This window comes from Castor canadensis, chromosome 2 (genome assembly GCF_047511655.1).
Source record: "Castor canadensis chromosome 2, mCasCan1.hap1v2, whole genome shotgun sequence".
Taxonomy (NCBI): Eukaryota; Metazoa; Chordata; class Mammalia; order Rodentia; family Castoridae; genus Castor; species Castor canadensis.
The window spans coordinates 6,618,018-6,690,106 of NC_133387.1; the positions used below are offsets into that span (position 1 = coordinate 6,618,018).

General features: G+C 41.8%; 1 protein-coding gene across 1 annotated transcript; it reads right to left on the bottom strand.

Moving 5' to 3' along the window:
* Positions 1-15,806: 15,806 nt before the first annotated feature.
* Positions 15,807-36,710, bottom strand: LOC109692059 (GTPase IMAP family member 8). The gene is made up of 6 exons (XM_074054735.1): positions 36,554-36,710; positions 34,203-34,251; positions 32,452-33,328; positions 22,383-22,733; positions 18,595-18,692; positions 15,807-16,914 (listed from the first exon to the last, which is right to left on the bottom strand). Exons 2-6 carry the CDS (start codon positions 34,243-34,245, stop codon positions 16,031-16,033), a joined length of 2,253 nt encoding a protein of 750 aa, XP_073910836.1. The 5' UTR covers positions 34,246-34,251; positions 36,554-36,710; the 3' UTR covers positions 15,807-16,030.
* Between the last annotated feature and the right edge of the window lie 35,379 nt (positions 36,711-72,089).

A 72,089-nucleotide genomic window follows, 5' to 3' on the forward strand; every position in this document is an offset into this window, starting at 1 on the left:
TTTGTTTTCATCTAATACAGACACATTCACAAAGTGGATCTTTATTGAGCTACAAATGACATATCAGGAATTGTGTGTACATATTTAAACTGTACAAGTTGATAAGTTTTGTCGTATATTCATTATCCCCCAACGTGTCCTCATGTCCTCTGGCAATCCTTTCCCCCCTTCCCAGGCAGCCACTGACTTATTTTTTTGTTGCTACAGTGTTGGTGTTCTGGAGTTTTGTGTAAGTGGAACCTTATGAAATACACTCCTTTGTTTGTTGGCTTTTGTCACTCAGCCTACTAATTTTGGGACCCACCCACATCCTTGTGGGTATCACTGCTTTTTATTGAAGATAGTATTCTGTTGTATAGATGCGTCACAGTTTCTTTATCTGTTTACCTGTGGATGGACGCTTGGATTGTTCCCAACTTTTGACTATTACATACTTCTTGAAGGTAAGGCCGTAACGGGCCAGTAATGTGAGTTCTTGTCCTCGCCGGGCTTAGGAAAAAGCTCACGAGACATGGACAGTGCACACACAGGTAGAGTTACTGGAGAAAGGAAAGCTGCAGCTGGAGCAGTGTAGCAGAGTCTGGAAACCGGTGGCTCCCGGCTCAGGTGAAGGCTGGGGCTCTTTAAGGGCGCTTTAAGTCTGGGCTAGGGTGTCAGGTGGGCGCTTTCCACTGGTCGTGGATTCACGTGCAGGCTCTTTGATGAGCTGGTCTGGTTGCCCCTTATGGTGGGGGAGGGAGCAACCTTGAGAGCATCCTTCTATCAGCCCTGTGGCAGATTTATGAGACCCTGTACCTGCCCTCAGGGTGCAGGGCGCTTAGTGCTCTCCATGGGGATGGGATACAGACTCACTCACTTGTCCTTTAGGTCTCCAGACCCAACAACACAAATGCCATGCCAGGTATAAGTCTTTTATGAATACATTTAAAAAAATTTCCCTTGGGAATATGCCTAGGAGTGGAAGGGCTGATAATTTACTTTGTAAAGTAACTGACCAATTATTTTCCAAAGCAATAGCACCATTTTATATCTCCACCTGTCCCTCCACCTTCTTATCAGCACCTGGCACAGTCAGTCTCCTTAATTTCTCACAGTCCTTTCCAGGATAATGGTTCCGTGTTATGAGTGTATCAGAATTTATTCAGTGACATCCCTACTGCCGAAGGTTTACCTTCCTTCCTGTATTTCTGCCTCTAGAAACAATGCATCACACTGACTGTACTAACTTCAACTTCCATTGCTATGAAATGAACTCTTTGGAGTAGGGCTGCTGCATTGAAACGTAAATATTTAAACATGAGATAAATTTGGTAAGAGAACCTTCCAAAAAGGCTGTAACAACTTTCATTTCAGCCACAGTAAGTGCCTTAAAACATCCTCTCCTCTTTCTTCTCAGCTCATCACAAATGATTGCCAATAGTAGATACTAAAACTTAAAAAAATTGCAAATTGTTATTTTAATTTTCACTTCCTGATGATTTATAAAGTTGAGACTCTCTCCTGGCTGTACTGAGAACAGTCTGTAGGATCACTACACATGTTTATTTTTGTGAGCTTTTTTTATAAAACAGATTTTAAATTTTCATCTTTAAAGCAATCTTTTTCTGTCTGTAACTTTGTTCATGGCCTTTTTGCCATATGAAAAACCTTAAAGCAATCTTTTCTAACTTCTAACTCCATGTCTTTTTTCAAAAAAAATTTTGAAAAAAATTTTTCTTTTTCTTTTTGGCTCCATTTCCTTCCCCACAGAATTTTATTTTGTAATGGACTTTTATGCTTGAGAAGACATGATCACTCTACCATACATTTCTACCACAAAAATATATGTGAAAATCGAAAAACTTCTGTGGTCACAATACTGTGAGTGTGAAACTTTTCTTAAACATTTAGTTATTATTAAAGTTTTATTAGTAAGTGATTGATCAAAACAACATAAACACATCACACTTATCAAATGACTTATCAGTAACTTTGAAATCGTGGAACTGCATTGCTTGATGGATGGAAGAGGCTTCTTAAGATTGACTCACGCGGCCGAAGCTGACATCATACTCTGCTGGAAAGAAACAGTGTTCGACATCAGTTCAATTCCTATTTTTTTTAAGTTGGTGAAAGCATTGGGAAATTTTGTTCATATAAATAAATCAGTAGGAATGGAACAATTTTGTTATGGCACACCACTCAGTTCTTTGTGGTCCTTCCAAGATAAATGCCAAAAGCCACATAGTGATCTACCATAATTTTTTAATTGTCTGCTTTCCTTTTTGTTGAAAACAAGATGGTAGAAAGTGCTTGACCTGCAAAAGGGTTTCTTTGCCAGTCATTAGTCGTTCCATTTCTCAGTTATCTGGGAAGCAAGCTTTACCAAGTCCTATCAAATGACTGTAAATTACATCCCTTACTTTTTCACTGAGAACGTGAGAAGTATTCCATTTAACCAGATATATCCAAAATGGTTGAAAAAAATCGAAATATTGTGAGCTATTTAGAAAATGTTTTAAGTGGGAAATTGTAAATACCTAGAAGTAGAAAAAAAATAGTGTACTGAATGAAAATGTATCTGTGACTAGATGTCAACAATTATTAGGTGTTGGTAGTTGTTTTTTCTAAGCCCCTATCTCCTCTTGGTAATTTAAAAGAAAATTCTAGAAAGCATATCATTTCATCTGTAGGTATTTCAGCACCTAACTCTAAAATAGTAGGAATGTTCCTTTATTTTCATCACAATAAAAACCCCAGTAAATATTCACTATCATCAAACATCCAGGCAGAGTTCCCAGTTCCTCAATTGTCTTACACATTTTTTTTCATCTTGTTTGTGGATCTTGTTGTGAATCTGAATGTAGATCCACATGCAGTTCACACATCACACCTTGCAAGTGGGTGTGCACCATCTTCTGGAGGTGAGTGCCTGCTGTCTCTCTTTTGTGATCTGGTGTGATCATTGGGAGTCACTGTCCGGATCCTTCAATTGACCAGGGGCTGCAAAATGATGTTACTCTAATTGTACCAGTCCTTCTCTACAAAAGAAATCTTTGAACCTTGATAGGAGCTCTTTCAGGTTTCCTCTTTTGTCTGGAACACATCACTCCAAAATATGACACTTTGGCATAATTATTTTGAGGGGAATGAACTTATCTCTGGCTTTGTTTCCAAAAAGCCAGAGATAAAATTCCCACATGGAAGATGCACCCTGCTCTTATCAAAAGGAAAGTGACATTGTTATCATCAAGGAAGTGGAGACCAAGAGGAATCTGCACAAATGGCCATCATTGTCTAGTCACCTCTCTGCCACTAGCCAACCTCATACAAAGCCCCTTTGTTTGCCTGTCACATGTTCACAACTTACCGCTCTTGGTGTGTGACCCTAACTGCTTCTTTGGGTCTTCATTTCCTTATGAAGGCTCCTCTCCATGTAAAACTTATATTAAGTTTGTATCTTTTTTCCCTCTTGAATTACCTTGTGTCAATTTAATTCTCAGGTCTAGCTGAAAAAAACTCTTAAGAGTCTGATAGAGGCAAAGTTTGCTTTTCCTACATGTCCTTTTGACATGCCTCATTCTTTTTTATGGATTTGTTTTCATTTTCTTCATTTCTGACACTATGAGATACTCCAGGATCATCTTGTATTTATTTTCCCTGTTCTAGCCCTGGAATCATCCACTTCTATATTTTCTAAAGAAGATCTGGTTCCTTTAACTGGGGAATGGAGTTTAGAAGCCAAGGTCTGCGTGAAGGCTGCGCTCACTGCTGTGGGGTGTCTCTGCTGTGGGGTGTCATTGCTGTGGGGTGGCTCAGTGGACAGAGCTGGAAATACACGGATCTGGAACTGATCCACACAGATGTGCATTTAGGAGTCTCCAGATGACTACAACAATAAAAGACAGATAATTGTAGGGGGATTTGTTAAATTGGCTATATAAACAGGGACTGAACAGTCCTACTATGGCCACCTGCAGGCTGGAGAGTTGGGGAAACCAGGAGCTGCCTGGTCCAAGAAGCTGAAATTCTTAGAGCAAGAGGATGCAAGGCCCAAGGCCTGAAAACCCTCTGGAAAGTTGCTGGTGCAAATCCTCATTCAAACCTGAAGAATCTGGAGTCCAATGTATACAGGTGACAGCTGCAGCAAAGCCACACCTGCTAAAGAAGAGTCACATGTGCTCAAAGTGCACAGTTTCTCCTTCTGTATTTTCATTCTGGCTGGGTCCTCAGCCTAGTGAGTGATGTTGCCTGTGTCTTGAAATAGTCTCACAGACACACCCAGAAATGTGCTTTACCAAATTTCTAGGTGTCTCTGAAAACCGGTCAAGTTGACAACCAAATTTATCCATCATACACACACATCTGTATTTATTTCATAGTTCATGATGATATTTCTGACTCAAGTCCAGCACCAGAAATTATTCTAATGTTTTTCCTTTGCTTATTGCAAGTTAAATTTTCTCTGTCAGTGAGAAACCTGAGTCCCAGCAGTGACGACACACTTACTTGTTTCCTAATTCCACTACACGACAATTTCATATGGCTTGAGAGAAACCAATTTCCCAACTGTAGTGCTGCATGCAGTTCTTTTTGCCCTTAGCCTTACATCTCCTGTCAAAGCATTGCAAGGCTACTTAGGTCAGCAGCTTCTATTCCTCTCATCCTCTTCAATATGGTTATGTTATTTATTTGTGGCACAGTTAGATTCATTTCTTGCTGCCTGAGTTCCATCTTAGGTGGAAAAAATCAATATCCTGGTTGATCTTTTAGAAATTTTCATGCACTAAAATTAGTTCTTTGTTGAGCACAGGTCTGAGGCTCTGACAAATGCATAGGGTCACATATACAACCGTATGGTACATCCAGAGCAATTCTATCACTCAAAATTTCCTAAGAATGTCCTGCAGTGGGACATCATTTCTTACACCCCGCCCCCAACTTCTGAGAACCACTTATCTGCTTCCTTTTAGTTTTCCTTTTCCAGAATGTTAGATAAATGGAATTATTCAATTTGTACTGCTTTGGGTCTTCTTTCCCTGAGCAAAATGAATTTAAGTTCCATGAGTGTGTGAATCAATAGTTTTTTTTCCCCCCCTTTGGCAAAACTAGCATTTGAACTCAGGGCTTTGCACTTACTAAGCAGGCACTCTACTGCTTGAGCAACACCCCCAACCCTTTTTACTCTGCGTGTTTTGGAAACAGAGTCTCGCTTTTTGCCCAGGCTGGCCTGGTCTGTGGTCCTCCGATTTTATGCATCCCACTGTAACTGGGATGACAAGTGGGCACCACCACACCCAGCTGTTTTCCACTGGGATGGGGTCTTGAGAACTTTTTGCCCAGGCTGGCCTGGAACCTCGATTCTCTTGATCTCAGCTTTTGGAGTAGCTAGGATTACAGGTGTGAGTCATTGCTGCCAGGCTCTTTATTTTTAAAGTAAGTTTTTAAAGGCTTCATATAAATGGGCCTTATTATTTTTTTAAAAAAAACTCTATCTAAATATCAGTTTAAAAGAAGCTTTTAACTGGTATATTTTGATCTTGCAAATTTAATGTGGTACTGATAATGTTGAATCAAAATCTCGATCATGTAGCTGTTTTAATTCAATCTATTGTTCTTTATCTTTTCTTTTATCCTGTCTTCTCTTGCACTATTTGAGCATTTTTATGATTGCATTCTCATCTTCTTTATTGGCTCATTATTTGTACCTCTTTTAAAATATTTTAGTCATTGGTATAGAAGTTACATATTTGTAATTGACCAGAACGTATCAATAAATAACAGTGTACCTATTCACACATAATTTAAGCCTTCAAAAATATCATAGTCCCACTTCTCTGCTGTTCTGTACGCTTGTACATCTCTAAATTTTGTTAAATACTATATATCTTCCTTGCCTAGGAATTAAATGAGAGATTCGAGAAGCCAGAGACAGGCGAAAACAAAACCAAAAACCAAGTACGCAGATAAAGAAAATGGTGTTAGGCGACTCATGAGGGCTAAGCCTCCCCTCTGAGCCATGGAAGTCTGCGGGTGGAGGTGGAAGGTTATCAGCATCTCATGTTAAAATAAAGTCTTTGGGATTGTCTCAAAGTTACTTCACCTCTTGGTATTACTCATCGTCACCTGAGGGCAGCGAAGTTGTCTTGGCTGTCTCTCCAACAAATCCTGAGCTCTTCAGGGGAGGGGCTTCTCATTTACAAATCAGCCCTGCTCCTCCCCCCCTTGCTCTTTTTCTCTTAACTTTTTCCTCGCTCTCTCTCTTCTCATCCCTATTCCACCTTCTTCAATCCCTCTTACCTTAGCTCAACTCCTTTCATCTTCTCCCTTTAAACATTAGTAAGCTTTATTTTAAAAAATAGTTTCAGGTTTACCAGAAACTTGAGGGGAAAGTACAGAATTCCCGCACTCTCCTCACCCTGGCCCCACAGCTTTTCCTTCCTTCCTTCCATCTTTCCTTCCTTTTTTCTTTCTTTCTGGTGTGACTGAGGTTTGAACTCAGAGTTTTTTGTGCTTGCAAAGCAAGCATCTCCAGTCCATTTTGCTCTGGTTATTTTGGAGCTGGGACCTCACAAACTGCCTGGGCTGGGCTCAAACCGTGATCCTCCCTATCTTAGCCTCCCAAGTAGCTAGGATTACAAGCATGAACTATCAGTGCCCAGCTAGCTCATTTCTTTTTCAATGTTCAATATGATTTCAATATCTGAATGTGCCATAGTTTATTTATTCATCCACTTGTTGAAAGGCATCTTGGTTGCTTTCAAGTTTTGGCAATTATGAATAAAGCTACTAGAATATTCACGTGTGGGTTGGGTGTGGTGGTGCATGCCTGAAATCCCAGCACTCAGGAGGCCAAGGATTTCCAGTTTGAGGTTAGCCTGGGCTATCCAGGCAGACTCTGTCTCAAAATAAATTAATTAGGATCAAAGAAATAAATAAACAGTCATGTGTGGATTGTTGTGTGGACAAAGGAATAGTTTTTAAATAAGGGAATGAGAAAGGAGAGTTTTCTTAGTACAACAAAAGTAATAAAAAAATTTTTGCTAAAATTTCCTCACTGAGCCAAAAACTTGCCACAGCAAACTTAAAAGATAACAGCAGGGGGCGGTATTTGCAAGACGTTTGATGATAGTTGACAGTTCTATTTACTCAATATTGTGAACTAAAAGAAATGAGGTTTTCATATTCTTAGGCTGTTTTGTTAAGAGGGACATTTTATCAATTCCCTTAGGATTTGTCCAAGAAATCTTGTAAGTATTTAGACCTTTAGGAGTTACCAGATTTCAACTTCGCTCTTCCTGTTAGAAACACGATTAATTCTGTACTTTTAGAGAGGAAGGGTTGTTTTCACAGGACAAAGCCACAATTTTTTCAGTGCTAGACATCTCCAGACTCTTGTAGGGGTACTTGCTGTTTTTCTCTGGAGCTGTAGGAGAAAGGAATAATATCCCCCTCTCCTTATTGCTGGTAGATCTGTCGCCAGCAATTAGAGGCACCCATCCTTTAAAGGTCAGTATAAAATTCCACCAGTGAACACTGAATGAAATAGAGGCTGGCTAGCCATGGAACTCTGAATATGGAGGGGAGGGCTAGCGGAAAAGGACTGTAAGTGGACATGATATGGTGTAGATAATATTTTGCTTCTATAACACTTGGGGCTTTCTTGACTTAGGAAGGAAAAATATATAACTTAGTGTAAAAAGTCAGGTTTGAGGAAAAGGCATTCGATCACCTCAGACACATGGCCATCCCATCTCAGCCTAGAGAGCAGAGGCAATGACTGAAGGCAGAATCAACACACTTCTTTCAGTGATCAATTTGCCTTTTCTCTAATGCACAGGGAGTAGCTGATGAGGTCCCAGTCTTCGCTCTGTGCCCCGAACACAGGAGTTTAACCTGCGTGTCTTAAGGCAGGCGAAACTCTGTGTGTTCACCCATCATGAAGGCTCAAGAAGGCTTGTGTGGATGTGATACCTTTGAGTGACGTCTCCTTCTTGTGTATAAGTATTTGCAAGATTCATGTCGAGACAGCTCAGTGAGTTGACCTTAGGCATAAAAATATTCAGGATAAGTCAGTTTAGAGCCGATAAATACCTACTCCAAATAATTACTTTTATATTACAAGCGTATATCTTTGGTAAAAATGAGATCTCAGAGCATTTTAGATAGCAAAAAGAAAGCAATGTCTTCCATGAGTTAAAAGCCTGCTCTTCTGTACTCACTGGCAGGTGGACATGTGTGCACTTCATTCAGTGTAGTAGCTATTATTATTTGAAGAGTTAAAGTTACAGAATTTTTACAGGGTCTATTCTGGCAGTCAAGCCTGGCTTTCATTGCAAAATGTGATTTGTTCTCTGCATTGTATCTGCCCCCTCTCCAAACTAAGTTGGGATCCAGGAGTTACGTGTATCTCATTTTCCTGCTTAGAATTTCTTTTGAAAAGTGAATCTGAACAAACATGTAATTAACTGGTCAAACCCAGCCCCAGTCATCTGATACAGCCTGCAGAAAGGGGCTCCAGCTTCCTGCCTCCCAGCCTGGAGGTTCCCAGCAGGGCAGTGTGCAGAGACAGAGGGATGGTAACTAGGGCAGTTCAGGGCCAGGGATCCCTCTTACTCAAACTCCTCATAAAGTGCTGTCACTTTGCCTAAATCACACCATGGGTGGGTTGAGCATGTCCCTGGTTCCAGTGGAAATGAAGTCAGCCTTGTCTCCCTACCCCAGGTCAGAGCAAGGGCAGCCCAAGGGCAGGGCTTTTGCCAGAGAAGTAAGGTGGAGAATAGAATGTCTCAGACATGGCGCCCTCTCCTTGTGCAGAGCTGGAGAGCAACCATGGCTCAGCTGTCATCTAGAATTCCTCCTAAGAAGCCACTTTTGTGGGGGAGGGGGGAAAGGTGGGGACAGCGGCTGCATGCAGTCGGGCCTGGGCCATAGGCAGGCAGCTGAAGGCCTGGCTTGGAGTGCAGCTGGGCACCAGGTGGTCATTGTCTTCTCTGGGTCTCTTAATTCTGTTAGAGAATTTGTTTCTTACAAAAGCATTGCAGAGATGTGGTGGAGAGGCAGAAATAGAGCTTTTATTTATGAAACAACTCTTCTTCTGTCAGATCACCCTGTGAGGACAGCTTTGCAAAGAAACCCACACACATAGCTTCTTTCCTGTGTCTGAGGGGGTGTGATCTTTCTCTGTTTGACACACAGGCCTCATGGATGGTTTTTCAGCTCTCCTTGCTCTTGTGTTTTTATGAAGAGACTAGAGACCAATGAGATAGTTCCATGACATCTATAGACCTTGCAAGATCCTTCACTTTCTATCTACCAGGTAACAGGGCTTGCTTTGTTTTCCTTGGTTCCTGTCATGTGTCACCCCCTTCCCCTGTGTGCCCTCTCTCCTGCTCTCCCTCACCTCTACCAGTGACAATTCGTGCCAACCTGGACAAGGCATTGATCTTTTAAACCTGTGTCTTTATTACAAGTTAAGATCAAGAATTATGTAACTCTCCAGTCCCAAATGAAAAAAGCTGGACATATTACTGACATACTTATCAGAACCTAAACTTCTGAATAGAGTGAGCTCAGACAGTAGCCCTTCGGTGACACTGATGAGCTGACTTCTTGTGTTTGTGCAAAGCCATTTCCATATATGTACTAGGTGGCTGCTGCCCCCACACTTGGGTGCACATGTGGGGCCCTGCCTACTCCCCAAGGCACAGGATGCCCTTTGAAGAAAAGACTGAAAATTCATCTCCAGAGTTTAATCTTATTTCTTTCCTATTACTTTCCTTGTTATTACTATATATGTACAGCCCTCAACTGGATGGAAATGATTTCGATTTTGAAGAGGGAGAAAGATGTTAAGAGTTGACCTGATTGCATAAAGTATTTGTTTTTTATTTTTCTGATAAAGAAATACAATTTTTTAAAAAAGGATTAAATAGCCTAATTAAAACAGCCTAACTAACCAGAATGATGTCACAAGCAACAAGGGCTTTATTCCTGGGAAAGTGCTCTGACCCCGACCCTTAAATAGTGGTCCATTCTCATAGCTGCATGTTGCATTTCACTAATCAGAGTGCCATTTGTCTTCAGGAGGATCCAGTGAGAGAAGTGGGGCGAACTTATTGTTACTTTTGGCAAACGAGGCTAAGATAATTTGCTCAAGGCTAACCCACAAGTTTGAGACCATTTCACAATTTTTCCAGGAGTGACCTCACCGTTCTTCTTCCCTTCATCCCAGTCTCTTCCAGTCCCCACACTGGAGATGCTACAGGACAGAACCTCCTAAGAGAGGCCTTAGGAACCACATGCCACTGTCACTAGATCAGAGGATCCTTTCTCAAAGGGGAGCAGGGAGTCTCCTTTGAACTGGCTCAACCAAGGTGAAGAAATATCTGGTTAATAGAGGTATTTAATAACATTTTTAAATGAATTAAGGAAGGATTGATGGCTATGAAATGCTGGCCAGCCCCGATGGGTTTTTGAATGGGGCCACATGAGAGTGGTGTCCAGATGGCCAGTGGCACCCTGGGTAGAATACTCTGAAGGGGACAGAATAGGGGTGGGGTGCAGCTGGGATATGGTGGCAGGCATTTAGCAGTAGGTGTGGCAGTTCAGACTAGAGAGGGTGCGCTGTGCCTAGAAAGGAAAAAAGTCTTAAAAATAATTGTAAAAAAAAGAGAAAAAACATCGATATTTCTGCTTTCACTTCTCTTTCTGCTCAGGCTGGATTCTGAGAAAGCAGCAATTTAAGGTTCTCGCTCTTGGAGGAAATGGCCTGTTAAGAGTCACATGGCCAAACACAGCACGTGAGTAACCCTGCCTGTGGCCCGGAGGAACTGAGGGATAGCTGGAGAGCGACCTGTCTCAGTGGCGTGGTGTTCTGGAGAGCGGGAGTAGAGTTACCATTACTCTTTGAGGTCATTCCATCCACAGTTTTGGACAGTCTGGTGTCACACCAACCCTGAAGTCTTAGTTTCCTCACAGTTAGTTACCACATGGTTTCCAGGGTCCCTGGATCTCTCTGAGTTTAGGAATATCACCCACACCCACCTTCCTCTACCCTTTTTAGCAGGTTGTATTGTCCTCTCTGTCCATTAACACAAACCTCCTCAGTCTTTTTTACCTGAGACCTTCCATTGCCCTCTGACTCTCAGAAACCCCTCCTTTTCCTGCCAGAGAGCACTGTTCCAGGTGATCCATAGGCAGTGGGAGGGAAAACAGCATCTTGATTTCAGAATCATCAGCATTGCAAAGTTGATCACCTACAAAATACTGCTTTCTCCATTTGCCATCCCCACCTGCCCTTCACAGCTTCAAAAAACCCTCCCCACGAGAATGGGGAGGCGTAGCCTAGCCATGCTGACTCAGATTGTCCATTATACTCTTTGAAAAGCTCACAAACTGCAGGATGGCAGAAAATGCCCAGGGACAGGTTTTTGTGCAAAAACTCAGCACTTTTTTGAATGTCAAAGCAGGCACTGAGTCATGTAATGAGCACCGTGGCTCCTCGGCTGGCCTAACTGCTACTGGAATTGTGCATTTTCACGAAGGCTTTGCAAACCAGATTAGAATAGCTTCCATGGGACCCAGCTGCAGAACAGAGTCCAAAGCGCAAAGCAGTCATCGGTGATCTGACAGAAGCTGGGGTTTGACATTTAGTACTTAAATTAAAATGCCCCCAAAGTTACTGATACTTTAGGTTTTTCTGTCAAGGTGATTGCTGGCTAATTTCACACATGGAGGAGGATGGGCAGCACTTCTAGAATGTGATTCCAAGTGTGGTTTTCACTAGGAAAATCCATTTACTCCAAAAGGCATTTTTCAACTGACCCATCATGGAATCTGATATGCCACAATTAGACACTTATTTCGAGTGTTCGTTCCTTGCACCTGCTACAAGGAAATATCAGGCAGCTTTGTGCCCAGCAAGAGGTTGCTTTGGAAAGGTTGTGTAATGAAGCCTGAGAAGTCATTCCTCAGTGGGATGGGATGGACCCCTACCTGAGCATGGATGTAGGAGATAGGGGGCAGAAGAGGATCAAGAGAATGGTATATGAGGGACCATAGTAGCTTGAAGAGAGATCCTCTGAGGCAGTGGCTGGTCCAAGACTGTGTTAAGAGTGGGAAAGCACCTGTCTTTTCAGTAGTACAACTCACTGATCCCAGCCTCACCACTCAACTCTTCCCTGTGGTTACCAGGTGCACCCCACCCACCTCCAGCCTGGCCCATTGTGTCACCTACTCCTGGGTGAACACCTTGTTCTTTTTGCTTAGTTGCTTTGATCAGGGCTCTGCTCAGTTGTGGACACACTAGGAAGGTGGTCACCCTATGTGCCACCATCATCATGGAACCTGGGAAGAATTTCTCTTGTGAGTCTATTGAAAGGAGACAATTGCTTACGCTGAGAACTTAAAGAATCCCAGACAGCCATGTGCTGTCCTCAGAGGCAGAACCTGGCTGGTTTTACATTGGGAGAGGTGTGTTGCTTTTGTCTGGTGTATCTTACTTCTTATTCTTATTTTTCTGATCATGTTTTATCATGTGTATTTGAGAGCATTTTCTAAACTATGGCCTCATGAATTTGTTGCTCTAATTACCACCAGTTCTGAAACTGGTTCCCATGGTCTATAGAGACATTGATGATCTGGATAGCTCTGGTTCCAGTTCCAGTTCCCCTTCTCCTGGTAGAGTGCTGGTTTGGTTGAGGTCTCCAGGCTGAGCTCCAGGGATGTGTGGTTTAATTACAATCCCATTGTTTTACCAATGAGAGATTCAGAACTGAGCCTGTAACCATGCCAACCAATGAGAAATGAGCAACAGCTTGGAGGTAGGATCAGAGGTTTCTCCTTCCCCAGGGAGAAAGAGGTAGTCTCTATTTTTACTCTGAGCATTGTGGGATCTGGGTGTGATGCCTGAAACCTCAACAGCCATCTTGCTCCCAACCTGAGTTTGAAGGCAACACTTCAGAGCAGTGTTGAAAGCTGGAACAAAGCGAGCCCCTGAATCACCCAGCCCTGAAGCCTCCCTTACGTCTGCGTTTCCAATTATGTGAGCCCATAAATTTCCTAACGTGTGAGTGATTTGAGTCTCGGGTCTCTTTACCTGCATTTGAATGTCACATTCCTTTTTATCCTTTAAGTTTATCAGACTTTCCCTGGCTCTTGTGGTTCTTTTGAAGAAGTGACATCCTGGGTGAACAAACAGGTTTGTCTTTTTTTTTTTTTTTCTTTTTTCCAGAATGAGGAGGAATCTTTGCATCTGACTGAGGTTTCTGATGTCTTCATGGTAGACATTTGCTGAATTTCGAACAGAGCGAAGACACCTCTAGTTGGATTATTTGGACAAATGGGAGTGGGAATGTGATCACCTCTGGTCCAGGCTTCCTCTGCCTTTCTTCATTGGTTAGCAGGAGGCCCAAGAGACTCGAGTGTGCATTTAAACACTCAAGAAACCCCTGGGGAGGAAAAACTAGGAAAATATTACTCTATTGTAGACGGCTCCCCCTCTGCTCACCTGGACATCAACATAGGGAGTGTCACTGGGTACCTGGCAGCACTGCTTGGGGTGAAGGTGACTGCTCACTGGTGGACTGAGTCTGGACTGGGAGGCCTGGGAAGGAGTCATCCACGCACTCAGAAGGAGGCCTTCCTCCTGAAGCCCTGCTGCCTGACAGTTTCTTGGGGCTACGTTTATAACTGGTTGGAATTGTCTACTTTGGAGAGAGGATGAGACCACCCATCATGGGCCCAAGCCCCTGGAGGGCTTCGGGGTTGGCACATCCATGTTCAAAGCTTTCACCTTTCTCTGCTCAGTCCATAGTTCCTCTGAAGGGGAGCTGCATTTCAGAGTGCTGTCGGAGATAACTCCTGGTGTCCACCTGGTATTGACCTGATCCTTAGTGTCTTCTGTCCCTGTTCTCCCCCAGTGACAGGGCATGTCCTGATTGCTAATGTGGGAGTCCTTCCTCTGAATGTCACCCCTGTCCTTGGCCTTATGTAATCTAACCACCCCTCTGTTGCCACGACCTCTTTCTAAGATTCATCAAAGGTCTCCAGTGACTTCCTACTACTTAGAAGGTCACCCTGGAGCTCCTGAGCTGGACCAGGCTCTTCAGCCTCAGGTGGACTCCCTGAGAGATGAGCGTAACTCCTTGTCAGCTCAGGGTTCACTCTGGCCAGGAAGCCTCTGTTATCACTTCCATAAAAAACCTTGTTACATCCCACTTTCAAATTCCTTTGTCCCTCCCCACCCAGTCCCTCTGTGGAGCAGACACTCCTGCACTGAGCATCATACTTGGGACTCACAGAGTGGATGTCTGTGGTGTGAACTGCAGGAAATCAGGGGGACACAGAGCATGTTAGGTGGGTGTGGTTCAGGAGCAGGCAGTCCTGGTCTGAGAACTGAATTCCTCAGAGCTCTTCAGGCCTGGGAAGCTGCTCGTTTCTCTCTTTTGCTCCACCCCAGGTGGAATCAGGTCTGGGCCAGATGCAGAGCCAGGGCTGTAACCCAGCAGCTGCAGTACTAACAGCGGCAGCCTGTCACTGTCGAGGTCCTAAGTCTCATCTAGAGAGAACTAGTCACTTCCCCATCCCCCACACACAGCCTGCCCAGATGACTGCAGGTTTCCCTTACAGGGTGTGAAGAGGCAGAGGAAGAGGACCTACCAGAACTAAAAGGCATGGTGGAGGGGCCCCAGGACCTTTGCATATGCTCAGAATTTGGGCCTCTGCTCATACACAACCCAGTGTCTGCTGTCTTTTCTGAACTACCGCAGAAACATAGACCACCATCTTCTCCCCAAATTTCCACAGGTTTTGTAAGCGATCATCTGGGATTGCACTGAGTGGGATTAAAGATGTCACAGTGAGATGTGAAATTTATCCTGAGACAGACAGCCCTTTGTGAGCTAAGAAGATAGATTTTTACTTTTCTTTTGTATGAGGTTTGAGCTCAGGGCCTTGCACTTGCTAGGCAGGCACTCTGCCACTTGAGCCATCCCCAAGGCCTTTGTGCTTCAGTTCTTTTTCTAATGGGGTCTCACTTCTATGCCTGGTCAACCTGTACTGAGACCCTCTTCCTTATGCTTCCTGAGTAGCTTGGATGACAAGCATGTACCACCATGCCCAGCTTTTATTGGTTGAGATGGGGTCTCGTGAATATTTTGCTGACCTTGAACTATTATGATCCTCCTGATGTCCATCTCTCAAGTAGCTGGGATTACATGTGTGAGCTATCATGCCTGCCCTGGCTTTCTCATTTTTAAATAGTTGAAGAAGTCATAAGAATAACGTTTTGCCTCACACATGAAAATTACATACAATTCAAAATGTAATGCTCATCAAGGTTTACGGGAATGTAGCCTCTTGTCCATGGTGGCTTTTGTCTACATGGGAAGTTGAGTAGCTGTGACATCACCAACTGAGTCGCCGAGTCCAAGGTAACCTATCTGGTCCTTTATGACTCCTGCTCTAGGACTTTCCTGTTCCTGTACTTTCTGGATGCTGATTCTGCTTTCCCTGGGGTGAGGCCCATCCTGCTGCCATGACCCCTTGCCCTCTCCTCCCTCAGAATCATTTCGTGGCAGATCTTCCTCCTCCTCTCTCTTGGGGCTAGAGAGGTGATGGAGCACCATCTTTTACACCCTGCAATGAGACTTATGAATAAATATAACTCTTCCATCAGCTTTGCAAACAGCATATTTCTTCTCCTGACACCATGCCCACGTGAGGCATCCCACAGCCATGCACCACAGGCCCCCAGACATCCCGTGACGATATTCAGCTCCTTTATCAGCTACCCTTATGATTTTTGACAAAACAAAAATGAGAAATATTTTCCCTTTGGGTTTTATTGAGCTAAAAGTACTTCTAGGACAATGCTTGATGTGTCTGATGCATGGAAGCTAAACAGAGAGTGCAATATTGTGAAAAGCAAAGTGCAGAGAGAGAGAGAGAGAATGAGATTAAGAGGATTAGAGGGGAGAGAGAGAGACAGAGAGAGAGAGCGAGAGAATATGAGAAGAAAGAGTCGCTTATAGAAGTCACATGAAAATGCTCAGTTCCCCTGAGTAATGACCAAGTTAATTATAATGGCAAGAAAAATCAGACCACATATGATAAGCAAGGCAGATATTATGATGTGGGAAGTCATCCGGATTCTGTCTCTGAGGAGCGCCTTGAACCCCCAGCTGCTCTCACACTCTTCCAGCTCTTGCTGCTGCTTTCGCACCTGCAGCCTCACGTTGGCCAGGTAGCGCCTGTGGTCTTCTGGGCAGACACTGTCCCCGTCTTGCCGCAGCACCTGGGCATGAAGGAAGAGGTCATTGCTGTGGAAGGAGCCCTGGCACTCCTGCTTCAGTGCCTCCAGCACGGCCATGAGCTCCTCCAGCTGCTTGCGCTGCTTCTCCCCGGTGGCCCGGTTGTTAAAGGCACAGTACCTCTTCCCGCACTCCTGGACCAGGCCCCGCAGGCTGCAGTTGTCCGTGTGGAGCACATAATCATCCAAGGACTCGCCTCCCAGGTCTTCCTTGTGAGTGAAGAGGATGACCACGTACCTCATGGCCTCTGCTCCAAAGATCTCCTTCACCCTCCTCACGGCTGCCGTGTCCTCGTCTGTGAAGCGCCCCAGCTGGGTCACCAGGAGTAGCACGTGGGGACCTGGGGCAGACAGTAGGTAGCAGTCCCCAATGTTCTTATCCATGTCTTGGGTCTGGGCCTTTGAGTCAAAGATGGAGGGTGTATCAACCACCAGGATGCTCTTCCCTTTCCATGTTCCCATCTCCCCCTGGCAGGTCCTGGTCACTGACTGGGCCCCCAGCCTGGACTCAAAGGCTGGCCGGCAGAGGATGCTGTTCCCTGTTGCGCTTTTCCCACTGCCTGTTTTGCCCACAAGGATTATTCTCATTGAGGGAGGTGTTGCAAACCAGTTTTCTTCTACACCTGTGAAAACAAGAAGTTTTAGTGCCCTATAAGTTAGCAATTCTTTGGACTTTAGGTGCTAATGGGAAGCTCATGAAAGCTATGGGCTGCTTCCCTGAAGAACAGTGAGCTTCTTGGACTTTAAGAAGGCACTAAGAAGGCCCTGTGCAGAGTCCCTGCTTGGATCCATAGCAAGGGGTCAGAACTGCCACACTAAGGAGAGGCTCTGAGCACTTCATTTGGATGGTGGCAAATATGTTCTTTCTAAAGAAATGTGGTACATGCAGTCTTCCCTGGATGGTGTTCAGGACAGCTCCACAGAGAAATGATTGTCAAGTAAATGTGAGTTTAGAAGGAGGCAGTGATGAGGCAGGGTGTGGTGGTACACATCTATAATACCAGCTATTTGGAAAGCAGGTATCAGGAGGATTGCAGTTTGAGGGCAGCGTGGGCAAAAAGTTGAGATTCCATTTCAACAAATAAAATGGGAAAGGTGGTATGCTTCTGTAAACCCAGCTACTTGGAAGGTATAGGTAGGAGGATCACCGTCTGAGGCCAGTCCCAGAGCAAAACCACATATCCTATCTGAAAAATAACAAAAGTAGAAAGGGCTGGGGACTGACTATAGTAGTAGAGTGGCTGCCTAGCACATGAGGATTCAAACTCCAGTACCACAAAAGAAGAGAAGAAGAAGGAGAAGAAGAAGGAGGAGGAAGAGGAGGAGGAGGAGGAGGAGGAGGAGGAGGAGGAGAAGAGGAGGAAGAGGAGGACGAAGGGGAGAGGAGACAGGAGGGGGAGGATGGCGAAAGGAGTGAGGAGGAGGGGGAGAATGAGAGGGAAGAGGAGGGTGGTGGCAGGAAATAGGGTCACCTTGTCCATTCACAGGTTCCCAGGCCGCTCTATGGACTTGCTCAGCACACTCATGGAACCTTGAGGGTAAAGGAGTGTCACATGGCAGAGCTGTGGTGACCCACCATGGGCCAGCTGAGTATCTCAGGGCCTGTGTTCTTTTGGGCAAGGGAAGTGGGTGCTTGAAGTTGAGATAAGGGAGGGTCACAGTTAATGTCAGGTCAAAATCTGGGAGATGTCTGAAGGCTGGTGGAACAGAGATCATCTTGCTGGTTCAGTGTTGCCAAGGGTAACAGCTAAGAGTCAAAAGCTTCAGGTAGAAGGCGTGAGAGCCTGGGCTCTCTAGAGTTCTTAGGAACTCAAATGTGTTCCAAGCGCTTTTCAGGCTCTTAAAAAAAAGCTATTGTTTCATTCCTTCTACTCTATGTTGGTTCTTTCTTTCCTTTGGGGAGTATTTTTGCCAAATAATCACTAAATTTCTATGTGGAACCTTTCCTTTTTTCAACTGAGAGGAGTCAAGGGAAGAGAAACCATGTCACAATTCAGTTCCAGATCCTCCAACCTCTGGCTTGAGTTTCCTTCCACACTTTCCCCACACTATAGTGTGTGTGTGTGTGTGTGTGTGTGTGTGAGAGAGAGAGGCAGAGAGAGAGAGAGAGAGAGAGAGAGAGAGAGAGAGAGAGAGAGAGAGAGAGATCGCTATGGGGCAGGAGGTAGGGAACAAATGGTAGTCCCCCTTTTTCTTCTTCAGCTGAAATAACTGAGTTTCTGTCCCCATGTTGAAGTTGGGGCACAGGTAGGGAGGGAACAGTGACCTCCCAGTGATGTTTTGGAATGTCAAGGCTTTCTTACCAGCAGCCATAGTTCCATATTTGTTCTTCTGAAACCCTTCCATTCTCTTCTGGAACAAAAATAGGAAAGGAGTAAGAGGGCGCGTGTCCACATGGGAGCTGCAGGGATAAGTAACAGTAACTCGCCTTAGATAAACCATTTCTATTGCCACTTTTCTAATTCACATTTTACTTTTGAATATCCACAAGTGACTTGTGGAAATGAGGCGATGCACCATTGTTTTTCTTCCTCAGCTTATAGCAAAGAAGGAAATGCTTTGAAGCAAATCAGTTGATTATCTCCCCTTAAACTGAAAACAGTGACAAGAAGAAAGCATTTTTCTATGAGGGGGTGTGCCTTTTTTTTGGGACCAAAGTAGGCAAATTTGCCAGAATAGAGGAAAAACAACGGCCGTGCTAGAAGCACTGTTTTGTTTGAGTGTTGGGAACTTCCAGTCCAGGAAATTCTGACAGACGAATATTCCAGTGGCAGAGGCACATACGGGTTGTTTCCCAATGGTAGGGTAGAGCTGGGGAGAAGGGACTCCTTCAAAAACTCCCTGAGAGGAAGTAATGGAAGAAAACTCAGCACAACAACCTTCCCACCCTAGCAGCTGGTGGAGAGATGGTGGTATCGGAGGAACAGGGAGTCAACAGTCAAGTTCAGGATAAAGTCATTTTCCCCTCTCTTTAGGTAAACATCTTTCCTGGTTGGCTCTGAGGTCCTGGTCTCTTCATAATTACCATTTGTGTATTCCAGCAGATTGAACCAGACATCAGCATAAACGCTGGTATAAATGTCTCATTCAAATGACGCCTAACACTGTGGCTTTTTTTTTTTTGTCATTTTAATAAGCCTCTGTTAGAAAGGATGAGAATGTGACACACAACTATCATCAAGATGAGTTCCGAGCTTATGTTTGGATTAGTTAGTTTAAAAGACTGTGGTTATGAAACATACTTTTTAAGTGGAGAATTACACAGAGTAATAAAAAATGCCCACCATTGGCAATGAACACATTTAAGTACTTTGGCAGTTTACTGCAGATATTCTGTTTGACTGAAAAATTAAACTAATACAGATATAGTTTACTTTTCTACCTTTTCCTCATTCTCCACTTCTGCCCTTCAGAGGTAACCAATATTCTGCAATTTTTATTATTAATTTGTTTTTAGTGTTTGTGTATTTCTACATCCATGAGCATCTATAGACAATTTGTAGCATTGTTTGGTGTTTTATTATTTCTTTTTGGTGGTACTGGGGTTTGAACTCAGGGCTTTGTGCTCGCTCACCACTTGAGCCACATCTCCAGTTCTTGTTCAATTATTTAAAAACACCTGAGCTGTTCTAAGGTATTTGTTTTGTGTGATGCCACACAGAGCCCTCATAGGTATCTCCTGGTGCACATGGGCAACAATTTATCTGAGATACACATTTTCTGCTGACTGGATATGGCTAAGTTTGACCCCGGGTGGGCTGTGCGAACTCGTCACATGGAGAATCCCTGTAACTGTCATAGGCGTTCAGTGATATGTCATATGTAGTATTTTGCTACCCTATGGGCATAAGCAAGGGTGTTTTAATAGGTTTGAACTTGCCTTTTGCTGATTAAGACTGTTTTGATAGTTCATGTGCTGTTTAGGCTGCTTCTGTTATTCTGTTCATTCAGTGGGTATTATTGACCCTCTTTAGGGGAAAACATCCATTTTCACTTTGGCAGAATATATTAAGACATCTTCCTGTCACCCTTTCTTTTCTTCCTCCCCCTTTCTTTCTGTCCCCTTCCCCTCCTCTCTTTTCCCTCCCTCCCTCCTCCTTTCTTCCGGAGAAGAGCCTTTTCATTGTCACCATCACCCACACACTGTTCTTGTCTCTGGTAAGTGATATTCTGGTTTTTGCTAAAATTTTCCAAATTCTATGACATCCTTTCTATCTTAGTTGACCTTTTCCGAGGGTTTGAGTCAACATATTGTTGTGGTAAAGGTAATGGTGACATCGTAACTACCCTTTGTGTAGCTGTTCATAATTGCCAAGCTTTCATGCCCAGTGTTTTAATAGTTCTCCAAAATTCCCTGTGATGTGATTAAGATTGGTCTTAAATTTTTTGTTAAAAACATAGGGGCCAGGCTTAGGATGCTGAGGTCAGAAGAATCTCTGTTCAAGGCTAGCCCAGGCAAATAGTTTGAGAGACCCTATATCCAAAATAACCAGAGCAAAATGGACTGGAAGAACGACTCAAGCAGTAGAGCACCTGCTTTGCAAGTGTAAAACTCTGAGTTCAAACCCCAGTCCCACCAACAAAACAAGACAAAACAAAAACCCATGGGAAATAGCATCAAATGACCTGTCCAAAGTCACATATTTGCCATGGAGCCTAATGGCTCCTTTGCCTGTCTGTTCTGGACTTCACTCCAGGAGGTCGAGGAGCCTCTGGGAGCACCGCTTGCTATGCTGGCCATCTAATGGTAAGGACACAAACTAGCACTGACAGCCTGGGAGCCTGATGTAAAACCAACACAGAGAGTTGGGCTACAGCATCTTGGTTGCATGTTTTTACAAGAAAATGAAAAAGACTACTTAAAAATAAAATTGCAGGGGCAAAAGCTGCTATGAATTGAACTATTTCACTTTGAAACGATCTAATGTCTTTACTTGGCTTGGTTCTCAGTGTGACCCGAATGGTGCACTGTGTCTGTCACAAAACTCAATACAACTAAGTAACATTCGCAAACCAGTGGTTTGGAGCCAACTTCTGGGTGGCTCAGGCTGCAAGGGGGGAGACTTGTTGCATTGAGATGTTAACAAATCACAAAGCGTTCAGAGGTGCGACAGAAGGCTACTGATGGAGATGATAAAACATGGAGGGGAAAGACTGGGGACACATGGTAGACCTGAAGGAAGGGGACATCTGTTGGTTTGCAGAGCAGACAAAAGTGAGGGAACCAAGAATGGAGGCAGATTGTTTTTTCTCTAAAGGAAAATACTGCTAACTTCCCCCAACACGGGACCAGGGGTCCTGGGAGGTTGGTAGGCAGCATGCAGGCGAGATTAGTGTCAGCCTCTGATAAAGGGTGGTCAGAAGGCCTAGTTTAGGACAAGGGTAACACACATGCACAAAATGTACATTCTGATTGAAAACTGTGTGAGGTGAGACTGATTTGATCACAATGACACATTTTATTGGACAATGAGCAAGCAGGCTCTCCAGCTAGTGGAGGGAAGATCAAAAGGTTTCTTGTCTTCCATCATCTGCCCCTGTGTCCTATATTTCCAGGTGTTGCAGTCACATGTAACTTGATTGAACATAAGGCTGTCACCCTAGAGTGGCATCGTAAAGCATGAGAAAGGGCAGACAAGGTAGTTTTCACAAGATAAAGTCCACTGAAAGGTCTTCAATACTCCACAGTACCTTGTAGGGCCCTAAGAACCAGGACAGGGTGGGCTCTGAGGCGTCAGGAGAGGTATGTCCCCACAGCTAGGGAGCTTAGGAAGCCTGTGACAGGTGGGAGCACCAGTTTCCTCATCTGTCAGATGGCTGAGAGGATCAGTTCTGTTTCATTCCCTGAGCGTTTCAGGAAGATGGAACAGGCTAACAGGCAAGCAGAGGGGAAGCCAGGACACTGTGAGTCCAGACGGCCTGTGGATGAGGGCTGGGATTTTAGGGTTGTGTCTCACCAGTGCCGTGGCCACGACAGTCACCTCACAGCCCTAACTGCAGGGGACCCGGCAGTACTGGAGGGAGGTCCCCTTAGAAATGAGCACTCGACCCCCACCGCGGCCGGCCGGGAGCACAGCCCGCTCGTCCTTACCAGGGGCGGCGATCGGATCCGGCTGTCCCTTGGCGGGTGGGCGCGGGCGTCTTGGGCAGGTGGAGGACAGCAGGCAGCCATCCGCGGCGGCGTGCGCCCGTGGGAAGCGAAGCGGTGCGCTTACCCAGCGCCGAGCGGTCCCGGGCCCAGCTGCAGGAAAAGCAGAAAAACCAGGGTGACCGGGCGCGCCCCCTGCCCCGCAGCCTGGGACCCTCGGGTCGGCTGGGCACTGATCGCACGCAGGACCTTGACCCCAGCCAGTGCGCACCTGCTGCCTCCTGAAGCCGAGAACCCGGGCTTCCTGTCTGAAGCCTGCTGGCCGCGGTGCCCCCTCCCATTTCCTCTTCATGACTGTGATTGTGAGCAGTATTAGGAGCAAGTGACAGGAAGGGAAGGACAGTCCTCTCCCCTCTCCCAGGTCCAGAGAAGCCCTTTTGTGGCTGGAAAGCGCTGTGCCCCCGTGGCAAGCACTTACTCCTCCTTGGGTCCCAGGCTCTACTTCTAGGGTGTTCCCTCTAACCTGGGACAGAAAAGGCACTGCTGGTCCTAGAAGGCCTGGGCGGGTCCCTCCCAGGGCATTCCTGGGCTCAGACATCGCACGTGGTGGCTGCCCCTTCTCTGCCACGTGACAGAGCCAGTCCCTAGGGACGCTGTGGTTTTTGTAGGTTTATGGGGGTGGGAGCGGAGTGATAGCGCCTCTGTTTTCCAAATGATTGCACCTTTAAGGATGGGCAGTGAACATAAGACAATTACCTGCAAAATGAGACTGAGAACACAATATGGACTCAGGAGAGGAGAGTCTCTTCCCAGAGAAGCCCAATCGCCTTCTGCTGACTGGAGTTACACTAACAGTCACATCGTAACCACTGTCTAAAATTTGATGGAGAAAATTAAAGAGTGACCTGCCAACCCTGAAAACCTTTCCACGAAGGCAGAAGAGAAAGAGGTTTTATTATTGAATTATCATTAAACCAGAATGTCAGGCCCATCACTGGACCCCACCAGGAGAAGCAAAGACAGAGAGAGAGTTCACTTAGTGTCATAGGCAGATACAACCCATGGCATATTGTCCTGGAGATAAGCCACAACTAATCCTCATTTTGCTTAACACAATGATTTTCAGCTCCATCCATTTTCCTGCAAATGACATGATTGCATTCTCCTTTATGGTTGAATAAAACTCCACTGTGTATATACAGCATAATTTCTTTATTCACTCATCTGCGGAGGGGCACCTAAACTGATTTCATAACCTGGCTGTTAGGAGTTGTGCTGCAACAAACATGGGTGTGTAGGTATCTCTGTGTGTGCTGCTTTGAGTATATACCCAGGATGGTATAGCAGGATCATACAGTAATTTTATTTTTAGGTGTTTGAGGAACCTTCACACTGATTTCCATGGTGGCTATATTAATTTACATCCCCACCAACAGTGTTTAAGAATCCCTCCCTCGACATCCAACATTTGTTGTTTGTTTTCTTGATGATAGCCATTCAGACTGGGGTGAGATGGAATCTCAGTGTCATTTTGGTTTGCATTTCCGGGGCGGCTAAGAATTTTGAACATTTTTTCACGTGTTTATTTGCCATTTGTCCTTCTTTTGGGAAGTGCCCATTCAGTTCATTTGTCTATTTGTTAATTGATTGGTGTTCTTTTGGTGTTTAATTTTTGGAGTTCTTTATATATTCTGGATATTAATCCTTCGTTTGATGAATAGCTGTAAAGATTTTCTTCCATTCTGTGGGTTGTCTCCTGATTCTGGCAAATATTTTCTTTGCTGTGCAGAAGCTTTTTAATTTGGTGTAATCCTATTTGTCAATTCTTGCTCTTATTTCCTGAGCTACTGGATTCCCATTCAGAAAGTCGTTGCCCATACCTATAATCTTAAAGTGTTTGCTCCAAGAAGTTTCAAAATTTCAGGTCTTAGGTTAAGGTCTTTGGTCTATTTTGAATTAATTTTTATACAGGGTGTGAGATAAAGATCTATTTTCAGTACTCTACAGGTGAATATTCAGTTTTTTTCAGCACCATTTGTTGAAGATGCTGTCTTTTCTCTAATGTATGTTTTTGGCATCTTTGTCAAATATTAGATGACAATATCATGAGGGCTTATTTTTGGATGATCTATTCCACTGATCTATGTGTTTTTGTGCCAGTACCATGCTGTTTTTGCTACTATGGCACTGTAATATAATTTGAAGCAGATATTGTGATGTCTCCAGCATTGCTCTTTTTGTTCAGGATGGCTTTGGCTTTGGCTATTTGGGGTCTCTTGTATTTCCAAATGAATTTTAGGAATGTTTTTTAAGTTCTGTGAAGAATATCCTTGACATTTTGATGGGGATTGCACTGGATTTCTGTATTGCTTCTGGTTGTATAGCCATTTTCATAATATTAATTTTGCCAATCCATGAACTTGGGAGGTCTTTCCATCTTCTAGTGTCTCCTTTGATTTCTTTCTTCAAGGTTTTGTAGTTTTCATTGTAGAGGTTACTCACCTCCTTAGTTAGGTTTATTCCTAGGTATTTTTTGGGGGCTATTGTGAATGGGATTGTTTGTCATTGGTATACAGACAAGCTACTGTGTTTTGTATGTTGATTTTGTATGCTAGTATTTTTGCCAAAAGCATTTATCAGATCTAAGAGTTTCTGGGGAGAGTTTCTAGGATCTTTTAAGTATAGGATCATATCATCTACAAAGAAGGATAATTTGAGTTCTTCTTTTTCTATTTGAGTCCCTTTTCTTTCTTTCTTTTTCCTTAGTGCTCTGGCTAAGAATTCAAGCACTATATTAAATTAAAAGTGGAGAGATAGGAGATCCTTATCTCATTTCTGAGTTTAGAGGAAATGGTTTCGGTTTTTCTCTACATGGTATGATGTTGGTTATAGGCTTGTCACATGTAGCCTTTATAATGTTAAGGCACATTCTTTTTATTCCTAGTTTCACGGCTTTTATCATAAAAAGATGCTGCATTTTGTCAAGGGCTTTTTCTGCATCTTTTGAGATGATCGTGTGATTTCTGTCTTTTATTTGGTTTATGTGTTGTGTTACATTTGTTGATTTCCATATACTGAAGCACATTTGAGAACAATTTGATCATAGTGTATAATCTTTTTTTAATGTGCTGTTGAATTTAGTTTGCAAGCATTTTATTAAGAATTTTCGCATCTATGTTCATCAAGGAAATTGACCTCTAAATTTCTTCTTTTTTGTCCTGTCCTTATTGGATTTTGCTGTATGGGTAATACTAGCTTCATAGAAGAAGTTTGACAGCATTCCTTCCCTCTTTTTTACTTTGTGGAATAGTGTTTGGAGCATTGGTGTTAGTTCTTCTTTAAGGTCTGGTAGAATTTAGCAGTGAATCTGTCTGGTCCTGGGCTTTTCTTTTTTTTTTTTCTGGGCTTTTCTTTGTTGGGAGACTGTACATTACTGCTTCAATCTCATAGCTTGTTATAGATCTGTTTAGATGTTTTATAGTCTCTTGATTCAATTTTGATTGGTCAAATACATCTAGAAATGTATCTATTTCTGCTAGATTTTCCAGTTTATTAGAGTATAAGTTTTCAAAGTATTCTGTAATAATCCTATGAATGTCATTGGTATTTGCTGCAATGTCCCCATTCTCATCTCTAATTTTATTAATTTGGATATTCTTTCACTTTCTTTTGGTTAGTTTGTCTTTCTTTTGGTTAGTTTGGATAAGAGTTTATAAATCTTGCTTATCTTTTCAAAGTTCCAACTATTTGTTTCATTGATTCTTTGTATTATTCTTTTAGTCTTCATTTCATTAATGTCTTCCCTGATCTTTATAATTTCTTTCCATCTACTGCTTTTGAATTTGGCTTGTTCTTGCTTTTTCTAACAGCTTGAGATTCATTGATTTTTATAGACACTCATAGCTATAAACTTTCCTCTTAACACTGCCTTTGCTGTGTCCCAAAGGTTCTGATAGGTCATGTCTTCATTTTCACTTGATTCTAGGAATTTTTGATTTCCCTTCTTATTTTTTCAGTAACACACTGATCACTTAACAGTAAATTGTTAAGTGTTTCTCTATAGTCTTTTTTGTATTTTCTCTTGTTATTGATTTCTAGTTTTATTCCATTGTGGTCTGATAAAATATAGGAGATTATTTTAATTTTCTTTTATTTTTTAAGATTTGCTTTACATCCTAAAATATGATCTGTTTGGAGAATAAATCAGCCATCTATGCTGAGAAGAATGGGTAGAATATCTAGTAGATGTCTGTTATGTCCATTGATCTATAGTATTATTTATTTCTGATGTTTCCCTGTTTTTTATTTGGTCTGGATGACTCTCACCTATTGGAGAGTTGGGTACTAGAGTCACCCACTATTATTGTGTTAGAGTCTCTGTATGCTTTTATGTCCAGTACTATTTCCTTTATGAAATTGGGTGCACCAACATTCAGTGTGAATTATTCCCTTTATCAATATCAAGTGAACTTCTTTGTCTCTTCTGATTAATTTTGGTTTGAAGTGTGCTTTTTCAGATTTGAGAATGGCTACTCTTGCTTCCTTTTGGGCTCCATTTGCTTGAGATATCTTTTTCCATCCTTTCATTTAAACCAATGCTTGTCTTTGCCAGTGAGGTGAATTTCTTACAGGAAACAAATAGTTCTTGTTTTTTAATTCAATCCATCAGTCTGTTTTGGATTGGAGAATTAGGACCATCAATATTCAGAGTTATTGTTAGAAAGAAGATATTATTAAAAAAGTTATTATTGTTGTTTTATAGTGTTTGATTCCTCCTCAATTCCCATTTGCTTATCTAGTCATCTAGTGAGATTTATTCTTTCCTGTATTTGCTGGTTGCAGTTATCTTCCTCTTCATGTACAGGATTCCTTTAAAGAATTTCTATATCTTTATTGAATTCATTTTTCATGTTTGACATTTTTTTAAAATTTCATTCAACTCATTATTCTGAATAGAATTCATTCAGGTGCTTATTCATGTCCTCTTTGGTTTTATTGATCATTCTTATAATCTTTAAAAAAATACTTTGGTATTTCATCTGCTTACTATCATTAATGTTTGTTACTGTGAAATATTGAGTTTTAGAGGAGTCATGTTGCCTTGTTTTTTTGCATTTATTGTTTCTTCCTTGGGATTTGTGCATCTAAGGCCAAGTCCTTGGTTGGAAGTTTTCATCACTTGTAGTCTTCTGTTGAAGTATTCTCAGTATTCAGGCAGAACACTGTAGTGGCTGGGTTGAGGTGCTATTTTACATCACTGGATTGGAGCTATGGTTCAGTAGCTAAGTATTTATCCACATCCTCAGGGTACTAGACCTGATTCCCGGTACCTCTCACATTGAGAAAAGCTTGCTGGAGTCTCTTATGAAGGGTTGATGTCTCCTACAGCCTGCTTTCCCTATAGAAGTTTCCCTTCTTTGTGTACTGGGAGCCCTTTCTGGCTTCAGAAAACTTTACATACCATGGGCCAGGTTTTCATCTGTTTCACATGCCCCTCAGTTTGTGTGTCCCAGGAGCAGTGAGCCTCCAGACCTGGAAATGTCCCCCAGTGCATTGCTTAGTATGTATGGGGATGGAAATAGAGCATTGAGTTCTGCACTGGCAGGGGGGAGAACTGAGGGACTTAGGTACTCTGCTGCTGGTCTCAATGCTTGCAGATCCTAATAGTAATTCACCTCCTGTGTGGGAGAGGAGGCCATGGAAATCCCATGAATTGAAAGACTTGGGTTGGGACTTTCAGCCCCTACTTGGCAGTCAACACTCACCAGGAATCTGTTCCTCCAAGCAGGTTTCAGTGCTTTCAGGCTTCACCAGCAGTTTCCCTCTGTTGGGGGAGGATAGAGTGGGGGAGGAGGGAGGAGACTTAGAAGTCATGTGATTCCAGGGATCCCGGCTCAGGGCTCTCAGACCCACCTGGAAGTCAATAGACATAACAAGGAAGCAGAACCTGGAGGCCAAATAGTAGACCAGCTACAGACTTGGTGCTCTGCTTCTGCTGTTATCCTCAGGCAATGGAATTTTCTCCTTGCCAGGGAGGGCATGGACTTCAATCACCATACCCTTCACTACTGGAGCTCTGCTGCTTGAACTTCTCCCTATGCACAACTACCTCTCTGGCTGTCTCCCATCCAGACACTGTGGCAGGGTGTCCCAAGATTTTTTGAGCCATGATTGTTCCTTGTTTTCAAGTCCCCAGAGTAGGTCAGTCTCAAAAGTAGGCCCTCTGTCCAGATAGTGCCTCACTGTAGCTCTTCCCAATAAGGTGAACAGCAGAATGTCTTTCTCTCACACCAGAGAAGTCACTATCTCATCAATTTCCTGCACTGATTTAAGGCCTTCAGAAGGTGTGGACTTATCCTGCAGTTAGAATTGCCATTCTGACACCAGGGTGTCTGGTTAATCTTTGATTGCCTCTTTGGCTCTCTAACCCTGCTCCCAGGGAGCTAGGGACAGGGCTTAGAAAATTTTTCTCCTCTTCTCTTTCACTTTTCTGCTTCTTTATTCTCTTAAGCTGTCCTTCTACCTCATTTGTGATTCCTGATGCTCTTCCTCTCTTTCTTTCTTCAGAATATAGTCTCTCCTTTGTTACCTGACTTTTCTTATTCAGAGAGTCAAAATAGAGGAAACTTCTAATTTACCATCTTGCCTTACCTTGCCTTCTTTTTTTTCCCCCACTCATTTTTCTCCTTTTGTTCAGTTTAGATGATTTCTTTTAACATATTTTCCTTTTTATTAATACTTTCCTCAGCTGTGTCAAGTTGCTAAGGAATTCTTCATCCCTGGTAGAGGGGTTTTCATTTTTAACACTTTCACTTGACTCTGATAATTTCTATCTCTGTTGAAATGCCCCATCTTTTATTGCATGTTGTCCACATTTTCCATCCAATTCTTTAATATATTATTATTAATAATAACCACAATCATAATTATTATTACTTTTGACAGTGCTGGGTTTTGAACTCAGGGTCTCACACTTGCTGGGCAGGTACTCTTACTACTTGAGCCACTCCACCAGCCCTATTTTGTGATTTTTTTTTTTGAGATAGGGTCTTGCAAAGTGTTTGCCTGGGGCTGGCTTTGAATCTCAATCTTCCTGATCTCTGCCTCTGGGTAGCTAGGATTACAGGTGTGAGCCACTGGTGCCAGGATAATAATATTTTAAAGTCCTCATCCAACTTTGGTTTGTTTTTTAGTCTTAGTCTGTAGGTTGTTTTGTCTTTGATAATGGGCTATTATTTCTTGGTGTTCTAAATGTTTCATAATTTTATTAAATTGTAGACATTAAATTTTCTACATTATGTAGAAAACTAGGAACTGAGATAAATATGCCTGAAAATGGGCTTGCCTGTTTTTGTGTCAAGTCATTAATGCTGGGTGTGAGTCAATCTAACCAGGAGCCGAGCTGGGCTGAGGTTGCTGCTATGGTTGCCTTCTGCAAGCATTGGTCTTGAGTTTCTCTGGAATTGCCTTTATTGAAGGTGGGGATTGGAATGTCATAGGACTTTTCTCAGTGTCCCCTCAGCTTTCAGTTATCTCTGCAGGGCTCTACTCCACACAGGGTCTTTCCAGCTTTTACCCTCCCCTGTTGTAGAGTGGATTGCTCCTTAATCTGTGATTTCCAGCATATGTTTGTACATCATGTTCTTATGGATTTAACCTACAAAGTGCTTTCATTCATATAATTTTATTGCATGTGAAAACTACAAATATTTATATATATATATTTCAAGGATAACCTTAGTTCCTGTCATCTCTGAGCCAGCACACAGGGTCCTGGCTCTGAAACACAAGCCCTCAGGCCACCCCACATATCTACCTGCACTCTTTGCTGTGTCCCTTACTATTTCCAGAGAAGAGCCCCAGACAGGGCATTTCACTTGAAATATCAAGCTTTCCTTCAGCCCAGGTATAAATACATATGCTATGGTTCACAGACAATATAAAATCATAATATTTATTTTAAAAATCACATTTCTATTTATAAACAAGACAGATAACAAACATCGGAGGGTCTATGTGGATACATGTGAAACAATGAAAAAAAAAAAAAAAGAAAGATGTTTCCCAGAGGCTCCAGGCTTTTGTCCAGGCTACTACCTGTAAACAGATCAACTCAGTTCTATTCCTCCAACAGGCCCACTACAGTCACCTAAGGCAAGAAGACCCTGCCAATACTCCCTCCCCTTTTGGTATATATACCAAAAGGCAGGAATGTTAGGGTGAACAAAAAGAAGCCATGTTGGAATTGGACCCTGCTTTCTTGAAGGTGACTTATTAAAAACTCTCCACCCGGTCCTAAAGAAAAGTAGACATCCACCTTACTAGAAACTCCCTACTGGGCCCAGAAGGAAGTCATTATTTCAGGAGAGTCAAGGTCAGAGGGTCACTGAGACTTCCAGTGACCTTCCTGGGGCTTCTCCACCCACCTTTTTAATCTATCTCTAGTCTGTGAGTGGCAGTGGGCTCCAGCTCCCTTGCTGAAGTCCCACTCCACAGGCCACTTCTCCACAATAAAATGTGAGCTGGCATTAAAAAAAAAAAGAAAAAGGAAAAGAAAAAGAAAGAATAAGAGGCAATACTAGCACTGCTGGTGAACAACCCTTGGTCCACAGAAGCAAGCATCCCTGGACTACCAATGTGGGAGACATCTTTCACCACACCCTTTTCCCAGCACTGGCCCCTGGCCCCTCTCTGCTGCCCCCTCTGGTTATTGAAGGTGGTTCCCTGGCTCTAGCTCTGCATAAGACCAGAAGGGCTGATGAGGAAGTTAGCAATTCAAATTAAGAATGGATTTTTCTTCAGTCACACTTTATAGAGCCCAGCTCACTGTGCAGTGATCACCACAGGCCAAGCCACCCGACCATAGCCCATGACTAGTCCCCAGCCCACATGAAGCCTCCTGCTGCCTGTAGCTGGGTGTGGCATTGGCAGCACACACACAGATCTCCCCTTCCTAATGTGGAGCTGAGAGGACCCTGGGATGCCTGCTCCCAACTCCCTTCCTCCTCCTCCCCGATTTGGGTTAGCTTTTGTTTCCTCATCTGCTAACTACAGGTTGACTGATTTAAAGACAAGCACTGCCTTTAAAACATTCTTGCTATGCCCAGAAGTAGAAACATGGAAATCCTATTGCTTGGTTTGTACAACCAGACAGCATTCAGTTTTCTAATGTATGGCATTCATATCAACTGCTTAAGAATCAACCTTTGCTTAGGTGTCTGTTGCTCTTAGTCTATACACCTGCCTCTCTTCCTCCTCTCCATTATCAGAAAGGAGCTTGATACACCATACATATCTATCTATCTATCTGTCTAGCTGCTTATCTATTTATCACATGTTGCAATATAAATGCAAAAACATATTGTGTGACTAGGTGTGGTGGCACACACCTGGAATCCTAGCACTCTGGAATTGGAGGCAGGAGGATCACAAGTTTGAGGCAGCCTGGCCACCTGGTGAGTTCAAGGTCAGTTTGGGCTACATAGCAAGACCCTGTCCACACACACACACACACCTCATTTTGCTTTATTTTGCAAAAGCAGGAACCATAATACCTACTAGAAACTGGAAACTGTTATTTTCGGTAGTTATATTCACCTGTCTGGTAGTAAATCATCTTAACTAATAACTGATCAGGTGTGTCAGAAGTAAGCACTAACGTGAAGGACCTGGACGTCCTTTCATGGCTGATAAACGTCTACAAGATAGCAAAGGAACACACACTAGAATAGAAAATTATCAAGGAAGGTTAGTCTCAATTAAATGAAAATGCTGTCCCCTGTGCCATGAGTTTGTCCCCACTACAAGCTGCCAGTCATTTCACTCTTTTTCAAGAGAGGGAGGATGCTACACTAAGGTGTTCAAAATGTCTTAAGGAAGTTTTAAATCAGGGAAATTTATTTGAAAACACTGTAAATCTAGTTAAAAGTTGAGACTTACACACTGAAAAGTGAACTTTGAGACTTTGCAAAGCTGTCACTAAAGCTTGAGTAAAAAATGCAGGAACGATGTTTTCATTTTCCTATTCAGCCCTAAGCATTCAGTTCTTGGCCAAGTTTTTAAGGCCTGGAACTATCTGTCATTCAGATCACCAATGGCCTCTGGCTGACACCTATAAAACAGCACGTAGACCAGGAGGGTGACACCCAACAGGACGACCATGCCCCGTTTCCAGTAGGCCTTATGGGACTTCTGCCACTGCCACAGCCTTGCCAGCAGCCAGGTCCCCCGGGGCCTCTGCATTCGGGCTTCCACCTCCTCCGCCACCCTGCGGAGCCTCTCCTCCAGGTCTGCGCCTCGCAGGGCCTGCACGAGGCCATACACCTGGTTGGTGTAGTGTGCGCCCCCGAGCTCCCTCACCAGACCCTCGACCAGGCCCAGCAGCTCCTGCACCTGGGCCTCCTGCTCGCTGCCGGTGGCTCGGTTGTCTAGGGCGCAGACGCGGCCCCCGCACTCCGCCACCAGCTTTCGCAGGGCCACATTGTCCGTGCAACGCACATATTCCTGCAGGGAGCCACCGGCCAGGTCCTCCTTCCTGGTGAAGATGACGACGGTCCGCGCCACCACACCCTCACCGAACAGCTCCTTCATCTTCCTGAATGCTTCCCTGTCCTGGGCAGTGTAGCGTCCCAGCTGTGTCACCAGGAGTAGCACGTGTGGCCCTGGGGCTGACAGCAGGTAGCAGCGACCTCGCTCCAAGGACTTGGGGTCTGTCTGGTCCACTTGGGCGCTGAAGATGTCAGGGGTGTCTATGACTTCCAGGTGCCACCTGGCCCACCGCCGGCTGGCAGAGGCACAGGTCTTGGTCACAGATGTGGCTCCGAGCCTGGAAAGGAAGCGCCTGTGGCCCAGAATGCTGTTGCCAGTGGCGCTCTTCCCGGCCCCGGTTCTCCCAACCAGGATGAGCCTCAGCTGGGGCTCCTGCGGGCACCAGGTGTCCTCTTCTGGACCTGTGAGGGTAAATACCACAGTCACACCAACTTTCCTTTGGAACTGGGGTCTTCTGGCCTTCGGAAAAAAGGGAATGACACACACTTCATTGTCCCCTAAACCAGACCTTTGCAGCCACAGCTGCATTAGGCTTTCTGAGTCCCTGGGCAATTTGTCCCCATCTTTCCCTTCTGCATTGGATTCTCTCCGTGCACTGAAGATACTTCCACACTGTGAGAAGTTTCAGAAAACACTCCTTTATAATTCCTGGCACTGCCTTGTCTGACTTCATCCCTGTCTTCCACACACAGGCAAACCTGTTCATATTTGACTCTGCAGACCTCTCCCATACACTAGCCATAGAGTATGGCCAGGGCAGTTCTGCCAGTGGCTAAGAGCTCTCTACAGACCCACTATGCCCTCCCTCTTTCTGGGAGAAGAGCAGGGTCTAAGCTCCATCTCTTCTGCAAAAATGGGGATGATACAGGGTGCTGGGGGTTGTTAAGGGGTTGGATAAGATCTGTTCTCCTCTTCTCTCTTCTCTTCTCTGCTTTAAAGCTGCTGCCTACAAAGAATACCTGTTTTAACCCTCCATTCTTATTCTCAAACACAGGCCAGATGACGCGTGATGTTCAACTCTGGTACCTGATTTGACACCCTCTGCACCCTGTTTCTGGAGACAGGAGTGGGTTATGATCCATGCTTTGTGCTGAGGGAACGCAGGGTCCCACAGCATGGTGGGGCAGAGAAGCAGCCAAAATGCAGGTCCCAGGCGCTTCCTGTTTCATCCAGGCCCTAGGCCCTCTGAGACTTTCCTCTGTCTCTCCTGGTAAGCCCCATGGCTTTCTTACCTTGAGCTCAAACACAAAGACGTGCATAGAAATAAGTTCTTACCAAAGGCGTTCTCCTCATCTCGTGCGATCTTCCGTCCTCCCATGCTTCCCTGAAAGAGACCCCGACATGGTTTGCTCACTCATGTCTTCATTCCTCCAAATGGGCACAACCACCTACAGTGTGTCAGGGAAAGTCCCCTCCTCAGAGCTGGGGACCCTGAGGTGACAAGACAGAACTCCTGCCTACAAGGATCTGAGCATCTAGCAGTGTGCTTTGGGCGAAGGGCTGGCAGTTGCATTTGGTCAACAATAACATATTGTGTTCATTCTTTTTAGGGACAGCATCAGGATTTTCAAGAGTAACCTCAGTAGGATCAGCATCCTGGCCTTGAGTTAGAACCATGGTGTGGGAGTGTTTGATGAGCTTGGATTTGTCTTTTTAGGGAGTCCAAACACAAAAGGCCAGGGGAAGGTCGTACTATTTATTCCATGCAATGGGCAGCTTTGGATGCGAACGTCCCCAGGGAGTTCTAGGCAGTGGCATAAGCTTGGGACAGTAAGTTTTCCCTGGGATTCAGCAGCCAGGAAAGACTTAGGTAGACCCTGAGAACTGGAAAATGCACTCAGGGACCTAGAGACACACTTTAGGGAAATAAACCAGAAGAAAGCTGGAACCTTCTTTTGGAAACTGGAAAACAGACACATCTAAGTCCATCTGGAAAATCTGTGCCTCTGTGGTCTTCCAGCCAAAGCCTTGTCTTGTCTAAATGTGTCTAGATGTGTGCCATGTGCCAGAGGGACTGGGACACTTCTCTTCAGTTGATGATGTCCTTCTACCAAAACCTCAGGCTTGTCTAATAGTGTGACTATGCCTAGTTCCAACATTATTCAACACAATTGAACACTGTGACCAAGCTCACCTGATCCCCCAGTCCCTGAGCACAAATGTACCGTCTCCCCTCCATCTCCCCTCTGTCTACTTCCCCAGCTTCACTTTCAACTAATCCCACTTGGCTAGCCATTCCATGAAAAGCAGGGATCAGTGCCTCTCCAACCCCTGTGTGCTTTCTCTCCTGTGACCACTGATCCCCTCCCTTTTTCTCCCTGAGTTCTTTTCTGCACTTGGCCAGCATTTCAAGTTCTGCCTCTTTATGTTTTCCACCCTGATTCCTCTAGGTGTTGGCACCTCAGAAAAAGAAAGCAGAGGAAGAGGGCTGAATAACTTGTCTCTGGCTGAGGGCCTTTGAGAATGAGTCTTGCCTAGCATTCAACCCCAAGGTGTTTCTGTTCTTCAGTAGCTCCCTCTGCCACCTCTCCAATGTTTTCAGCCTTGTGTGATTACTTATTTTGTGTGTAGCAATCAACAGACTCCCATAACTGATCCAAAGCAGAAATGAAGAAATGGCCATGAGATTCAGAGCAAAGAATAAGAATATAGCTGAAGTTCGAAGTCCTTGTTCAAGATGAAAATAAGAAACTGTGTTGTGAGGAACCCACAGAGCTCTCAGGTAAGCCTTTGGGGTTTTCCACAGAGTTTGAAATGGGGGTTAAGCTTATTTTAAATACTTTTAAAGAGAGAAGTAAGCCCCAGCTGAATCTGGGGTGACAAATTATTCTTAACTACTCAGGAATATAAAGCATGTAGAATTCTAAATTCATATTTGGAGAGCACAAAGCTACCCTAGTTCTTTGCCACCTAAACTCGCTATTTTTCAGAATTACTGAGTTCTCTTTCAATATTTACATTCTTGGACCCATCCCCAGAGATTCTAATTCAATGAATGGGATGTTTCTGCTGTACTCCACAATTTGAGTTTAGAAATTAGCTATTTCTCAAACCTCTTCATTGAGCAGATGTAGAAATTGAGGTATCCCTGAAGCAGGGGCAGAAGACTGAATTAGGGAGTAGTTTAGGTGACATGCAGGGAAAGGGGTCGAAGACCAAGTTCCTATGCTCAGCTGTCTCTGGAGGTCCCCTCCTGCAGTGAGGGTGAGGACAAGAGACTCATGGTACCTCAACTTGTCACTTAGTAACTCATCCCATAGCAGAATTGCTTATGGGACCACAGAAAAACTTGGGGAATGTTTAATTTCTTTATTTTTGTTCCTGGAAGTGAATCCAGCTCACACTTCTCTTACTGTATTAAGGAAGTATGGAGGAGACAGGTTTTATTCCCTGGAAAGAATGTGTGCACTCAGGGAAGAGCTCCTAAAACTTCTTCTGAACTTGCTCTATTTGAAAGTCAGAACATCTTAAAAAAGCTGTAAACAGGACCAAAACTGCTGCCTAGCACGATCACCTGCATCGTGCTTTGTAGAATATGGTGCACAGGCAGTAGGCATTCTCCAGAGACCATGATATTTGGGTCTCACAGTCCCTTTCCCACCCCCAGCTCAAAGGCTCAGGCTCACCTTTTCTGGTGACAGGCTGTGAAGTGGTTCTGAGAAGCCCTGACCTCTGGTTTTTCCGTCAGTTGTGAGTGCAGAAGACTTTTCCTCAGAAAGGAAGTCACTGAGTGGCTCAAACCTCAGAGCTCAGGAAGCTCAGACCGGAGGCGGCCGGATGGCAGCAACTTAAAGAGACAGAAGCATTTTCCATCCAATGTGGGCTTGCAGTGTTTTTCCTACAGACCTGACCTCCTGCTGTGATGAAGGTATGCTGGAGAACATGGTCCGTGATAGCAAATATCTGACCATATCCTAGGAAGGGAAGTGTTCTGACGATCCCTGAGGCTGACTTTATTTCTATAATTGGTTGCTCCTGATCTTCAGTTGGCTTTTGCTCTTTAGGAATTTTTCTCCCTTTAAAACAGGCCAGAGTCTCTTGCACCAGAACAAAGAAAATAACAACTAACTTCAACAGCTCTTGGTTGAACATTCATGTGACCAATGCCAGCCTGGTTTCTACTCTACCAGAAAAAACCAGAAGTAAAGTCCCACAATATAGCAGGTCTTTAGAAACTAATTTTGCTACAAATCACTGACTTCAAATTGGGCACACAAATTAATTAAAAGCAGAAAAGCATGTCTCTATTTTGCATCTGTCTCCTTTGTCTTAAAACTTTGTACAGCATCCTGTTTAATTCTGAATGTAGGCTTGTTAATCTTTCAAGGAGTGTGTCTAAAAACTGATGATCTAGGAGATTCCAAGATGGCAGCTAGAGGAAGGAAGCAGAAAGTGTACCTCCTAAAGTGAAATCTTGGAGAGACGCTGGAGATACACCTTGCAGGCAAGGCCACTGAGAAGAGGCAAAACTTGACTCTTCCATACCTCCAGCCTGTGCAGAGAATCTCCACCTCACGTTGAATGGAGAAACCAGGAGGGTTCCCGGGCTGCCAGACGCCCATGCCCAGATGGCTTGGGAAGACGTGGACAAGGTGAGCTAAGCGGTACATGGTACTTCCACAGACAACCCTTGGCCAGATCAGCATAGCCTCCTGGACAGACTGACCTCCACCCGGGTAAAAAAGAGAAACTGAGTAATAAGCAATAAGAACAATAAAGACACGTAGCAAAGAGGGTGGGGCACCCTGAGCGCCAAAGGAGGGGGAGGGGAATCCCTCCTGGAACTGTAAATTAACAAGCCGGGCCTGGCTGGAGAGGGCGGGAGCAGCAGCGCACGCCTAGCAACCCGGAGCAGGAAAGCTTGTAAAGGTGGTGGAGGGAGGAAAACTCCACAGGTGAGGGGGGAAGACCCACTTCTGACGTGAGCTGTAAATAAACACGCAGGCCTGAGAAAGCAGGTGCAGTGTCACCTCCCCCAGTGTGCTTGGAAAGGGGAAAGCTTGTAGCAGAGGCTTGCACACAGGAGAACTCTGAGTAAACAAAGCCTGCAGGGCCAGGTGAGTGCAAAGCTCACCCCTGAGATCTGCATAAATAATGCCTCCAGCAACAGCAGGCTGACAGCAGCGGCAGGCAAGCCACAGCCACAGATACCATTCTCAGAACTGTCTCCAGACTCTTTTTTTTCTCTCTTCCTTTGATGAGACAACAACCGAACTACACCTGCATGCTCAAAAACTTACTGAAACTGTACTGCATTTGAACTTGGGAACTTTGTGGATGTTTTTGTTTGTTTGTTTTGTTTTGTTTTGTGTGGTTTTGTTCTATTTTATTTTTCCCCTGTGATGAGACAACTACAGAACAACATCTGAGGCACCATCTCCAGGATTGGAGGCTGAGGGATGAACACTAAAATTATTAAGACCAAAACTTCATTGCCTTTGAACTTGGAGATTTTTAAAATTTTATTTATTTTTTATTTTTTTATTTATATATACATTTTCTTTCATTTACTTTTTTTAATTTTTATTCTTACCTTTATTCTTTTCATTTTTCATTTTCAATCCTCTCTCTGTCTCTCTAATGCCTTTTCAGCTTACGGTTGATTAGCACACTGTCTCTCCCTGTTTATATCTTTGAAACTTTTTGTTGGTTTCTTTGTTTTGTTTTTTCCTTCTCATTTAACTTCTTTGCTTTCCATCCCCTCTCACCCTTCCATTCTAAATATGACTAGTGCTATTATTACAAGCCAGAAAATACTTAATTGCACACAGTACAGGGACAGTAACAACACCAAGGACAATGACAGGAAGACAGAAAAAACAGAGAAACCAGTTTCCCCACAGCAAAAAATTAGTACAGGAACCAGAGGGAAATGAAGAAAACAGATACTCAGATCCAGCTCCAACAAAATGAAGATAAACTATGCCAAAGAACCCAATGAAGCCCACAAGAATAATTTAAAAGAAGAAATCCTACATGTAATCAATGAGAATTTTATAGAGATGATACTGGATATGGTCAACCAAAATGTACAGGACACACTCAAGAAATTCTAAGACAACAAAAATAGAGAATTTAAAAAAACAAAAGAAGAAATAAAGGAAACTATAGAAGCACTGTATGAACACCAAAGTGAAACAGAGAACATGATTAATAAAGAGATAAATGAACTCAGGACAAAAATAGACAACATTAAAAAGGAAACCACCCAGGATATGGAAAACCTCAGAAAAAAGAATGCAACAGAATTGCAAAACAAAACAGAAGGCCAATCCAGAAGAATAGAACAAACAGAAGACAGACTCTCAGAACTCCAAGATGAAATGGTAATCAAAGGAAAAACTGAAGAACTATTAATTAAACAACTCAAGACCTATGAAAAGAAAATGCAAGAACTCACTGAGTCCATCAAAAGACCAAACTTGAGAATCATGGGCATCAAAGAAGGATAAGAGGTGCAAGCAAAGGGAATGCGTAATATATTCAACAAAATGATAACAGAAAATTTCCCAAATCTAGAGAAAGATATTCACATACAGATGCAAGAGACCTCCAGGACACCAAACACACCAGATCAAAATAGAACTACCACACGACATATCATCATTAAAACAACAAGTTCAGAAACTAAGGAAAGAATATTGAAGGCTGTAAGAGAGAAAAAACAAGTAACATACAAAGGTAAATCCATCAAAATCACAGCAGACTTCTCAACAGAAACATTAAAAGCAAGAAGAGCTTGGGGTGAGATCTTCCGGGCACTGAATGAAAATAACTTCAACCCCAGGATACTCTACCCAGCAAAACTATCATTCAAAATAGATGGAGCAATGAAAGTCTTCCATGATAAGCAGAAACTAAAACAATATGTGACCACAAAGCCACCACGACAAAGGATTCTTCAAGGGACTCTACACAGAAAGTGAAACCCAACATAACCATGAAAGGACAGGCAGCACCAAACCACAGGAAAAGAAAAAGCAAGACAGTAGAGAGTGACCTCAACTTAGGTACACACAATCAAACCTTCAAACAACTAAGACAACTAAATGATAGGAATCACCACATACCTATCAGTACTAATACTTAATGTTAACAGACTTAATTCACCCATCAAAAGGCACCGTTTGAAGAAATGGATTAAAAAGGAAGATCCAACAATTTGTTGCTTACAGGAGACCCACCTCACCAAGATTTACCAAGCCAATGGCCCCCGAAAACAGGCAGGAGTAGCAATACTTATCTCTGACAAAGTAGACTTCAAACCTACATTGATCAAATGAGATAAAGAAGGACATTCCATCCTGATAAAAGGGGAAATAGACCAAAAGGAAATAATAATTATCAACCTATATGCACCCAATGTCAACACACCCAATTTCATCAAACATACCCTGAAAGACCTAAAAGCATATATAAACGCCAACACAGTGGTTGTGGGAGACTTTAACACCCCATTATCATCAATAGATAGGTCATCCAAACAAAAAATCAGTAAAGAAATTCAAGATCTAAAATATACAATAGATCAAATGGACCTAGTTGATGTCTACAGAACATTTCATCCAACTTCTACACAATATACAGTCTTCTCAGCAGCCCATGGAACCTTCTCCAAAATAGATAATATCCTAGGTCACAAAGCAAGACTCAGCAAATATAAGAAAATAGAAATTAAACCATGCATACTATCTGATCACAATGCAGCAAAACTAGAACTCAACAACAAAAGTAAAGACAAAAAACATGCCAGCGGCTGGAAACTGAATAACTCATTACTTAATGAACAATGGGTCATTGATGAAATTAAACAGGAAATTAAAAAGTTCCTGGAAGTCAATGAAAAATGAAAACACAACCTACCAGAACCTATGGGATACAGCAAAGGCAGTCCTGAGAGGAAAGTTTATAGCCATGAGTTCATATATTAAAAAGACTGAAAGATCCCAAATCAATGACCTAATGATATGTCTCAAACTCCTAGAAAAATAAGAACAAGCAAATCCCAAAACAAATAGAAAGAGAGAGATAATAAAAATAAGAGCTGAAATCAACGAAATAGAAACCAAAAAAACCATACAAAGAATTAATGAAACCAAAAGTTGGTTCTTTGAAAAAATAAACAAGATTGACAGGCCCCTGACAAACCTGACTAAAATGAGGACAGAAAAAACCCAAATTAGTAGAATCAGGAATGCAAAAGGGGAGATAACAACAAACACCATGGAAGTCCAGGAAATCATCAGAGACTACTTCGAGAACCTATATTCAAATAAATTTGAAAATCTTAAAGAAATGGACAGATTTCTAGATACATATGATCATCAAAATTGAACCAAGAGGAAATTAATCACCTGAATAGATCTATAACACAAAATGAAATTGAAACAGCAAACAAGAGTCTCCCCAAAAAGAAAAGTCCAGGACCTGATGGATTCTCTGCTGAATTCTATCAGACCTTTGAAGAAGAACTGATACCAACCCTCCTTAAAGTGTTCCACAAAATAGAAAGGGAAGGAAAACTGCCTAACACATTTTATGAAGCCAGTATTACACTTATCTCAAAACCAGGCAAAGACACCTCCATAAAGGAGAACTATAGGCCAATCTCCTTAATGAACATTGATGCAAAAATCCTCAACAAAATAATGGCAAACTGAATTCAACAACACATCAAAAAGATCATTCATCATGACCAAGTAGGCTTCATCCCAGGAATGCAGGGGTGGTTCAACATACGAAAATCAATAAATGTAATAAACCACATTAACAGAAGCAAAGACAAAAACCACTTGATCATCTCAATAGATGCAGAAAAAGCCTTTGATAAGATCCAACACCATTTCATGATAAAAGCTCTAAGAAAACTAGGAATAAAAGGAAAGTATCTCAACATTATAAAAGCTATATATGACAAACCTACAGCCAGCATTATACTTAACGGAGAAAAACTGAAACCATTCCCTCTAAAATCAGGAACCAGACAAGGATGCCCACTATCTCCACTCCTATTCAACATAGTACTGGAATTCCTAGCCAGAGCAATTAGGCAAGAAGAAGGAATAAAAGAAATACAAATAGGTAAAGAAACTGTCAAAATATCCCTATTTGCAGACAACATGATCCTATACCTTAAAGACTCAAAAAACTCTACTCAGAAGCTTCTAGACATCATCAATAGCTACAGCAAGGTAGCAGGATATAAAATCAACATAGAAAAATCATTAGCATTTCTATACACTAATAATGAACAAACTGAAAAAGAATGTATGAAAACAATTCCATTTACAATAGCCTCAAAAAAAAATCAAATGCCTAGGTGTAAACCTGACAAAAGATGTGAAAGACCTCTACAAGGAAAACTATACACTTCTGAAGAAAGAGATTGAGGAAGACTATAGAAAGTGGAGAGATCTCCCATGCTCACGGATTGGTAGAATCAACATAGTAAAAATGTCGATACTCCTAAAAGCAATCTACATGTTTAATGCAATTCCCATCAAAATTCCAATGACATTCATTAAAGAGATTGAAAAATTTACCATGAAATTTATATGGAAACACAAGAGGCCACGAATAGCCAAGGCAATACTCAGTCAAAAGAACAATGCAGGAGGTATCACAATACCTGACTTCAAGCTATATTACAAAGCAATAACAATAAAAACAGCATGGTACTGGCCCAAAAACAGACATGAAGACCAGTGGAACAGAATAGAGGACCCAGATATGAAGCCACACAACAATAAGCAACTTATCTTTGACAAAGGCACTAAAAATATGCGATAGAGAAATAGCAGCCTCTTCAACAAAAACTGCTGGGAAAACTGGTTAGCAGTCTGCAAAAAACTGAAACTAGATCCATATATATCACCCTGTACCAATATTAACTCAAAATGGATCAAGGATCTTAATATCAGACCACAGACTCTAAAGTTGATACAGGAAAGAGTAGGAAATACTCTGGAGTTAGTTGGTATAAGTAAGAACTTTCTCAACGAAACCCCAGCAGCACAGCAACTAAGAGATAGCATAGATAAATGGGACCTCATAAAACTAAAAAGCTTCTGCTCAACAAAAGAAATGGTCTCTAAACTGAAGAGAACACCCACAGAGTGGGAGAAAATATTTGCCAGCTACACATCAGACAAAGGACTGATAACCAGAATATATAGGGAACTTAAAAAACTAAATTCTCCCAAAACTAATGAACCAATAAAGAAATGGGCACGTGAACTAAACAGAACTTTCTCAAAAGAAGAAATTCAAATGGCCAAAAAACACATGAAAAAATGCTCACCATCTCTAGCAATAAAGGAAATGCAAATTAAAACCACACTAAGATTCCACCTCACCCCTGTTAGAATAGCCATCATTAGCAACACCAACAACAACAGGTGTTGGCGAAGATTCGGGGAAAAAGGAACCCTTTACACTGCTAGTGGGAATGTAAACTAGTACAACCACTCTGGAAAAAAATTTGGAGGCTACTTAAAAAGCTAGACATTGATCTACCATTTGATCCAGCAATACCACTCTTGGGGATATACCCAAAAGACTGTGACACAGGTTTCTCCAGAGGCACCTGCACACCCATGTTTATTGCGGCGCTATTCACAATAGCCAAGTTATGGAAACAGCCAAGATGCCCCACCACTGATGAATGGATCAAGAAAATGTGGTATCTATACACAATGGAATTTTATGCAGCCATGAAGAAAAATGAAATGTTATCATTCGCTTGTAAATGGATGGAATTGGAGAACATCATTCTGAGTGAGGTTAGCCTGTCCCAAAAGACCAAAAATCGTATGTTCTCTCTCATATGTGGACATTGATCAAGGGCAAACACAACAAGGTGATTGAACTTTGATCACAAGGTAAAAGCGAGAGCACCCAAGGGAGATATGAGGATAGGTAAGACACCCAAAAAATTAGCTAGCATTTGTTGCCCTCAATGCAGAGAAACTAAAGCAGATACCTTAAAAGCAACTGATGCCAATAGGAAAAGGGGAACAGGTACTAGAGAAAAGATTAGATCAAAAGGAATTAACTTAGAAGGTAATACACACGCACAGGAAATTAATGTGAGTCAACTCCCTGTATAGCTATCCTTATCTCAACTAGCAAAAACCCTTGTTCCTTCCTATTGTTGCCTATACTCGCTCTTCAACAAAATTAGAGATAAGGGCAAAATAGTTTCTGCTGGGTATTGAGGGGGTTGGGGGGAGAGGAAGGGGGAGAATTGGGTGGTAAGGGAAGGGGTGGGGGCAGGGGGGAGAAATGACCCAAGCATTGTATGCACATATGAATAATAAAAAAAAAATTAAAAAAAAAAACTGATGGTCTAATCTATTCCACCCTCCTTTAAGGCTGAAGGCACAAAGATAAGAGTAACTAAGGCATTTTACTGTCATCTTTTATTACAATGTCCTTTTTCAGACCCCTCAAAAGGCACCTGAGAGTCTTCATTGTCTTAAACCCACAGATACCTTGGAATCTGTAAAAGTAGAGCCTCACAGGACAAGATCTGCCACCCCCCCCCACCGTGAATGAGGAGAATTACCTACAATGATAAGGATGTCCCCTGGAGCAGGAGTAATCACCTCATAGAAGCCAGATTGTGGCTATCGTTAAGAAAACAAATAAAAAGTGCTGGTAAGGATGTCATGGGAGAAAGGAATCCTTAAATAATGTTAGTGGCAGTGTAATTTAGTTTAGCCACTGTTGAATACAGTATGGATGCTCCTCAAAGAAATAAAATTGAACTGCCAACAAGGAACCTGTAATCCTAGCTACCTGGGAGATGGAGATCAAAAGGATCACAGTTTGAGGCCAGGCTGGTGGTGGGGGGTGGGGGAAGTTCAAAAGACCCCCATCTCAACCAATAGTTGGGCATGGTGGAATATGCCTGTTATCCCAGCTGCGTGGGAAGCGTAAATAGAAGCATCATGGTCCAGGCAAAAAACAGGACCTTATCTCAAAAATAACCAAAACCAAAGCAGGCAATATGGCTCAAGTGGTAGAGCAGCTGCCCAGTAAGAAGAAGGCTTTCTGAGTTCAAACCTCAGTATGAAGAACTGCCATATGATCCTGCTATATCATTCCTGGGCATATATCTGAAGGAATGTAGGTTGCCGTAAGTCAAGATAGCTGTACACCCATGTTTATTGCAGCTTTGTTCACAGTAGCCAAACAATAGAATCAACCTGAGTGCCCTTCAACTGATGAATAGGTAAAGAAAATGTGGTATACATTCTCAGTTAAAGTATCATTCAGCCATAAAGAAGAATGAAGTTATGATGTTTGAAGGAAAATGAATGGAACTGGAGATCTTCATTTTCATTAAATAAGCCAGATTGAGAAAGACAAGTATCTCATGTTCTCTTATATGTAGAATCCAAACCTGCTGTCACCAAAAAAAATTTAAAATAAAAAATAAAAAGACATGAGTGTTAAAGGAAGACTTTTTGGGGAGGGAAGGATAAAGAGAAAGCAATGGGGGTGATTATGATTGAAGTACTTTATATACATGTATGAAAGTAGAATAATGAAACCCATTAAAGTTTGTTAAAAGTGGGGAGCAGGACAAGTGAACTAATGGTTTTTCAGTGTAGGATGCCTAACGTTACTAATGCTGATACCGGTTATTGACAATTAATTATTCATTTACTTTAGTCAGTATAGATCCACTTTGTTTAGTCCTATTTCAATAAAAGCTTTTATATGACGTGTAAATTGTGAAAAATGTCCTTCAGTGATGATTAAAGTAATTCCACAGAAAGGTCAAATTAATAAAATCAAAGATGAGAAAAGGGCTATAACTACAAATACTGATGAAATCCAAAGGATCATTAGTGAATACTTACTGAAAACTTACATTCAAGTAAAATGGAAAAATCTAGAAGAAATGGATAAATTTTTAGATGCATTTAACCAATCAACCACCTAACTAGATCTATAATAATGATATTGCAGTAGTAATAAAGAATCTCCCAACAAAGAAGAGCCCAGACCTGATGGATTCATGGCTGAATTCTACCAGACCTTTGAAGAACTAACACCAATACTCCTCAGACTTCTCCAGGAAACAGAAAGGGAAGGAACACTGCCAAACTCATTCTATGAAGCCAGCATTACACACATTCCAAAACCCAATAAAGATGCTACAAAAAAGAGACTTACAGACCAATATCTTTAATGAATATAGATGCAAACATCTCAACAAAATACTGGCAAACTGAATTCAACAGCACATCAAAAGGATCATGCTCCATGGCCAACTCAGCTTTATTCCAGGGATGCAAGGATGGCTCAACATATGCAAATCTATAAACAGCCTGTAAACAGAAGCAAGGACACAAACCACATGATCCTCTCAATAGATGCAGAAAAAGCCTTTGACAAAATTCAGCACTCTTTCATGATAAAAGCACTGAAGAAACTAGAAACAGAAAGAATGTTCCTCCACATAATAAATGCTATATATGACAAATCTAAAGCCAACATTATACTATATGGAGAATAACTGAAACCATTCCTGCCAAAGTCAGGAATGAGACAAGCATGTCCACTTTCCCCACTCTTATTCAATATAGTTTTGGAATTCCTAGCCAGAGCAATAAGACAAGAATAAGAAATGAAAGGGATTCAAATAGGGAAGGAAGAAGTCAAGTTATCCCTATTTGCAGATGATATGATCCTATACCTGAAAGATCTTAAAAATTCCACCAAAAAAAACCTCTCAGAAATCATAAACTCTTTCAGCAAAGCAGCAGGCTGCAAAATTAATATACAGAGATCAGCAGTTTTTCTGTATATCAACAATTAACAGATGGAGAAAGAAATCAGGAAAACAATCCCATTGACAATAGCCTCCAAATAATACGTAGGAATAAATTTAATGAAGGAAACAAAAGACCTTTTCAATGAAAACTATAAATCACTGAAGAGAGAAATCAAAGAAGACATCAGAAGGTGGAAAGATCTCCCATACTCATGGATTGGCAGAATCAACATTGTGAAAATGGCTATACTACCAAAAACAATCTACATGTTCAATGCAATCCCTATCAAAATTCCAATGACATTCTTCCTAGACATAGAAAAATCAATCTTAAGATTCATATGGAAACACAAAGACCTCAAATTACCAAAGCAATTCTGAGTAAAAAGTCTAATGCTGGAGGTATCACAATACCTGACTTTGAACTATACTACAGGGCCATGACAATAAAAGCAGCATGGTATTGGCACAAAAACAGACAGGAAGACTGAAAGAATAGAATAGGAGACCCCAGACATAAACCCACATAGCTACAGCCACCTGATTTTTGACAAAAGTGCCCAAAGCACACGATGGAGAAAAGACAACCTCTTCAACAAATGTTGCTGGGAAAACTGGGTATCCACATGCAGAAGACTGAAACTAGATCCCTACCTCTCACTCTGTACCAATAGCAACTCAAAGTGGATCAAAGACCTTAATATAAGGCCTGAAACTTTAAAACTGCTACAGGAAGTAGTAGGAAATACACTGGAACAGATAGACATAGGCAACGACTTCCTAAACAGAATTCCAAGGACTCAGCAACTAAGAGAAAGAATGAACAAACAGGCTGCATGAAACTCAAAAGCTTCTGCACAGTAAAGGAAACAGCCACCAGACTCAAGAGACCACTCAGAGAATGGGAGAAAATCTTTGCCAGCTACTCATCCGATAAGGGACTAATATCCAGAATCTACAGGGAACTCAAAAAACTCAACTTCCCAAAGAACCAACAATTGGCCATGCTGGTAATCCTAGCTACTCAGCAGACAAAGATCAGGAGGATCATGGTTCGAAGCCAGCCTGTGCAAATAATTCATGAGACCCTATCTTGAAAAATCCTTCACAAAAATAGGACTGGTTGAGTGGCTCAAGGTGAAGGCCCTGAGTTCAAGCCCCAGTACTGCCAAAAAAAAAAAAAATCAACAACCTAATAAAGAAATGGGCACATGAATTGAATAGGGAATTTTCAAAGGAAGAGGTACAAATGGCCAATAAATAGATGAAGAAGTGTTCAATTTCCCTGTCTATAAAAGAAATGCAAATGAAAACTATACTAAGATTTCATCTTACTCCAGTTAGAATGGCTATCTGCAAGAGCAAAAACAACCACAAATGCTGGCGAGCATTTGGTGAAATAGGAACACTTATACATTGTTGATGGGAATGCAAATTAGCACAACCATTATGGAAAGCAGTATGAAGTTTCCTTAAAAAGCTAAAAATAGAATTGCCATATGATCTGGTGATACACTCCTGGGCATCAACCCAAAGGAACACAAGTCAGGATACAATAGAGATACCTGCACACCTATGTTTACCACAGTACTATTCATAATAGCCAAGCTATGGAAACAGCCTAGATACCCTAGAACTGATAAATGGATCAAGAAAATGTGGAGTTTGATTCAGCCACAAGGAAGAATGATACCATGTGGTTTGAAGGTAAATGGATGTAATTAGAGGACATCATGTTAAGTAAAGTAAACCATGTTTAGAAAGACAAAGACAACATGTCTTATCTCATGTGTGGATGATAGATTCAAAGGATCAACATATACACAAAAACAAACATAATCATATACAAGCTTGTATGTAGAACATGTTTGTAATAATGGAACTACTCTACAGAACTTGGAGAGGAGGAAAAGGAGAAGAGAATGCCAGAGTCAACAATATTGAAATGCATAACATCTGTGCAGGTAGGGGATATAAGGATGTGTACTGAAAGCTGTTGAAAAATGGAGGGGGTGAGGGAAGGGGTAAGGGAGAGTAATGGAAGGAGTGAACTGACCAAAGTAAAATGTAGTCACAATGGGGATACATTGAGAAACCTCTTTGAACTTGAACTTTGGAATTAATAATGAAAGACAGAACTGTACAATAGGTATAGTGTGTGTGGGGTATTTGTGGGCAGGGGGGAGGGTGAATGGAGGAGATCAAGCTGAGGAAATATGGTTGATAGGCTTCATATACATATATGAATAGAACAATGAAACCTCTTGCAATCGCTTTAAGTGGGGCGGGGAGGGTGTTGAGAGGGGATAGATGGTAGCAGTGACCTAATCCACGTACAATGTAAGCCTATTTGGAATTGTCACAATGAATCCTTCCCCCCGTACAGTGAATATGTCCTAATAAAAATGAAAAAAATAAGCTAATACCATGTTTTTTTCACTTGACCTATTACTATTGTAAATTACATTAATAGGTTTCCTAATATAGGTGATGTGTACATGCATAAAAGGTTGGGTTCCAAGACACGCAGGGTGTTGAGATGGAGGTAAAGTAGAGCTGAAGGAAGTTACTAGTGAGTCCTCTTAGAATTCACACTTGAGGGGGGAGGGAAAAACACAGGATTAGGCAAAGAGAAGTTAGCCAGACTAAGATGGAGTCACAATAAATGTCGACTCCACAGGCATCTGAAGTTTGGATGGACCTTGGGAATGAAGGTGAGTGGACTGGACTTTACCTCTCCTATGGACCAGTTGTCAGATAGAAACTCCATCGAAACACAATTGACCTTAAAGTATTTCTCTTCAGCAGAAACCAATTTCTGCACTTGATCTTTGCCAAAAGGCCAAGAAGGGATGAGAAGCCAGTTTTTGGATGGGGGACACAGCCAGACAGTAAGGACTCACAGCTGGCAGTCCTTCCAGCAGCTGGAGGACAGATCCTTCTGTTTTTATATTGCTCTTCTGGGTTTAGTCCCTCATCTTTCATTTCTCCTGCTTCATTCTTTGAGCCATTTGAAGAGAAGTTGCAGTGTAGTTTAAAGATCATTCTCAGGGAAGTTCTTCTTAGTCCAGCCTCTCCACTCTGATCCCTTCCAACACTGGCCCACAAACCTAGAAGGAACATTTCCACTGTGTTTTATGCCATCTAACAAGCAATGTGACCTTATGTGAATGTAGGACAGAGGTGGAGAGGAGATGAGGAAGCAAGGGGCCATGGCTGAGTTAAGCAGTTGGTTCTACTGTTTGCTGCTGAATTTACAACAATTCATTTTATTCTCATGCTTCAAGATAATTCCTGGAAGTGGTTCAAACCAAAATAATAGACCACAGACATCTTGTAGCCATGTTGATATGTATTTGACAACTGTCCTGTGGTTGGGTTTATTTATAAAGCAGTACTGTTTAATAGAACATTCCATGATGCATTCTCTAATTTGGTAGCCACAAGCCACACGTGGCTTCTGAGCACTTGCAATATGGCTACCGTGATGGACAAAGTAAACTTTGCATTTTATTTAATTTTACTTCAGATGATTAAATATCGAATCCATGTGGTTACTGGCTTCCACTTTTGAGTGTGTAGTTAGAGTATATAATTTTTTAATAAAATGACGTGACACTTTGTGTTTGTAGGAGGAGAGTGGAGCACAGGTAAATATAGGATAAAAAATAACAAAGGAAAAGGAACAGATTTTTAACACCAGCAGATTCTAAGCCTGAGCTTCAAAGACTTGTTATTGATGAGTTAAAAAATTATAGCAGCCTCTTTAGGTTTATAAACCTCTGGTTAACAGCTTTTGACTCATTATATTTTGGAATAACTAAGATTTCACAAGATGTTTAACCTCAAGGCATTTCTCATATTCCAATTTCCACAACTTGTATATTTGCTATGAACAACCTGCGAACAATTTTACCCCCAAATCCACTACTTGAGGTGAAACTGCACAGAAGCACACCAGGAAAAGCACGTATGCTGCTCATGAGTCTGGAGAATGACTTGTAGTCACGTCCCAGCTGTTTCCTAACAAGATCATGCCACCAGCTCATATTGGCTGAATTTGTTTTTAATTCTGAGAACCCTTTCTTCCACATCAGTAAGTGAAAATTTCTTTCATGAAAGGGCAGGGACAATTTATTCCTGATTTTCCAATTTTCATGGAAATGATAGTTTGCAAAGCCAACCAACAGCAACGGGAAGAAACAAAGCAGAAATCCAACTTGGATCTTTTATTTTAAAGAGGCTGGATTTAGCAATGTGAACACTGAAAAATATGAAGACATATTAACCTTACATTGCAAAGAACTTTCTGTCAAAAAACTTGTTCAACTGATGCTCATAATGGTAAGTCAGTCTTGAAGACTGAATTATGCTTAAGGATTAATTGAAGAAAGTTTTAAAGAAATTTAAAATCACACAAAAGACACCTACAGTTGCATTGCATTAAAAGACGTGATTGCAAGCACAGTCACGTTGGTGAGGGGTGTGTTGGCTAGCAGAGTGGCACAGAGAGATGTCCCTGGCGCGTTCTCCCATCACATTGTCTATCTATGATTTCAGATGAAGAGTTATCTTTTTCTGGAGGATCAAGTGCCACAGTGTAAAGGTGGTGACCACTTTCTTGGACCAGTTTGTGGACAAACTTCATCTGTGAATGGTGCCCTTTGACCAATTCATCCTTAGTCTCACCCCACCGACACTCACAATGACCAGTCTTTGACAACCACATTTTCTCTCCCAATCCTTTTTAGACAAACTCTAGTCAGTACATAAATACGATCTTATTTTTCAAATGTGTGAATTTAATTTGAAGTCATCATTTGTACAAACATATTTTTATATTATCCTGCTTTTCTTTTTTTTTGCAGAAGTGTAGTAGAAAAGATTATTTGCATACATATCATCGCTTACAGGCAAACTTATGAGTTTAGTGTCAAACTAGTGATTATAAATGATAAATTGTTAACTGATTGACATTTAATTGCCTTGCATTTTGTAGAAACCCTTCATATATTGCTATTATTGTTTAAGAGGTTTTTAGTGATACTTAGAGGAAATTCTTGGGGCTTTGCATGGATTAAGAATGCATTGCTTCTTTTCCTTCTTAAAATTACGAAATATAGACTTCCTCTACCTGGAATTTTGCTCTGTGCGTTTTGGGGATGTGTTATATTCAGATCAGGGCAGTCCTCTAGTATGAGATGTAGAAGGTTCAGCAGGCAATGAAGAAAGGAGCTGTGGGTGAGGTGGGGCTCTATAAAGGTTCCTGTCTGTAATGCTTGTAGCTAAGTGCTTAAACGCACATAAAAAAAGATGTTTCTAAAAGTACCATTTAAGCACATTCAGAACAGTGTGGTTATAGAAAATGAAGTTCTGCAAATGTTGTGAAATACTAAAATACATATGATTAAAAGAGAAAGAAGCAAGATCTCTGAGAATCTAAGATCTCTGAGAATCTGAGATCTCACATTCAACCTACTATCTTGGCTATTATGAGCCAAGCAATGAATAGAACTGACCAATAGCATCTTTAAACTTCCCTGGCTTTACAATACTCTGGTCAACTTAGGGAAGAAAGACCATCAGAAGAGGAGTGCTGTCACCTTGGGAAAGGTCTGAAGAAGCCCATTTCTGCCTCAGCAGGGGCTCCAATGAAGAACATGGAAACAACTGACAGCTAGAGGCTCAGACATGCTCCCTCATCTAGCTCTTCCTGTTTCTGCAGCCATTTGAGGCACTCTAGCTGACTCACAGCCCCGTGAGCAGAGATCAGTTATACTCTCCGAGCTCTGCCCAAATTCCTGACACACATTTATGAGCATAATACATTTGTTGTGGTTTTAGTTGCAAGTTTTAGACTGGCTTTTAATGCAGCAATAGTATAACAGAATTTCCTGAAAAGGTTCCCAGAGGTAGATAACTGGTATATGCGTTGCAATTTTGATAGATATTACTGCATTGCCCACAATGAAAATTTAACCAAGTTAATTTCACCGGCACTTTATTAGTTTCCCCATATCCTTGCCCATACTTCTATAATTATCAATCTAATAGGTAGAATTTTTCGTTGTGATTTTCATGTGCATTTCTCAATGTGAATGTAGTAGAATCATTTTAATATGTTAAGGAACCATGCCTATTTTATTATTTATGTATGTCTTATGTATATGTTGATGTTGATTGCAGAAGTTCTTTTTGGGGCCTAAGACCTCTTGATTTAAAACAAAAACTTCTTATTTCTTAAGCTATAGTTTATTGTGACTATCATGAAGAAGAATGCTAAATAATACCAACGTTAGGAAGTATCCTTATCTTGTTCTTAATTTCTACAGCAATACATCACATGCTTCCTATTAAACAAAAGGTACAAACTTTGAAGTTGAGATGGAAAGCCATATTAAAGTAAGAAAGTAACCAGTTATTACATGTTGAGTTTTACCAATTGCCCTTCTTCACACAAGGAGATGATCAGATTGTGTTGCTCTACAGCTTTACAATACTTTAAATTATATGAAAGTATTTTCTAATGTTGAATCTTCTATGCCTCCATACAATCAATCTTAGCGATTTAAGGTGTTGCTGGATTGTATTTGTTCATGACTAATTCAGGATTTTTAATATTGATATTAATGAATGACTTTACCCATTGCTAACACAGAGAAGTTACTCTCCCTTCGACTGTTCTAGTTCTTGTTGAATCTGGTTTCCAAATGTATCAATTATGATGTTTTTCTGAATAGATTCTTCCACCCTAGTGGAATTTCAGTACCATCTTTTAAGAAGGTGAGATTTTTACCTTTCCCACCTTTCCCCTGTCACTACCTCCTTTCTCAAGCAAGCACGACATTGAAGAGACTAGCATGTTGAGTGTTATTAAGGAGAATGCAAGCGTGTTCTAGAAGTATATAAGGGGCCAATGAACTAATGGTGAGGGAGTGTGGAAAGACTTCTTAGAAGTTAATATTGTTTGACCTGAAATTGAAAAACTACTAGAAGTTAGGGAAAGGATTAGAAGTGTTTCCAGGAAGAAGAAACAGCATATTCCAGGGCAAGTGACAGAAAGGAGTTCTCAGATAACCTAAGTTAAGAATGGCTAGATACTACAGGTTGCAGTTCCAATTGTGTAGAAATGAGGCAGGTGACTTGTACAAGGACTTATTGGTAAGTTTACGTCTTGAAAGTTTTCTTAAAGAAGGTGGAAAATTGCTCAGGGTAGAATGTCATGGTTGGAGGTGAGCAATTGTGGATTGTGTGAATTAGGAATTCAATGGCTTTCTCCCTCATTGTGTTTTTAATGAGCGGACTTCTGGTTATTTTATTGGAGTCCCCCTCCATTTCCTGTGCCTCCCCACCTACCCTCTTAGTTCATGTAAACAGGCACTTGTGGTGAAATTGAGCTCTAGTGGGACATTGAAGTGAAACCACAGGGGTTCTCACCCTACTCCTTCCTCTGCTCAGAACCTTGTCAACAACAACCATTTCCTTTCCAACCATTCTGTGTACAAGATCCTTTCATTTTCACTTCATTGCCTGAATTCAGATTTGGCAGTGTTTTTGCCAAGTATGTAAAATAACTTTTTCTGATTCAGGGTGGAGTGGAAACCACAAGACCCGGGCTGTTACAGAGGTAAGCAGCCAGATGGAAGAGAACTGTCTTATCTGTGTGATCTGAAGGCACTAAAATTCCCCTCTGAGAAAATAGGCACAGGTCTTCAGTTGTCACACCTCTCATGTGTAAATGTTTTTCACCAGGACAGTGGCCAGGCAAAGAGAAATTAGCACACAGAGTGAGCTTGGGAAGGAAATCAGAAGAGGTGAATAAAATCAAAGCAGCTTGGTTGAAGAATCAAGTCTTTAAATGCTCAGTGTCTCCTGGGAGTTACTGTGGTGTAATCTGCAGCCTGTTGCTCTTGGATAGGCAGCATCTTACAAAAGAGAGGATTTCTGTGGCCCAAATTACAAACCCCGCTTTGACTCTCCAATGAAACGAAAACAGTTCCATTCACAATAGGAATAAATTTAAGTAAGAAAGTGAAAGACCTCTGCGATGAAAATGACAAAGCACTGATGAAAGAGTTTGAAGAAGACACACACAAAAAAGAACTTTCCATGTTTGTCAATAGGCAGAATTAGTATTTTTAAAATGTCTACATCACCCAGAAGCAATTTACAGATTCAATGCACTCCCCATCAAAATGTCAAGGGTATTCTTCAAAAGCTTAAAAACATTCTAAAATTTACATGGAAGCACAAAGACCCCAAATAGCCAAAGCCATCCTAAGCAAAAAGGGCAATGCTGGAGACGTTACAATACCTGATTTCTTAACTTACGAGTCATGGTAACACCAACAGCATAGCACTGTCATGAACAAATAGAGGAACAGAACATGTAGAACAGAGGATCCAGAAATAAATCCGCACATCTTTAACCAGCTGATTTTTGACAAAGGTGCCAAAAAATATACAACGAAGAAAGGACCAGCCTCTTCAGTAAACAGTGCTGGGAAAACTGACTGTCCATATAAAGATCGAAACTCGACCCCTTTGTCTTACCGTGTGAAAAAATCAACTCAAAATGTATCAAAGATCTAAATGAAACTCTGAAATTATGAGAAGAGCACTATGAGGATGCCTCAAGGCATTGATACAGACAATGAATTTTTGGATATGACTTGAAAAGCATGGGAAACAAAAGTAAAACTTGATAATTAAGATTACATCAAAATAAAAAGTTATCTGCAAAGCAAAAGAAATCAACAGGATGAAGAGACTACCCACAGAGTGGGAGAAAATATTTGCAAGGTATTACTGTGATAAAGGATTAATATCCATAACACACAAAGAACTAAAACCCTTAACTACAAAATCCAGGTAATCCAAATTAAGAACAACGGGCAAATGAACTAAACAGACACTTCCCATAAGAAGAAATACAAATAGCCAACAAACATATGGAAGAATGTTCAAAGTAATTAGACATCAGGTTATTGCAAATCAAAATTACAATTAGATATCATCTCACCTTAGTTAAAATGGCTATTATAAAAAATGCTGGTGAGGACGAGTTAAAAAGAACTCATACACTGTTGTGGGAATATAAACTAGCACAATCACTATGGAGATCAATAATAGATGATCTAATAACCTAAATAGACTTTTAGTTTCCTTAAAAACCTAAAAGTAGATCTACCAAATGATCGAGCGCTCCCACTTCTAGGAATACATACAAAGGAAATGAAATTGGCATATTAAAGAGATACTTGCCTGCCTGAGTTTATTGGGGGTATTATTTATAATAGCCAAAACACGGAATTGACCTAGGTGCCCATCAACAAATGAATAGATGAAGAAAATGTAATGAGTGTACACTATTGAATATTATTCACCCATAAAGAAAATCCTACTATTTGCAGCAAAATGATGGAACTGGTGGACAGTAAGTGAAATATGTGAAATAAGTCAGACACAGGAAGACATGTGGGAGTTTAAAAAAAGTCAATATAAATATAGAATAGTGATTACCAGCAATTGGGAAGTAGGAGAAGAAGGTGGATTAGGGAGACTGGATTTGACCAGTACACACTGTGTTCATGTATGTAGATATCACATGGAACTTCATTAATATGGACAATTAATAATATGCTAATTAAAAATTTTAAGAAACTCTCCATTTGCCTATTTCTGACTTTTCCTTTTTCCTGCTCAAAGTCCTCACACACATTTTTCCCACTCAGTGTCTACTGTTGGCCACGTATACTAAACTACCTTCTCCACAAGTGTCTGACTTCTAGTTCCTATTGACCCACTGACCAGCTAAGTGGCCTTAAGCAAACTTAAGCCTAATTTATGTCATCTTAAAATGGGAACAACTTAGACTATTCAGTAGACTATCAGGATTGAGGCGGGGGAGCACATAAAGCATAAATGCCCAGTGGCCAGCACAGGGTTCTCAAGCTTTTGCATGCATCAGAATCACTGAAGGGCTTGTCAAAACACAGAGGGCCAGGCATTGTTCCTGGAGCTTTTGAATCTGCAGGTTTTGGATGGAGGCTACGAATTGCATTTCTAATGATGCCTGTGGTGCTGCCAGTCCACAGCCTCACATTGAGAACTTCTGCCCCAGGGCGTTGCTCATAAGCCTTACTGAAACTGGCTCAGTACCACGTCCTGTGGAATCAGGGCCCAGGTCCAACTCCAGTTATAAACAGAAGGTTTATTTCTGAGACAACTCACCTTTCTGGCTTTGCTCTCTGCATGAGACATTTGGGGTGTGTTAGAGTTTGGACAAGTGTCCTCCAAAGGCCTCTGTGCTGAAGGCTTGGTCCTTAGCTGTGATATTAGACCTTTAGGACGTGGGGCCCGGGGAAGGAAGTTAGGTCCTTGCGGGGTGGGGTGGGGGGTGTGCCCTTGAAGACGATTTTGGAGCCCCTGCCCCTTTCTATTTTCCTCTTGCTTCACAGCAACTATGAGGTAAGCAGGCCTCTTCTACCACACTCCCCCACCATGATATACTATGCTACCACAGGCCCAAAGCAACAGGTCCAAGTAACCATGGGGTGAAGGCTCTGAAACTGTGAGTCAAAATAAAACTTTCCTCCTTATAAGCTGATCATCTCAGGTATTTTGTCACAGCAATGGAAAACTAACTATCACAGGCCATTTCCTGATTGCCCAAAGCACCTCTCTATTTTGTTTCTACTGAGTCTGTCTTAGGTAAGAGGGTCTTATGCTCACTTCTGTTATATAAAACTTTTAAATTTCAAATATGATTTTTAATCTCTCTTCTGAGCTTCATTTCAACTGACTTAACCACAGGGGAAAGACCTTCTACAGGCAATGTTTTAGCTCACTTGGAGGGCTCATTAAAAAACAGATCATGTACTCATTCATGTATGAAAATGGAAAAATGAGACCTGTTGAAACTATTCTAGGAATGGGGGGAAGGAGGGATAAAGGAGAATAATGGAGGGGGTGACTTCAATGGTATCTATTGTAAGATCTTTTGTGAATGTCACAATGAACTCCCACTGCATATACAATAATAATAATAATGATAATAAAACAGATCACTATCTCCAGAGTCTCTGTAAGCAAGTGGTTCTAACAAGTCCTTAACTCATGCTGATACTGCTGACCCATGGCTCATACTTTGAGAACCACCTGCCTAATGTGTAATAAATCTGCCATGTAACTGATGCTGCTAATTCCTATGCTGCAGGGGACCACGAATGAGTAGGGCCATTTATGTGAAACCCAAGTAGAGTCCAAAGTCTCAGATGTGCCTGTCATGTGACAGAGGATACTTTAAGAGGGGAAAATGGAGAAACCAATCTGGCCCCATCTCTGCAGCTGTGTTTATGTATCGCTGAGAAGGCAAAATCAACACACGTGGAGATGTAGAGTCCAAGAGGCATCCTTGTGTGACAGTTAGAGAAGGATGAACCAATGGCGTCAAGTTGCTATGGAGGTTTTCACATTGAAGTTGTTGCTAAGTATAGGAGAATTTGGACACATGCAACAGACAACTAGATGAATGGAAGAGAAAACCATGAATGATGATCTGAAGGTAGAAATAAGCATTCCTACTTGGGTAGGAAAAAGGCAAAGAGGTAAGCTTCGTAGGTCAGACACATCTACCATTTATTTAATTATTTCCAGCCAAGCCCTGTGTTTTACATCTTCTTATTTAATACTTACAGCAACACTGGGTGTACGGATTATTATCTCCATTTCTAAGTAAATAAAATAAGGTTCAGAAAGATGAGTAGCTGGAACCACGTTACTCAAAGAATAAGGGTAGGTGCAGAGACCCCAAGCCCATGGCTGTGTCACCCGTTTGGTGGCAGAATAGGAGATGAGACTGTGAAGAAAGTTTGCAGTCTAAAATAAACGCTGTCAACCCCAGGCAAGGAGTGTGAACCACAATCCTCAGCACGGAGTGTGAACTATCATCCCGAGGAACACATATATGATAAATCTGGTTCCGAAACAGGGATTAAAAAGAGTAAAACTGGAGCAAGAGAGAAGATACCTGTCTGCAGAATCTCTACTTTTCCTGTTCTTTACCACCCAAGCCCTGTATTTTACAATCCCACTATTAGTCTGGACATCTCTCTTCCCCTTCATTTTCTTTCTCTCTGTTCTCTCTCTTTCTTGCCCTCTTACATCAGAGAATCTGAACTGTCCAGGCTTAGTATAACACCCTTACCTCAATCTGACCCCTGCACCCGGAACTGATGGTTCTATAGGTCATGAAGTAGAGCAGAGATGATGGCTTTTCTCAAAAGGCCACTCAGGCCCCTGCCAGCTGCTCCTCAGAGGTCACCCACCCTCCACCCGAGGAACACGCACACATGCAGCATGGTGGCCAGACCCGAGCTCATGGTTAGCTTCAGTATTCAGGTCTTATCATTACTGAGTTTAGCACCTGTACAGAGGACTTTTCTTCAGGAGTTCATTTAATCTGGAAAACAGCAAACGTTTTCTATTCTAAGAGCTGGAGAAAATTGCCAGGCTGGAGTAGTCAGAGGGGGCTGAAAAGCTCCTTTGCGTGTAAAAAGACCCACTGGCCATGAGTCATTTCCATGCTATGGCAGGCATTTGAACTTCAACCTAGAGGATTCTCTGATGCTCACAGGGAGAGGGATCCGAACCCATTAAAACAAGTAAGGGCTTTCCCCAAAATCATCCTTGTTCATGCTCATCCATGCATTAGTTCTGCATGGTACAGTCATCATGACTGTGTGAGTTCGTTAGCACAGTGACTCTGGTTTCTCCACTGAGCCCATCATCATTGGACTTTCCCCTTAGCACCTCAGTCTGCTGTTACCACACTGAGGAGTGAAAGAAAGGTGGGGACCACGGGACCAAGCAAGGGCTTGAGGCTGTACACATTTTATGCCCTTTGGCAAGACCCATGAAGCATAAGATCCTTTGCTGCTTATGATTAAAGTGAGGGTTGCAATAGATCATCAAAAGTCCCTCTGCCTTCTATACCTAATATTACTCTTGTTTCTGGTCATACCAAAGTGAGCAGGGAACTTCTGCTCACCACTACAGAGAACGGTCCCATCAATGACTCATTCTCAGACAGTTCACTGAACACAGCTGGAGATATACCAGAATAGATCCCTGATGGAGACAGTGACTATTATTGGAGACAGGAGGCAATGATCACACTAAGGGAGGGAACCTGGAGGAGAGGAAGGAGATCTGTCAGGGGGCTTCGTTAGAAATTTCCCTGAAGTCCTGAGGTTTGACTCTGGAGGTTCATCACAGAACTATTGATTTGGAGGCACCAATAGTCATTAAGTCAACTGTGTCCCCACCTTGGCAGGTTGTGTTGTGAGACACAGGTACCCAGCCCTTCCTCCCGGCATGCTAAGTCCTTTCTGGCCTCACCACAAACCACACTGTGCACTTTCAGAGCCCCTGGCTTCCTGCCTAGTCCACAATAACACAGCAGGAGCCGAGTCTGCTGAGAGCCTGAACAGGAGGAAGAGCAGGGAGTGTCAGTCACGCTCCCACCCCGTGGTCTTCATGTGAGCTCTGCACCGACTTCTGCCCTCTGCTCTTCTTCCTGTTTTTTAGTAATTTCACATCTTTTCTTTGCACACATTAGCCATCACTCACAAAAAGGTGTTTCACTCTATTTGATCATGGCTTAGTTAATGTGCAGCTCACCCTGTCCCAGGAAGTCTGTGGTCACAGTGATGTTAGCCCACTTCCCAGACTGTCTCAAATGAGAACAGGATCATTTGGTGTTAACTTACCTGTGTGTGAAGCACAGGCATGACCTGCTGTTATCATCACACCTATTTCCTGTTTTTCCTCCTGCTCCTTTATCTGATTTATCACATAGCACTGTGGTCACTCCGAAGACAAAGTTAGAATGTGGGTCTACTATTCTCACACTTTTCAGCAAAATTGCTCATATAGATCTCTCTGGACCAAGAAATAGATGTTTTTTGTAGCGTTAGTATGTCATCAGCATTTTTTTGTTTGTACTTCTGCTGGGCTTGGCTAATTACATATCAGAGGATAGCCTCTGACCTCAAGGAGGCTCCCAGTCTAGTGGAACAGATGTCTGGAATGTAGCACACCTGTTTCCAGTGATGCTTTCTGGGGCTCATGGGTCATCAGTGGGACAAAGGAGCTAACTAGCTAGGAAGGAGCCAGAGACCTGAATGACCAGAACAGCCTAAGAAGAAATCATGCATTCTTTAGCTGGTATCAAGAAGAATTTATTCCATTTACTGTACAAATTAGATGTAGGATGAGAAGACTGGGAAATGGGCTTGAGGTGTGGGCCAGAAAGGACTGGAGTTAGGTCATAGGCGACCATGCTGAAAGGTGAGCATAGCTGACCATCAATTTTTGGTGGTTGGAATTTGGAATGGGATCTGCCAGTCAGTTCTGACTGATTACTGCTCACTGGATATTTGGAAAGTGACTGTTTCTTTGGAGTGTGTATACTGTTCACTGGATATTTGGAAAGTGACTGTTTCTTTGGAGTGTGTGTGCTTTTATTCTATTTTCTGATTACCATTTTAAAAACTGTAAGTTGCCTTTTACATATCCAAGTTGATCTTTGTGAAATGGTACAGAGAGAAACTGGGCAAATACTGAGAGAAAATCTGGGCAAAACTGAGCAAATATCACTGGAAGACCAGAAAACTAAATTTGCAGAGGCCATCAGACATCTTCAATGTCCTATGGTCAGGGGACTGCAGTGCTCAATTTTCTCCATCCAGCATCTCACTAGTGGGCCCTTAGGGCTGCAGGACAAGACTGGTTGGGGGTCAAGGCCTTGAGCCTCTCCATGGGGGCAAAGGTGAAGAGATGCTCTCCTGTTCCTGCTTGTACAGATCCATCCTGACTCCTTCCATGACTCTCTCTCATCCACTCTATCCTCTCATACCCCATCCAGTCATAACCATGCTCAGTGTGTCAGCAAATCATTTTATATGAGGGAAATCGGAGGTTGTATGAAGTCAGAACAACAAATCCCTAAATGAGTGATTTCTATGAGTTAGGAATGAAAACATGGAGGGGTGCAGAGAGGGAACATTATAAAATTTGGCTCTGAAATCCTGGTTGAAAGGTCCTATATTATCATAATAGCATATCCTAATAATAGCAAAGTCCTAATAGCATAAATAACATACCAGTAATCCTGAAAAGGGTGAACTTACTTTAGTTTTCACTTAGTTCCTACATCTGGTGAAAGTCATCAAGGTTTATGGCTAAAAACAGGCCTTGTTTTCCCTTGCCTCCTCATCACCTTGCTCTGTTCCTTACCAGGAAAGGCTGAAAACACCTGAAGGTCAATGCAGATGACCTTTGTAAATATGTCAATGCCTCCATCCCAGTCTGTGCCCCCCCATGACCTGCAACCCATGTCACCAACTGTTTCCCCACTAATATTATTCACATAAATTACCTTTATTTCTACTGCTAATTTATATTAACTGCTCACTGAAATATGTAACTAGTTGGACTTCATATTGTATTTGACATGAGAATAGAGAAGTTTGTAATTATCTTAATGAGTAAATAGGATTATAAGCATTATAGAAAGCCATGATTATAGCTAGTCATAGGAATACCTTTCTGCCATCTTCCAAATGATATGTTTTTATGATTAATATATATTCTCCTTGGAAATTTTCTATATCAAAAATGGATGTTTTAAGAAAGACAACAGAGCCTGTGCATCCATCATCAACACACAATTACTTTATTTTAACAAGCATCTTGTAGAGTTATTCCCGTATCTCTTATTGCCCCACCGAGCGGAGCACTCATCGTAATGCTCTCACCATATTCACAGTGCAGGTGAAAAGTGGTTTGGCAAAAAATGGAGCAGTTCATCAGAGAGGAGAAAACTGATAGTCTTAATGTCAACATTAAGAAAGGAAAATGTTGTGATAGGAATAAATAAAAATAAAATTAATTTTTTTTGACGTGCTGGGGTTTGAACTCAGGGCCTCACCCTTGCAAGGCAGGTGCTTTACCACTTGGGCCATGCTCCCAGCCTGATTGTCTGATTTTTAATTGATCTAATAGATAATGATTTATTCAAAGTCATAATAGTAATGATGTGTTGTATGATAACTACATAGAGGTATGTGAAATGAATGACAGGGCTGTAACAGAAGACAGGAAGGAAGCATTAGGAAAACTCTGTTGTAGGGTATCTACTCTGCCTGGGAAGCACTACTTCATGGTTTATTTACAAATATGTATTAAAAATTCCAGAACAACCACTAAATTATTTTTTTAGCAGAAGAAAATATAATTGATATAGTAAAGAACATTGCAGAAATTGGGCTAGAGGAGGAAGAAGTGGCAAGTACATTGTAGGGCTTGACAAGACACACTGATGATTATTCAAGGCAAAGCACCAGCAAAACCTGTGGTTCCCACATTCTATGTCTTAACAGAAGAACACCTCCAAAATAAAGGATTCTGCCATCCCACCATAAGGAAGCAAGCACAATGAGGTCACTTTAGGTCCTGCAGGCAGTGTAGTACACGTACGGTACACTGCAATACCCACCTACTGAGTGACAGAGGCTTCCAGATTTCAGTGGGGCTCAAAGAAGGAAAAGGTCCTAAAGCAAATTGAAGGTATAGTACGTGAAGCACTGTCACTTGGTATAGGTGGAACATCTGGTCATGGAACAGGAAGTGACTATGTGCAAGAACTGTCCTCATGAGCCAGGGAGGTGGGCACAGCACAGTCCGTCCTAAGTTCCCAGTTCTGGGAAGCAGGTTCACTGTGTGCCAGCTGCATCCTGAACTGCACTTTTACTACTTCTCTGAGTTCCATGAGACTCAGTGTTCCTTGCTAGTGGGATACTTCTTATCCATGTAATCTCATGAGCTTAGTGTACCATGGGACCAGCCCAGTAAAGTGTGTGAATAGAAACATGACATTTTCCTACCTTGGGCAAGTTAAAAGAAAATGGGGCACTCATGGCTTCCTTCCATGGGGTGGGTGCCAAGGCCTTGCTTAGAAAGATAGAATTCTGTTGGTGGACACCATAGGGTTCAGACAGGGCTTCTGTGTTCTGTGACAGAATGAAATCTGACATGGCAGATCCAACACAAAGTCAGGAAATCAGACCACAGTGGCCATAGCTTAGGGGAGCCTTAGGAAGGTACTGTGCTTCTAGCCTCTACTGCTGTGTTGTTGTGAAAGCACAAATTCACAGGCTAGTGCCCTGTCCTCTCTCCCCAACCATTCCTGACTCTTACTGTAGTAATTGCTATCAATGTAGTAATTGGAATACCTTAGTGTTGCAACTTTATCTGTCCCTGTTCCAAGGTTCCTACCTAAGCAAATACTCAGTGTGCTGTTGCTTGACCTAGAGCTTCTTCCTCAGTCACCAAGTCTAAGAAGGGTGTTATCCTGTATAAACCTGACATGTTCATTAGGATTGCCCGCCTCAATGGAAGGACCACAATGCCAGTAGAGGACCCCAGCATCCTGGCATTCATCCATCCAATCCTGACCTTGTGGGATCACACAGAGGGGATGCAGCTGATAATTCCTTGCCTTCTCTAGAATTAATGGGCAATAATCATGGGCTGAGCAGAAAACGATCCCAGGGCATGCATTCTAATGGGGAAAGGAAAAGGATGGCTTGGAACTTCAAGATCGGGATTTTGCAGGGGCAGCCAATCAGTGGGCTACTTGTCCTCTTTGACCCCACCAAGTGTAAGGTTTCACACCATGTGCTACAGTCCTGGGTTTCTTTTGTCCTGGAACATAGGCTTGAATGTCCAGATTGCCCCAGTCATACTGTCTCTTTGTCTGCTGGTAAATGAGGAATTCAGTAGGTGATCTAACACCCAATGTCCCTCATACCTAATGTCTCCCAGTGTTTCTGGCCATACACAGGTAAACACAAAACCTCTGCTTGCCCCTTACAGAGCTGGCTCCATTAATGTATCAACACTGACTCATTCTGAGAGAGCTGGCTGAACACAGTCTTTCTCTATTAGCTACTTCCAAGGACTGGTGATCCCTTATGGAGACCAGAGCAGTGACCAAACCAGGAATACACAAGGATGATTCTGAAAGGCTGGAGACTGGGGATCCATCAGGCATTCTGCATTCAAAAGAGCCCTACAGTCCTGGGGTTCTGATCCCTGAAGTTCATCACAGAAGTGTTGATTTGGAAACATTGATGGCCACTTAAATCAAGGATGTCTCCACCCTGGCAGGTTGTGTTGTGAGATACAGGCACTCAGCCCTTCCTCCTAATGAGCCAAGACCCTTTCTGGTCTTGCCACAAACCACACTGTGCACTTCCAGAGCCTAGTCCTCAGTATCACAGAGGGAACTGAGTCTTCCCAGGACAGCCTAGACAGGAGGAAAATCAGGGAAGCATCAATTATTGCTGTCACCCATGGTCTTCACGTGAGCTCTGCACCAGCTTCTCCCTTCTTCATTTCTTTTTGTTCCTGGTGATTTCACATCCCTTCTTTGCACATGTTAGCTATCACTCACAGAAGTATGTTCCACTTTATTTGATATTACATGAGCTTAGTTGATGTGCAATTCAACTTGTCCCATGAGGTCTGTGGTCACAAATGTTAGCCCATTTCCCAGAACAGTCTCAAATTATGAGAACAAGATCATTTGTTGTTAAATTACCTGTGTGTGCAGCACACACATGACCTGCTGTCATCATCATGCCTATTTCCTGTTTCTCCCCCTGTACTTGATTCATCACATAGCACTGTGGTCACCCTATAGGACAAAGTTAGAATGGGACCATCATTCTTTTCCCTTACATGCGATGATGCTGGGGATGAGTCATGGAGCAGGCAGGGACAAGGAAAGACCAACCCAGTGTTGGGAATTTCACTGCTGACTCCTCCTTAGACTGGTGCTTGCTCATGGTGGAGCAAAAGACTTTTCCTGTTTCTGCAAACCCACAGAGGACCTTGTTCAGAAGAGAGAAACAAGGAGAATTTCTGATTGTCTTGGGAGCGAAAAGGACCATATAGTTGCAGCAAGTTCTTCTGCTATTACCCTGAGTGTCATGAATTGGACAACGCTAAACTCTTAGCACTTTGTTGTAGTCGTACTGAAGATTTTGAAGCAATGAGAATTTGAAATTACTCACAAAATTATTTCAAAATAATCCATAATAATCCATAATGATTGACTACAAATGCAAAGACATAGAAGTGTGTCTCCTGCTCTCTTTAGGTGTTATTTAATCTTTTCAATTAAGTAAAGATGGGGGGAAGATTCCAAGATGGTGGCTAGAGGGAGGAAGCAGAAAGCGAGCCTCCTATAGTGAAATCTTGGAGATGCTGGAGACACACCTTGCAGGCAAAACCACAGTGAAGAGGCAAAACTTTGACCCCTCCATACCTCCAGCTGGTGCAGAGCATCTCTACTTCATGTTAAACAGATAAACCAGGAGAGCCTCCGGGCCACGAGTAGCCCACGCCCAGATGGCTTGGAAAGACACGGACAAGGTGAGCTTTGTGGTACCACGGTACTCCCACAGACAACCTGAGCTAGAGCAGCACAGCCCCCTGGACAGACTGACCCCCACCCAGGGAAAAAAGAGAAACTGAGCAATAAGCCCTTAATGCAGAGAAACTAAAGCAGATACCTTAAAGCAACTGAGGCCAATAGGAAAAGGGGACCAGGAACTAGAGAAAAGGTTAGATTAAAAAGAATTAACCTAGAAGGTAACACCCACGCACAGGAAATCAATGTGAGTCAATGCCCTGTATAGCTATCCTTATCTCAACCAGCAAAAACCCTTGTTCCTTCCTATTATTGCTTATACTCTCCCTACAACAAAATTAGAGATAAGGGCAAAATAGTTTCTGCTGGGTATTGAGGGGGGGAGTGGGAGGGGGTGGAGTGGGTGGTAAGGGAGGGGGTGGGGGCAGGGGGGAGAAATAAACCAAGCCTTGTATGCACATATGAATAATAAAAGAAAAATGAAAAAAAAAAAAAAAAGAACAATAAAGACACATGGGAAAGAGGGTGGGGCGCACTGAGTGCTGAAGATTGAGGGAAGGGAATCTTTCCCGGAACTGTAAATAAACAAGCCAGGCGGGCTGGAGAGGCTATGATGGGAGTGGGGGCGTGCGCCAGGCAACCAGGAGCGGGAAAACTTGTGAGAGTGGTGGAGGGAGGAAAACTCCACAGGAGAGGGGGGAAGGCCCATTTCCCATGTGAGCTGTAAACAAACATGCAGGCCAGAAAAAGCGGGTGCAGTGTCACCTCCCCCAGTGTGCTTGGACAGGGGAAACCTTATAGCAGTGGCATCAGGCACAGGAGAACTCTGAGTAAACAAAGCCTGCAGGGCCAGGTGAGTGTTAAGCTCACCCCTGAGATCTGCATAAATAACGCCACCAGCAACAGCAGGCTGACAGCAGCGGGCAGGCAAGCCACAGCCACAGATACCATTCTCAGAACTGTCTCCAGACTCTTTTTTTTTCTTTCTCCCTACCTTTGATGAGAAAACAACCGAACTACACCTGCATGCTGAAAAACTTACTGAAACTGTATTGCATTTGAACTTGGGACACTTTGTGGGTTTTTTTTTGTGTGCAGTTTTGTTCTACTTTATGCATCCCCTTTGATGAGACAACTACAGAACAACATTTTAGGCACCATCTCCAGGATTGGAGACTGAGACGGACACCAAAATTATTAAGACTGAAACTTCATTGCATTTGAACTTGGAGGTTTTTAAAATTCTTTTATTTTCTATTTTTCATTTTGTTTTATTTTATTTATATATATATTTCATTTACTTATTTTTTATTTTTATTCTTCTCTTTATTCTTTTTATTTTTTATTTTCAATCCTCTCTCTGTCTCTCTAATGCTTGTTGAGCTTACTGTCAATTAGTACACTAATGCTCCCTGTTTATACCTTTGAAACTTTCTTGTTTGAGTCCTTGTTTCATTTTCTCCTACTTGTCTGTTTATTTGTTTTTCCCTTTTCTTTAACTTCTTGCTTTCCATCTCCTCTTACCCTTCCATTCTAAATATTACCATTGTTATTATTACAAGCTAGAAGATACTTAATTGCACACAGTGCGGGGACAGTAACAACACCAAGAACAATGATGGGAAGACAGAAAAAACAGGGAAACCAGGATCCCCACAGCAAAAAATTAGTACAGGAACCAGAGGGGAATGAAGAAAACAGGTACTCAGATCCAGACTCCAACAAAATGAAGATAAACTATGCCAAAGGACCCAATGAAGCCCACAAGAATAATTTAAAAGAAGACATACTACAGGTACTCAATGAGAATTTTATAGAGATGATACTGGATAGGGTCAACCAAAATGTACAGGAGACACTCAAGAAATTCCAAGACAACAAAAATAGAGAATTTGAAAAAGCAAAAAAAGAAATAAAGGAAAACATAGAAACACTGTATAAACACCAAAGTGAAAGAGAGAACACGATTAATAAAGAGATAAATTAACTCAGGACAAAAGCAGACAACATTAAAGAGGAAACCACCCAGTATATGGAAACCCTCAGAAAAAAGAATCAAACAGAACTGCAAAACAAAACAGAAGGCCAATCCAGGAGAACAGAACAAACAGAAGACAGAATCTCAGAACTTGAAGATGAAATGGTAATTAAAGGAAAAACCGAAAAACTATTAATTAAACAACTCAAGACCTGTGAAAAGAAAATGCAAGAACTCACTGACTCCATCAAAAGACCAAACTTGAGAATCATGGGCATCGAAGAAGGAGAAGAGGTGCAAGCGAAGGGAATGTGTAATATATTCAACAAAATAATAACGGAAAATTTCCCAAATCTAGAGAAAGATATTCCCATACAGATGCAAGAGGACTCCAGGACACCAAACAGACAAGATCAAAATAGAACAACACCACAACATATCATCATTAAAACAACAAGTTCAGAAACTAGAGAAAGAATATTGAAGGCTGTAAGAGAGAAACAACAAGTAACATACAAAGGTAAACCCATCAAAATCACAGCAGACTTCTCAACAGAAAGAGTAAAAGCATGAAGAGCTTGGGATTAGATCTTCCGGGCACTGAATGAAAATAACTTCAACCCCAGGATACTCTACCCAGCAAAACTATCATTCAAAATAGATGGTGCAATAAAAGTCTTCCATGATAAGCAGAAACTAAAACAATATGTGACCACAAAGCCACCACTACAAAAGATTCTGCAAAGGATTCTGCACACAGAAAGTGAAGCCCAACTTAACCATGAAAAGACAGGCAGCACCAAACCACAGGAAAAGAAAAAGCAAGACAGTAGAGAGTAACCTCAACTTAGGTACACACAATCAAACCTTCAAACAACTAAGACAACTAAATGACAGGAATCACCACATACCTATCAGTACTAACACTTAATGTTAACGGACTTAATTCACCCATCAAAAGGCACCGCTTGACGAAATGGATTAAAAAGGAAGATCCAACAATTTGTTGCTTACAGGAGATTCATCTCATATACAGAATAAGCATAGGCTTAGGATGAAAGGCTGGAAGATTTACCAAGCCAATGGTCCCCGAAAACAGGCAGGAGTAGCAATACTTATCTCTGACAAAGTAGACTTCAGACCTACATTGATCAAATGAGATAAAGAAGGACTTCCCATCCTAATAAAAGGGGAAATAGACCAAAAGGAAATAATAATTATCAACCTGTATGCACCCAGTGTCAACGCCCCCAATTTCATCAAACATACCCTGAAAGACCTAAAAGCATATATTAACTCCAACACAGTGGTTGTGGGAGACTTTAACACCCCATTATCATCAATAGATAGGTCATCCAAACAAAAAATCACTAAAGAAATCCTAGATCTAAAATATACAATAGATCAAATGGACCTAGTTGATGTCTACAGAACATTTCGTCCAACTTCTACACAATATACATTCTTCTCAGCAGCCCATGGAACCTTCTCCAAAATAGATCATATCCTAGGGTACAAAGCAAGACTCAGCAAATATAAGAAAACAGAAATTATACCATGCATACTATCTGATCACAATGCAGCAAAACTAGAACTCAACAACAAAAATAAAGACAAAAAACATGCAAAAGGCTGGAAACTAAATAACTCATTACTTAAAGAACAATGGATCATTGATGAAATAAAAGAGGAAATTAAAAAGTTCCTGGAAGTCAATGAAAATGAAAACACAACCTACCGGAACCTATGGGAACAGCAAAGGCAGTCCTGAGAGGAAAGTTTATAGCCATGAGTGCATATATTAAAAAGACTGAAAGATCTCAAATCAATGACCTAATGATACATCTCAAACTCCTAGAAAAATGAGAACAAGCAAATTCCAAAACAAATAGAAGGAGAGAAATAATAAAAATAAGAGCTGAAATCAATGAAATAGAAACCAAAAAAACCATACAAAGAATTAATGAAACAAAAAGTTGGTACTTTGAAAAAATAAACAAGATCGATAGACCCCTGGCAAACCTGACTAAAATGAGGACAGAAAAAACCCAAATTAGTAGAATCATTAATGCAAAAGGGGAGATAACAACAAACACCATGGAAGTCCAGGAAATCATCAGAGACTACTTCGAGAACCTATATTCAAATAAATTTGAAAATCTTAAAGAAATGGACAGATTTCTAGATACATATGATCATCCAAAACTGAACCAAGAGGAAATTAATCACCTGAATAGATCTATAATACAAATGAAACTGAAGCAGCAATCAAGAGTCTCCCCAAAAAGTCTAGGACCTGATGGATTTTCTGCTGAATTCTATCAGACCTTTAAAGAAGAACTGATACCAACCCTCCTTAAACTGTTCCATGAAATAGAAAGGGAAGGAAAACTGCCAAACACATTTTATGAAGCCAGTATTACACTTATCCCAAAACCAGGCAAAGACACCTCCAAAAAGGAGAACTATAGGCCAATCTCCTTAATGAACATTGACGCAAAAATCCTCAACAAAATAATGGCAAACCGAATTCAACAACACATCAAAAAGATTATTCACCACAACCAAGTAGGCTTCATCCCAGGGATGCACGGATGGTTCAACATATGAAAATCAATAAACGTAATAAACCACATTAACAGAATCAAAGACAAAAACCACTTGATCATCTCAGTAGATGCAGAAAAAGCCTTTGATAAGATCCAACACCATTTCATGATAAAATCTCTAAGAAAACTAGGAATAGAAGGAAAGTACCTCAACATTACAAAAGCTATATATGACAAACCTACATCCAGCATTATACTTAATGGAGAAAAACTGAAACCATTCCCTCTAAAATCAGGAAGTAGACAAGGATGCCCACTATCTCCACTCCTATTCAACATAGTACTGGAATTCCTAGCCAGAGCAATTAGGCAAGAAGAAGGAATAAAAGGAATACAAATAGGTAAAGAAACTGTCAAAATATCCCTATTTGCAGATGACATGATCCTATACCTTAAAGACCCAAAAAACTCTACTCAGAAGCTTCTAGACATCATCAATAGCTATAGCAAGGTAGCAGGATATAAAATCAACATAGAAAAATCATTAGCATTTCTATACACTAACAATGAGCAAACTGAAAAAGAATGTATGAAAACAATTCCATTTACAATAGCCTCAAAAATAATCAAATACCTAGGTGTAAACCTAACAAAAGATGTGAAAGACCTCTAGAAGGAAAACTATACACTTCTGAAGAAAGAGATTGAGGAAGACTATAGAAAGTGGAGAGATCTCCCATGCTCAGGGATTGGTAGAATCAACATAGTAAAAATGTCGATACTCTCTAAAGTAATCTACATGTTTAATGCAATTCCCATCAAAATTCCAATGACATTCATTAAAGAGATTGAAAAATCTACCGTGAAATTTATATGGAAACACAAGAGGCCACGAATAGCCAAGGCAATACTCAGTCAAAAGAACAATGCTGGAGGTATCACAATACCTGACTTCAAACTATATTGCAAAGCTATAACAATAAAAACAGCATGGTACTGGCCCAAAAACAGACATGAAGACCAGTGGAACAGAATAGAGGACCCAGATATGAAGCCACACAACTATAACCAACTTGTCTTTGACAAAGGAGCTAAAAATATATGATGGAGAAATAGCAGCCTCTTCAACAAAAACTGCTGGGAAAACTGGTTAGCAGTCTGCAAAAAACTGAAACTAGATCCATGTATATCACCCTATACCAAGATTAACTCAAAATGGATCAAGGATCTTAATATCAGACCCCAAACTCTAAAGTTGGTACAGGAAAGAGTAGGAAATATTCTGGAGTTAATAGGTATAGGTAAGAACTTTCTCAACGAAACCCCAGCAGCACAGCAACTAAGAGAT

Excerpts from the sequence above, each read along its gene's own strand:
- LOC109692059 (XM_074054735.1), bottom strand. The coding sequence starts at position 34,245 with ATGGGAGGACGGAAGATCGCACGAGATGAGGAGAACGCCTTTG. Across the intron at positions 22,734-32,451 it reads GGTGATCTGAATGACAGATA|TCATGAAGAGGAAATGGGAG; the intron begins GTTCCAGGCCTT and ends TCACAATCACAG. Across the intron at positions 18,693-22,382 it reads GGATCCGATCGCCGCCCCTG|CTCCCATGTGGACACGCGCC; the intron begins GTAAGGACGAGC and ends TTATCCCTGCAG.